Source organism: Cryptomeria japonica, chromosome 7, assembly GCF_030272615.1.
Source record: "Cryptomeria japonica chromosome 7, Sugi_1.0, whole genome shotgun sequence".
In the NCBI taxonomy this organism is placed as follows: domain Eukaryota; kingdom Viridiplantae; phylum Streptophyta; class Pinopsida; order Cupressales; family Cupressaceae; genus Cryptomeria; species Cryptomeria japonica.
In genome coordinates this window covers 120,854,481-120,926,569 of record NC_081411.1, presented here as the reverse complement: position 1 = coordinate 120,926,569, position 72,089 = coordinate 120,854,481, and the positions used below count along the sequence as shown (strand labels likewise).

At 33.9% G+C, this 72,089-nt stretch overlaps 3 protein-coding genes across 3 annotated transcripts; 2 read left to right on the top strand and 1 right to left on the bottom strand.

The window, feature by feature from the left end:
- Positions 1 to 47,948: 47,948 nt before the first annotated feature.
- On the top strand, positions 47,949 to 52,228 carry LOC131045442 (disease resistance protein Roq1-like). Its single transcript, XM_057979025.2, has 6 exons — positions 47,949 to 48,463; positions 48,607 to 49,708; positions 49,881 to 50,183; positions 50,277 to 51,306; positions 51,460 to 51,629; positions 51,722 to 52,228. The coding sequence occupies exons 1-6, from the start codon at positions 47,949 to 47,951 to the stop codon at positions 52,226 to 52,228; spliced, it is 3,627 nt and encodes a 1,208-aa protein (XP_057835008.2).
- A 15,592-nt stretch (positions 52,229 to 67,820) lies between these two features.
- LOC131045441 (BAHD acyltransferase DCR-like) lies at positions 67,821 to 69,134 on the bottom strand. The gene is made up of 2 exons (XM_057979024.1): positions 68,883 to 69,134; positions 67,821 to 68,798 (listed from the first exon to the last, which is right to left on the bottom strand). The coding sequence occupies exons 1-2, from the start codon at positions 69,132 to 69,134 to the stop codon at positions 67,821 to 67,823; spliced, it is 1,230 nt and encodes a 409-aa protein (XP_057835007.1).
- Positions 69,135 to 70,710: 1,576 nt separating this feature from the next.
- Positions 70,711 to 71,445, top strand: LOC131045440 (BAHD acyltransferase DCR-like). The gene has a single exon (XM_057979023.1). It carries the CDS (start codon positions 70,711 to 70,713, stop codon positions 71,443 to 71,445), a length of 735 nt encoding a protein of 244 aa, XP_057835006.1.
- Positions 71,446 to 72,089: the final 644 nt, after the last annotated feature.

Genomic DNA, 72,089 nt, shown 5'->3' with positions numbered 1-72,089 from the left:
TAGTTTCTTGAGACATTTCAACTTCTATTTATGATTGTTTATTTATTTATTTGTGTTTATGTAATTTTTTAATGTTTAATATGATAAAAAATATTATAATTAATGAGTGGCATTTAAGATATAAAATATAATTTTTAATATAATTTTTTTTTTTTTCTTTTCAGCTTCTAACATTAATCGTGTGTGTCTTTTTTATAATGTCTCTGATCAAATTTCATTATCCATCATGAGGAAGAAGAGAGGAAGATAAGAGAAAAGAACAAAATGGATTTAACATTTTTTTAAATTATAAAACTGATTTGATCATTTAAGTAAATATAAATTATGTCTTTCATTTGTTGTGTTAATTGAACTTATTGAACACACAAAAAATATTTTATTACATAACCTTAAATCAATTGAAACAAGAATTAAATTATTACAATTAAAACACATATATGATTCTCACTAAAGATATTTAATTAACACATGTTGATGCAAAACAATAATATGCGTCTATTCTAACTAATTTATTGTAGCCAGAAACAAATTCAACTCAAACACTATCACTTTATTGGAGATCGATCAAATATTATTACAATCAAATAATTTTTTTTGAGGTTTTCTACTAGATAGTTGCATTTATATCTTGTCCATCTTGCTTGTATATTCCCAAATTTGGTTTATTTTTCTCTTCAAAATTTTCTTATGCAACTTGGCTTATATCCTTTAATATTTTCTTAGATCTCAATTGCCAAAAGTATCTTATTGTCACATAGGGATAGAGCTTCACCAAGCAATATATTACTATGTCTTTCCTTAAGCACATGCTACAAAATTTATTTTTCTTATGCAATTTCTTTCTCTCCTTTTCTTATACATTCCACACACATACCAACATAGCATTCATGTAATGTGCTCTATGTTTTCTTCAATGCAATTTTCTTATTTCCCTTTTCTTCCATATTTCTTTGCACAAATGTTCCTTTGTTCCTTTCATGGTTTCTAGTTTAATTTCTCTATCTTTAACTTGTTATGTGTTTCTCCCATTACGCATCCCCATCTCTCATATTGCAGTTTATGGTTGCCTCTATTTTGGTGCCCCTTGGCTCCTCTTTTCCCATGCTACAATAGTAGGAATTTGCTCTTCCATTAGCTTCCATGCATTGGTTCATATTCCCTTCTTATCACGGATTTCTTGTCTTCATTGGGGCACTAAAATGTTTTTGTATTTTATGCCTCATTTCCTATGACCTTTCTACTCATGTAATCTAGACTTTGACATTATTTTCCTTGTTTTGAATTGACTTACTAGCTACACAAATTATTACTTGTGAGCTTTATTTTATATTTTTAAATACACAAAACTTTAGAATGTTTCCAACTTCACAAGAAATAATTAATATTTACTTTTTAAAATAAATTTGACAAAATTTCATAATACCAAGCTATGAAAATATGAATACAAAAATTGAAGATGAAAACAAAACTATCATAAATGTTTTTTGGGTCAATGTTGATAGTCAATCCACCCAGATGCTCTTGCATCAAAAACAATAGGTATGGAATTTTTTGAGCTTGACTCACAAAGTATAGTTGAGTGATTGATTACTCTTCTAGGTTGAAAAAATGTGTACAGAACTTCCTTGTTTTCTTACAACATTCGGTAGAAACGACTCCCTTCTTCTTCTAGTCAAATCTTCCTTTTACTTCTTCCTCTTGCGAAACAATGTCCACCATTGCCTAACCTCCTCCACCAAAGTATGTTATCCCATTTAAACTCTTCGATACAAAAATAGAGATAATCAATTTCAAGGAAATTAAAGATTTATATTTAATAGTTCCTAATTTCCAATCTTCTTTTCTTCTTAACATTTCAATAAAAGACAAATCAATGTTAGCTTCAATATCCAATTCAACCAAAGAATCACCTACCTTTTTGTCCTTTACATTATCTTCTTTTTCTTCTTCTCACTAGTTTATTTCTTCACCTTCTTCCCCTGTTACTACCACATCAAGATGAAAATCATCATCAACTTAAATAGATAATTCATAAAAAAAAAAAAAACTTTTTACCTCCTTTGCCACTACTGAAATTTATTTCCTACACTTAGCTACACTACTCAGTATTATATCATCCTCGAATTATCTCTCTAGAATCGTTGCATTTTCATCCTCCTTTTCCTATGTTATATCCTAATGACACTTTTGAACAATTTATATGAGAGGAATGATAGAATTCATTCTTACCTAACTGCTAAATTTCTTCATCCTTTTCCATAGTCCCAACAAATACAGACTTTTAAATAATTTCAAAGCATGAGTCCTTCCCTTTTAACTCTTTTACAAACTTATTTTCATAAATCAAACAAATCTTTAATTTTCCTTTACTTTTTTCTTCCCTATCATTCAATGGATTTAAAGTATAAGGTTTTTCATCTTTCTTTATTGTATATGTATTCAATTCATTATTACGAACATCTTGTCTATTTAATTAGCATGATATTTCCAAAAGTAAAAGACATGCATCTATTGGAATCACATGACACATAATCTCATCTTCATAATTTCCAATTTGAAAACTTACCAAACATTGGTCATTCATTATCAAATGATGTTCCTTTTACAACTACAAGACTTGGTTTGGGTTAGGGTGTTTGGCTCACTTCCATTCCACATTATCCATCATCTCTTGGGATACTATGTTGTTGGTGCCATAGTGGTCCATGATGACACTACAACATTTATCACTCATTTTAGATCTTGTTCAGAATAAGCTTCTACTTTGCCTTCTTGTCAATTTTTCCTTCTCCAAATTCAATAAAAATTTTCACATCATTAGTGACTCTCCTTCTTTAGGATCTTGGTGTAGTCACCGGTTAGGAGGGACCTCAAAGAGAGCAATCTAAACCGGGCGGTAGGAATAAACACAACAGAAATAAGAGGGTATTATGGAGGCAATGCAAAAGTGATTGAATTATATCATGAAAACTTAATTAGAAATAACTAGTAACATTTGGATTACAGATTCGGCTCATTGGCCTGTTACATACATGCTCAATTATAAAATCAGTCAACTCCGGACCTCTAAATCTTAAGATATCTCTTCTATCTTCTCTGGAATGAATTCTAATGCTCAATTACAATGATTTATATGATCTAGGGAGATCTGGTCAGCCCAAAAAAGAATTAAATGCCAAAGATCAAAATCAAAATGTGTAAAACCAACAGGTCAGCCTCCGCTAAAGAGATTCTTCCAAAAAATCGAAAGGATGAAGTGCACATCAAAGGGAAGGTCGGCCACATGCCAAGGACCATTGGAATCAACGAGGTGGGGCTCCGCAAGCTATGGAAAGGATCCACAAGATTCCCTGATAGAAAAATAGGTCCACGCAGTTCCAGTGTCCTAAGACAGAAAACTGTCTCAGAATCCAGAGTCGATAACTTTCTGGAAAATGATCCAAATGCTCCGTGGTTTGGGAATAAGGAAGATGATCATGTCCTCAAGAAAAATCCAACTCGAGATTTGGTGAGAAAATAAAATAAAATGCAAAAGGAAATGTTGAAACTGCAAAATAGAATACAAACTAAAAAGAAATATTTTTGGTTGATGCAAGATTGCCAAGAACCGGGGATGCTCTTGCATTATATCTTCTTCCTACTTTGGTGAATTATACTTTTCATTTTCATCTTGTGCTATATGAACTCTTTCCTATTTTCTCTTTCCTCCATTATACTAAATTTATGGATATTCAAATTCTTGATTTTCTATTTTCCCACATTGAAAACATGTACCATTGAAACCTCATCTACCTCTTTTGAATTCTCCTCTTTGATGAAAGAATCTCCTCTTCCTCTAGAGAATTATCCTTGTCCCTTTCTTTCTACCATTCTCATATTAGATTTTCTTTCTTTCTCTTTCTTATTTGGGTAATCTCTATCATTATTGGAATATCGTCTTCCATGTGAAAATATGCCTCGACCTTGAGCATTATTTTGTTGTCTCCTTGCAATCTTCTCTTTTACCTTCAATGCATATTAATATTTTTCTTCCACACTATTTATTTGTATCATACTTATCTCATCTTGAATTAAATTGTACAACCCATTCACATGTCTTGTCACCTTCTCCTTATCATCTTCCACATGTCTTGCCCTGGTGGTCAATTTATAAAACTCCTAGGTATAATCTTGCACACTTGTATCTCTTTGCTTCAAATTTTGCAATATTTTGCATAAACTGATTTGCTATTATACATGCATGATTTTTTCCTTCAAATTTGTTACCATTATCTCACTAGATTTGATTTTTGTCTTTGCCTCTACACTACCTATAAGTTTTCATATGATCCTACTATAAGGATGCATGTCCATTGAACTTTGTGCACACAAACTCTACTCTTTTCGGATCTTCAATCGAATCATATTTGAAATAATTCTCCATCTCTAATATTTAAATCATCATTTGTTGTAGATTCAATTTCCAACATAATTACAAGGTTCAAATTAGGATTTTGTTGTACAAACTATTGCCATTACCTTTAAAAATCTTCTTTTGACCTCATTTTTGCCTTCATCTTCCAAGTTGATTTTTGGTGCTACTTCTTCATGACCATGACTAATGTCTACCATAAGAGCTCCTCTCCCTTTGTTCCATTTACATCACATAGAACCTCATTGTGATGCCTCTTAACATCTCCAAAAGTGCCATGGTTGTACCTATTGGTGCCCCACCTTCACGACCACATCTTTTGTCTACCATCTCATGCAAGTTGTTTGTAGTTATAGGTCTACACTCTATCTTCTTTACACACAACAAAACTTTAGATCTTATTTTATGGTCACTCCAACTATTAGTATTTACTCTAATACCAATTGATTTAGAACAATAATTTATGCCTTTTGAGGGTGAGATATATTGCAGCCAAAAAAAAATTCAACTCAAACACTACCACTTTATTGAAGTTCAATAAAAAAAATATTGTCAATCATATCAAATTTTGAAGGTCTTCCTAAAAATTTATCATTTATACCTTGTTCAACTTTCGTGTATATTCCCAAATTTGGTTTATTCTTCTCTTCGCAAATTTTATTTTGGAACTTAAATTATATCCTTTAATCTTTTCTCAAATTTCAATTGTGAGAAGTGACTTATTGCCATGCGGGGCTAGAGCTTCACCATGCAATATTACTCTATCTTTTCCTATGCATATGTTGTCACATCTCTTTTCCTTACAAAATTTTCTTCTCTCCTTTCTCCATACATTCATAACACATGCCCACATGCCCTTCGGGTAATGTTCTCTTTCTTTGCATCAATGTAGTTTTGATATTTCCCTTCTCTTTCTTCTTTCTTTGCAACAATGTTCCTCTATTATTTTCATAGGTTTTGGTTTAATTTCTCGATATTTTATTTTCTATTTTTTTCTTCCTCCTCTATTCACGTCTATATCTAATGTAGTAACTGATGATTACCTTTCTTTTTGTGCCCCTTGATTCTTCTTTTCCAATGCTACAATAGTAAGAATTTCCTTTGTCTATTGGTTTCCATATATTGGTCGATACTCACTTCTTAGCATGTAACTCTCCTCTTCTTCCAAGAACTCAAATTTTTTTCAAGTTTTGTGCCTCATTTCATATGCCCTTTCTACTATCTATAATCTATACTTTGGCATTATTTGCCTTGTTCCAAATTGACTTACTAGTTATGTAGCTTCTTTCTTATGAGATTTTTTTATAATTTAAAATTCATAGAACTCTAGAATGTTACCAACTTCACATGAAATAATTAATCTTTATTTTTCAAAAAACCAATTGAGAAAATTTCATAACTGCAAGTTAGGAAAATAGGAAAACAAAAAATGAAGATAAAAATCATAATTATCATAAATACTTTTTCTAGGTTAATGTGGATAACCATCTCACCCAAATGCTCCTACATTACTCATTTAATATAAGATTTTTTTTTAGCTTTCAAACACTTTGTGACTATGAATAAGGAACTTTCACATCATTAGTTTTACAAGACGCATAAATCTTTTTGATAATTTTATTTATTTATAATATTATAAATAATTGTCTCTCACATCCTTGACCAGACATGTACATCTGGATTATCTATTATCTCTTATATTTATGATAACATACCTAGATTTAAATTTTAGATATATGTCATCCAAGTTTTTTTTACTATTCCTTGATATGTATGTAAGAGTGACTTTAAAAGTAATCATATGTGTTGGTCCATTGACTATGAAAAGTAATAATAAAATGTTCTGATGTTATAACAAATTTTGTACATTGTTACGTAAGAATACACAGATAGTTCTAAATAAGTTTCATGGAACCTAGAAATGAGAAAACCAAGTTAAAAAAGCACAACATGGTTTAAGATTAAAATCTCAATCGCCTATCACATGCTAGTTACAAATCTAAGATGCATATTTCTGAATTAATCGAAATCATGCAATGAGACTCAAATTTTCATAAACTTTTCTATAAAATGGCCTACACGTAGTCGAGCCTCTCTCAAATGCATTGCAAGCTCCATGGAATTAATCTACTCCTTTCACAACCTTAAATATGAGTGCCATTAGTGAATTCGATAAATATATTAAAAAGTACAAACTATTTAGACAAGCAAAATACAAAATTAGTTTTGCTGAAGTTATGCTCCATGTTTGTTGTGGAGGTGATCAAGACGAAGAGCAAAATTGTAGATGTTTCTTAAAAGTTGTTCTCAAAAGAAAACGAACAATAAATGCCAAATACAAGTTCATCGAAATCATCTTTGTTTGGTCTTGGATTCTTGTCCCATAGCAACATTCGTATTCATATCCAACCATGATTTCTCATATATCATTCTTTGGGCAGGTAACCATGTAGCTAATTAAAATAGAGATGTATTTAAATAAAGTTAAACAATTGAAATGTGTATCAACTGGATTGTGGAAATTCCTTTTTCTATTCTATTTGAAAGATTATATTGATTCTCCATCCAATATGAGGTAGCGATGGTTGTGCTTAAGAAATTCACAACCCTACCCATAGTCTATTTCTTATTGATATATCTTTATGACTCTAGTTTTCAAATGCTACGAATTCAAATTAAAAGATCACAAGCTTGAGGAGAAGCTATCAATATTTTCAGCTCTTTTGGAAATGGATGAAATGACAATCGTAGCCATTGCATGCATCATGATCATTATGGAAATTACCGTTCTGGCGTGCTGAGGAGGTTTGGAAATGGGGATTCCTCTGCTACACTCTGCCCACGATGTCATGAAATGCCAAAACGAATTTCCATCTGCTATTACGTGATGATAGATGGTTCCGATGCAACTCCCGCCTCCTTCAAAAGCTGTAACCTAAAATACCCAACATTCTTTAAGAAAAAAGAAATTGATAAGGGTTTAACAAGTGATAAAAATTTCAGAAAGTTTCTTATATACCTGTATTGACAGAAGCGACCTACTTCTGCAGAAAGATCGACCTTGTGGACAAGCTTTGGTTTTGATTTTCCCAGGGTTTATTGGATGTATTTTAATGTATATATCTGATTCAATCTGATGCATTCTTGGAATTCTATGTGTTCTCAAATTGAATAACATTATACTATATATATTCCTTTGGAGAGGCATGTCCTTGAACGGACATGTCTCTCCTTTAACTATAATAATTTAATCAATATTATAATGTTTCATCAATCAATTATTAATTTAGAATAATATAATAGATTAATATTGAATATTAAATTTTATATGATTAATAATAATATAATAATATAACATAATAATATATTATTATTGATCAACATATATTATATGTATTCTAAATGATCATTCGACTGAAGCTACAAACATTAACACTCCCTCTTCGCTAGGGAGGATGATCAGACAGAATGTGTAGTGATCTCCCATGTCAACACTTATGGCCCTCACCATAGCTACACAAAACATAATTAACACTCCCTCTTAGCTAGGGAAGATAAAATCAATGCAAATGCATTAAGTCTAGATTAATTATGGAATAGAGAAAATATTATCTCACTATGATATCAGGAAGTATGGTATAAACAAGAATATCAAGGCACATGATATTCACCATAACTCAAAAATATCATCTCATGATATTGGGAGTATTTGCAGCAACCATATGATGCTCATCACAGGGGAGTATTTGCATCAATCATAATCTCAAGGTATGAATTTGCCTCCGTCGGTGATTCTATTCACAAGCTCTTGTGTGGATTGCCTCTGACAGCGATTCTATCCATAAGCTCTTGTGTGGATTGCCTCAGTTGGCAATTCTATCCATGAGCTCTCACGTGGATTGTCTCAGTCGGCGATTCTATCCATGAGCTCTCACATGGATTGCCTCAGACGGTGATTCTATCCACAAGCTCTTACATGGATTGCCTCAGTCGGCGATTCTATCCATGAGCTCTCACGTGGATTGCCTCAATCGGCGATTCTATCCACAAGCTCTTACATGGATTGCCTCAGTCGGTGATTCTATCCATGAGCTCTCACATCGATTGCCTCAGTCAGCGATTCTATCCACAAGCTCTTATGTGGATTGCCTCTGTCGGCGATTCTATCCATGAGCTCTCACGTGAATTGCCTCAGTCGACGATTCTATCCACAAGCTCTTACGTGGATTGCCTCAATCGGCGATTCTATCCACGCGCTCTCATGTGGATTGCCTCTGTCGGCAATTCTGTCTCCTCACTTTGAGAATCGCTTCTGCTTCATTTTCTGCCATGACTGTAGTTCAACCTACCGCTGTGAGTGTTAGTACAAGGAGGTATATGTGCGATAATATGGAGTCAATTGAAAGTTATGTGTTGGCTCAGAGAGGGTAATTGTTTATATGCATAATGAACAGCACGATTGAACTGATATTTGTTTTTTAGTTTTATTTTATTATTTAGGGACAAAAATTCAACGTTGCCATATGCAAGCGAGTAGACTTCAATGCAATAAATATGGAAATAATTTGCATATTGCATTTCTTTAATTAAAAAATTAGCAGGTAGTCATATTAAAACATTAGGAAGTCTACTGGTAACAATATATTTAAACAAACTTCAAAACATGGCCTCGGTACTTGGGATAATATGGATCAATTCAAAGTTATGTGTTGACACGTGTGCTTAATGTGTTGTCACGCAAAAGAGAAATGCATGGTTTCCTGTTTATAGATAGCCACGTATTTAGACAAATTCAAAGGTATGAATTGATTTAAAAAAATCGATTAATAGATAAAAAGTTAAAAAATAATGTAAAACAAATAATTATTTGACAATTATAAATAAAAATAATTGAAATTTTTAAAAATACGTTTAAATATTGTGTTCAATATATCTTAAGAAAATTTATTCAACATTAGATATTATTTTAAAATAAGATGTACCTTAAAGTTTATTTGTGTAAATTATTTTAGAATGTATTTAAGAATTGTGTTCTTAGACTCGGAAATATTACATCATTCTCTAAAATATAAATTTGTTTTAGAAAAGAATATCAATAGGAAGTATTTCAAAAAGGTATTCTACCATTTTACATTTTTTCATGTACATTGAATATAGACACTTATGTATGATAGATAACCAATGAACTCACTATAAAATAGAAAATAAATTAAATATCATAATTATTTAAAGTATATTACAACTTTTTTTTTGGAAATCCTTCCTTAGACTAATATTTTTATTAAATTTTGTCATTCTAGTTTTATTTTATGGTTCAACCACAACTTTAAAACAAAATTTTATCTAAAATATTTATAAACAAGAGTATAATGGGATCAAATGGACCTCTGAATGAAGGCAATAGAAAATCATTTAAATGTTTATTAGTTCTTGTCTCAAAATTTTATTTTTTTTAAGGATAAGAGTCTCCTTTGTTTCTTTAACCAATTTTGCCCATTATTATTTATTGATCCAAGAGAACTTCAAATTTTCACCCTCGATTAAAATTGCACTTGGTGTAATGATGAAGGAAAATTGAGGATAAGCTCAATCTCCTAACCACAAACTCATAAGATAAACAAATCAATTTTTATTACATGAACAATCACAATGCCAAGTAAAAGTGTCCCAACTCACAAACTATTCTAATTTATGAAATATAAAATCAAATTTACATCACCAAGATGATAATTTATTGGTCTATTATATTCAGATTTCAGACTCTAATCCAAAACCTTTTCTACACAACACAATCTGAATTTTAATTTTTTTAAACATTAACCTCTTCCACAAAGACATCCAATTCTATACTTTGACGCTCTTTCTTTTTAATGTCAAAATTGATGAAAACTATTACAAAATCTACAGCCTCTTCGCATAAACATGAAATGTCATAATATATTCACCCAACTTAGATTAGAGATTTATTCCCACTCCACTAAAATTTGCATATGGATGATGCCTAATCCATGCATGCACCCTTCACTACATTTTCTACCCTTATTTTCCCCTTTCTCTATTGCAAAGAGTGATTTTCATGTTTTTTATCCTTCTAACTTTCCACTTTCTAGCTACTTCTTTATGTTGTTGTTATTATCCTTTAATTTTTTTGTTAAAACAATTTTTCCCATTCTTCATGCTACCTCCTCACTTCCTTCCCTTTCTCTTTTATTGTCAATTTTATATTTTTTTAAAGACCACAACCAAATCGCTGCCTTTAATAATACCTCATATTTTATACTTTTCTTTTTCAAAACTTATTTTTCATCCTCAAAAGAAGCATTTTATCTCCCAATTTATACACTCACCCCAATTGCATTGTCATATATTTAAATTTGTAGTTGATGCATTAAATTTGCATATATTAATGTATCCTCATATGCTAGATTCTTGTTCAAACAATTTCCTCAAATCTATGTCTTTTAGCATCCTTTGAACATATTTAAAGAAGAATTAAATCTCCAATGTATTACCTTAATTTATAATACTTTGTGTGAATCAATTTTGGTGACTCTTGATTGTGCAAAATAGGGTGTGAAAAGATTTTTTCCTTTAGTTGAACTGTCATAGTTTAATTATAGCTCTTAAGTATTATTAAAAATTATGTAAAATGTTATATTTTTTAAATATTATAAACAATATCAAATATTAATTTTTTTAATATTATAAAATATAATGTAGAAGTTGAATACAAGAAAGAATATTAGTCCAAAGAAGAGAACTTATAAAAAGAGAAAAGAGAAAGACCATAGAAAATTGTGTTCCTTAGATACTACTAGCACTTGCGTGAAACAAGGTTTAATGGTTATGTTAATAGCAAGATATGGTTTGCCTAATATATTGGAGGGTGGGAATAAGTTGAAAGAAATGAACATTGTCTTTTTTAGGAGTAACTTAGATTACAATTGAGTTGATCTTGAAATGTGGGACAAAAATTAATATGAATGGATGCAACTTACAATTTAAACCAACAATAAAAAAAATAACTTGAGTTTCAATAGAGAAATAATTAAATATGAATCGATGCAACTTATAATTTAAATTGACAATCAATCAAAATAACTTAACTTTCAATAGGGAAATAATTGAAAATCAATGGATGCAACTTATAATTTAAACCAGTCAATCAAAAGAACTTAACTTTAAATAAGGAAGGTAGCTCTAACCATTAAAATCCAAGTAGGAATATATAATCTTAGAGTCTTTAAAACTCTTAGTTTACATAAGATAAAGTTTAGAGGAAGAAATAAGATTTCTAACTTTCACCATCAAATAATACAAGAATTATAGAAAATTAAGATTGTAAAAAATAATATTATAAAATTGTAAACTATGTATATTTCATAAATGTAGAAGTTGAAATTTGGAATATTGGTCATATAAAGATTAAATAAAGTATAATTAATAAGTACAAACTAAAGAAGGAAGCCATTTAATTCAAATTATAAATATTCTTTTATACTACGAAAAAAGATAACATTGTTCATTTTTTAGCTATAAAAACACACAAATCAATTAATGATGCATAAATTATCCTTTCCTACTAGAATGTCAGAGAAATAAATAAGTGTTATCTATAGCAATATAAGAAAAGAACACACCAAAAAAAAAGGTTTTGTATGATTTCTCATTAAATGATAATAGTGAATATACAAGCCAAAAGTATTCAACAATCATTGTCTAATAGATATTAGTATATTAACAGTACACATATCTTGAATTAAAAAAAACTATATATATTTTAATAAGACATGTTAAAGTAATTAAAAAAAACATTAAATATAGTAACTAAATTTCATAATAATATTTCATTTTTCTAGTCTATCACAATAAATTTGTTATAAGAAAATTGAACGGAATGTAATAAGATGACAATGAATATGCATTTTTCTTTACAATTTTGAATTGATTTGTGAACAAAGACCTATCCTCCTATTAATACTAAAATAATATTACATTATTAATTTTTTTTAATATTTATATTTTCTTATTATTAAAAAAGATTCCAGGACTCTTTAGTCACACATAGGCCTAGCCATTGGACTGATAATTCCTGATCATTGGATTGATAAGAATATCATAACTAAATTTCTATTTGAGATTCTATCAAATGCAATGTCAGTATCATATATCACAAAACAATAAAAATGGCTATGCAACTGACAAAATGGCCCATTTGTTATTTATTAAAAAAATTAAGGATGTCATATTTAGTAACCATTTTGTGGGCTAGATGGACATCACCTAAAACAACTATCCTTTAAGGGCATTAGATGAATGGTGGCAAAATTAGATTGCCACTATGAAGAAAAAATTAATTTCCAAGTAAAAATAAATTGTACAACAACAGAAGTTATGTAGAAAATGAGTAATGGAAGGTCAATAAAAAATTAGCTATCAACATCAAAGTGTGACAAAAAACACAGATAATTACACCTAGAGGCCTGTATGCTCAATCATTGAGGTCTTCAATAAGATACTAATGTGGAATAGTTCTATTTTCTATGAAGGATTCTATTTTTTTGGCAATTTATTTCTCACGCGCAATTAGGGATAACCACTCAATTAGACAAAATTGTGGAAACGATATCCAATTTCAATAAAGTGAAGCAGTATTCATTTCTGAGTATGGAAACAAATTTTATCTCACAACCAATATGTTTAAGAGTTGCAAAAATTATGTGAAGCCCAAGAATCTAGTACCTTTTAAACCTCGATATTTATAGTGTTTTTATTTTTTCAATTCTGAATAGATTAAAGGAGCAAGCTCTATAGGGAGCTTGTTTCTAGTTCATCTCAATTCACTATTCTATGTGAAAATCCACAAAAATCTTGTAAGGTGCCATGATGAGAGATATCTCTTCTATGACCTAGTTACCACAAACAATTGGTAATACTTATGTGGCTGCGATACTTAGACTAAGAGGTGTTAAGACTTAGAGGTATCTAGTGTGGCCTAGATGGCAGGTTCAAGATACATATCTTATTTGACTTAATTCCATCATCAAGAGGTGTTTTCTTTAGCACTAGATGCTTTGATGGAGAGGCATCTCTTATGTGGATTAGATTCCACAATTTAATGTTATCTCCTCTGCAGCTTAGATGACACTGCCAAGAGGGATCTTTCCACCATCATGAGGCATCTCTTATGTGGCTTAGATGCTATGACTGAGAGATCTCTCTCTAGCTAAAGTCAACAAGTACTTTAGATGTAGTATTTTATCAAACAACTCATGTTGCCATTTTAATATGCATAGGGTTTCTACCTGCATTATGATGTTTCCCAAATGCCATTTTGATACTTTCATTCATGCAAATTATTGTGTTAGAAGCAAGAGAAGAAAACCATGCATTGTTATACTTGGGGCTCTTGATCTTGGAAATTAAAGAATTCAGGTTGAGTTTTAATTATATTCTCAATTATTTCCTTTGTTTCGATCAATTTGCTTCATGTCATAGGATGATTAGTTACAAGATATGTATTGCTTCAATATTCATATGAAATACTCAAAACTGAGTATATCCAGGGTTTGATTCTGATATTTATTAGACCTGCACTGGTGCAGTATTGAGACAAGAAGTGCTTTAGAATATTTTCTTTGTGGTTTAGTGCTCGAGAATATTTATTTTTGTGTATTTTAGTGCTTGAGAATACAATTTGGTCACTTACATTCATGCTTAGTTTCTTTGTATAATTTAGAGAAGAAAGTGTCATTCATTGTAGAAAGTATCAATTAGAATAACTAATAGAATACTTATGTAACTATATGCCATTTATGTTACTGTTCTATGTAGCTTAGGTTCCATTTGCATAATTAAGCACCATTTTCACCAGACTAGGTGCCATTGCATTAGATATTCTCTATACATGATACATTTCAATTATTAGCACTTCTTTTAGACACACTTAATGTGAAGATATTTGAGATATGTCTTGGCTACTGGTGGCCCATTGGCTTGGGGTTTGTTGTTTAAAGAAGAAATAAGCTTGAATCAATTATACTATAACCAGAACTACCTTCACCCATGTGCTCCTGGGGCCAGTTGCTATGGACGTGGTGCTCTGCCAGTTTACTGGTAGGTTAAGTATGTATATGTGAAATTGTTCAAAGTCTACTTTTGTTGTTGTTCCTGGTTATTCAGGATCCTTTTGTTGGAATGATATTCTATTGTAATGTGCATGGATGATTTTTTTTCAATCTGTAGTTTGTAAGATTAACATATTGTCTTCTACATCTGCTATTATAAAATTTGGGGTTAACTTGTGGATCTTCTTCTTTGTTTGGTAGGTTGTTTTCTCCTCTTATTTTTGTACCTATATTGCTCTGTTTCAATTAAAATAAAAGAATAAAACACAAAATATGAGGGAATCAAACAAATTTGACTCTATAAATTTAAGTTCCAAAACCTTACATAATTGAAGTTTACAGAAAGTTAATATAAAATATATCATAAAACTAATCAATTCATAATGTCTCTTTATAGCTTTAGATATGCTCATCACTTTATTCCCCCGCTGCCATGAATCTTCATGTATGCTTTCACATTAAGTAACATTCCCTAAGCAAAGGTGGTTTTAGGGAGAATAGAAATTGAACCAATATATCCCTAGTCAAAAAGAAGTTCATTGGTGAATAAAACTTGATGAAGGTTTATAATTTATTGAAAGAAATAAACATACATTGTAGGAAATTTCTTTTTGGAAATCTTTGTTCTTTATAAGAGTCTATTATAGATAAGTATTTGGAGAACTCTGTTCCTTTAATATTATTGATTGTGGATGCTAGAAGTCTTTAATGATATGGCATTATTTAAATTGCAATGTTTTATCCTGATGGTAACTCTTTTAGGTTGGGTTATTAAAAAACCCCACTCTCTCTATTTCTAAGTTTAATGATAAGTACATTTGAGCCATAGCTTACCATTTTGTGGTCACCCTAATCAAATATCATTTTTTCTCTCAAGTTTTGGTAATGAGGAGATGTTTTGAGTGGGTTTTCATGACAGAAAAAAGAATATGGATTTTGCAGATGCAGGGATCACTAATAAAACAATATAGAGATAAACTAACATTAAATGTAATACATCTTTAAATTTCTCTTCAATTGCATAAATTTAATAGAGCTTTAAATATGAAAACTGTATCTTCTTAAAAGGACAAATCAGTCATTTCTAGTTGAGTGGAGAAATTGTTTGAAATATCTTATGAATTGTATGTAGATCTAGATTCAACTGAATCAAATTGAATGGTATGTTGGGGATTGAACAGTCAAAATTTAGTGGGTAGGTTAATCTTGATAATATGAAAGATTAATTTGTAAGAGATTTAACATGATAGATGATATTAGAATCATTCCTTATGGGCCCATACTGGTTATAACTTCTTGTTCTAAGACTTCCTCGCGTCTGTTTAAGCATTTCTAGTTTGTAGTTACAAAATTTGGGTAGCTCCCGATTCATTTCCAATAGACACCTCTCAATTTCTTCATGTGAAGAATTGGTTAGATACTTTCTCATAGCTTAGAGTTCATTTTTACATGCATAATTTGGCTAACAAACTACAACAACCCTATTTGTAAAGTAACCGAAGGAATGAGTGTGATGGTACAACTATTAGCAAAATCTAGGAATAAATTTCTATGAAATCCAAACAACTCTAATAAACTAGATAATTTTTTCTCCACCATTACGAGGGCTCTATTCTAGGAAAAAGAAGAAAAAGTATTAACCTTGGCTCCACACTTGGGCTCAATTGGAGGGGATTAGAATTACTCTACATCCTCACCAGCATGGGCGAACAAGATGAAAAACACATAATAGAGTTTGAGCTAGGTGATCAGATATGACATTTGAAACAAGAATTTTCACAACCCCTTATCCTGTCATTAATGAGGTATGTATGAGTGTGAGGAAGTAGGTGACTCTACGGGTAGGTTTTAGGGTGTACAACACGTGATGTAACTCTCGAGCCACAGAATGATAGCTATCAATGTGATAATAATGAAAGCTAACATGAGAAAAGTGTAAAGCCAACAAATTTTTGAGGCATTCTTGCATTTTTTAACGCCCTTTTTTAGGTGTCTGACAATTTACAAATCCGCACTAATAAAAATATATAGAGATAAGTTAACTTCAAATGTAATCCATATTTAAATTTCTTTTAAATCACTCAAATTCATTAGATCTTTATATATGAAAAATTAATTTGCTCAAAAGGACAGACCAAAAAACTTTCTAGTTCGGTGAAAATATTGTTTCAAATCTCTTATGCATTGTATGGAGATCTGGATTCAAGTGAAATTAGATTTAATGGTATGTTGGAAATTGAACAGTCAAAATTTAGTGGGTAGGTTAATATTGATAATATGATTGATTAATTTTTTAAAGCTTTAACATGATAGATGATGTTAGCATCATTGCTTATGGGTCCATAGTGGTTAGAACCTGTTGTCCTAGAGCTTCCTCACATCTGTTTAAGCATTTGTAATTTGTATTTACAAAATTTGGGTAGCTCCTAATTCATTTCCAACAGACAACTCTCAATTTCTTTATGTGAAAACCCTGGTTAGATACTTTCTCATAGATCAAAGTGCATTTTTACATGCATAATTTAGCTAATGAACTAGAACAACCCTAGTTGTAGAGTACCCAAAGGCATGACTCTAAAGGTACAACTATTAGAAAAATACAAGAGTTAATTTTCATGAAATGCAAACAACCTAGATAAACCAACAAATTTCTACTGCTCGCTAATGAGGGATCTGTTTTGAGGAAAAGAAGGAAATGCACTCACCTTGACTCCATGCTTGGGTCCAATTACAAGAGCTTAGCATTGCTTAGCATCCTCACTAGAGTGGTATAATGAGATGAAAAACACACAACAGAGTTTGAGCTGGGTGGTGAGGCATGACGCTTGAATCAAGAATTTTTGCATCCTCAGATATTGTTATTAATGAGGTATGGTAGAGTGTGAGAAAGTAGGTGACTCTACAAGCAGGTTGTAGGGTATACAACATGTGATGTAACTCTTGAGTAATACAAGGACAACCATCAATGTGATCGAAATGATAGCTAATGTGAGAAAAGTGTAAGTGCATCAAGTTTTGGATGTGTTCTCAGATTTTTGAATGCCATTTATTAGGTGTCTAATAGTTCATAAATCTGCACTAATAAAAGAATATAAAAATAAATTAACTTTAAATGTAATGCATCTTTAAATTTCTCTTAAATCGCACAAACTCATTAGAGATTTATATATGAAAAATTCATCTACTCAAAAGGAAAAACTAGTTGTTTCTAGTTGAGTAAAGAAATTGTTTGAAATGTCTTATGCATTGTATGTAGATCTAGATTCAAGTGAAATCAGATTGAATGGTACTTTAGGGATTAAATTGTCAAATTTTAGTGGGTAGGTTGATATTGATAATATGAAATATTAATTTGTAAGAGCTTTAACATGATAGATGATGTATGCATCATTGCTTATGGGTCCATAGTGGTTAGAACTTCTTGTTGTAGAGATTCCTCACATCCATTTAAGCATTTATAATTTGTAGCTACAGAATTTGGATCAGTACTGATTCATTTCCAAAAGACACCTCTCAATTTCTTCATTTGGAAAATTGGTTAGATTATTTCTCATAGCTCAGAGTTTATTTTTACACGTATAATTTAGCTAATGAAATGCAATAATCCTAGTTGTAGAGTACCCAAAGACATGACTCTGATGACATAACTATTGGCAAAATTCAAAAATAAATTTTCATGAAATCCAAACAATCTAGATAAACCAGCTAATTTCTACTCCTCACTTATGAGGGTTCCATTCTGCAAAAAAGAAGAAAAAGTACTCACCTTGGCTCCACACTTGGGTCCAATTAGAGGGAATTAACATTTCTCTGCATCCTCATGAGCATGGGGGAAAGAGATGAGAAACATGTTGCAGAGTTTGAGTTGGGGGGTGAGACATGACGTTTAAATCAAGAACTTTTTCAACCTCTAATCCTATCATTAATGAGGTATGGTTGAGTATGATCAAGTAGGTAACTCTATGGGTAGGTTGCAAGGTGTACAACACATGATGCAACTCTCGATCCATGGATGGACATCCATCGATGCGATCGAAATGATAGCTAACATGAGAAAAGTGCAAGTCTAACAAGTTTTGGATGTGCTCTCGCATTTTGAAAGCCTTTCCAGGCATCTATTAATTTAGAAATCTATAGTAATAAAACAATATAGAGATAAATTAAATTTAAATGTAATGCCTCTTTAAATTTCTCTTAAATCACACAAATTCATTAGAGCTTTATATATGAAAATTTCATCTACTAAAAATTACAAACCAGACATTTCAAGTTGACCAAAGAAATTATTTGAAATCTCTTATATGCATTGTATGCAGATCTGGATTCAAGTGAAATTAAGATTGAATGGTATGCTAGGGATTGAAAAGTCAAAATTTTGTAGGTAGGTTAATATTGATAATATGAAGGATTAATTTGTAAGAGCTTTAACATGATAGATGCATCATTTATTATGGGTCCATAGTGGTTAGAATATCTTGTTTTGTAGCTTCCTCGCATCTATTTAAGCTTTTGTAATTTGCAGTTACAAAATTTGGGTAGCTCCTAATTTGTTTCCAATAGACACCTCTGGATTTCTTCATGTGAAGAACTAGTTAGATACTTTCTCATAGGTTGGAGTTCACATTTACACACATAATTTAGCTAACAAACTGTAACAACCCTACTTGTAGAGTACCCAAATACATGACTTTGATGGTACAACTATTAGAAAAATCTAAGAATAAATTTTCATGAAATCCAAACAACCTAGATAAACCAACGTATTTTTGCTACTCTCTAATGAGGGCTCTCTTTTGGGGAAAAGAAGAAAAAGTACTCACCTTGGTTCCAATTGGAGGGGCTTAGCATTGCTTTGCATCCTCACTATCATGGGAGAATGAGATGACAAACGTGTAGCAATGTTTGAGCTAGGTAGTGAGACATGACATTTGAAATTAGAATTTTTAGAACGTTTGATCCCATCATTAATGAGTTATGGTTGAGTGTGAGAAAGTAGGTAACTATACATGCAAGTTGCAGGATGTACAATACATGGTGCAACTCTCAAGACATGGAAGGATAGCCATCGTTGTGATCGAAAGGATAGCTAATGCGAGAAAAGTGTAAGTCTGTCAAGTTTTGGATGCGTTCCCAAATATTTTGACTGCCTTTTTTTAGGCATTTGATAGTTTACAAATTGGCACTAATAAAATAATATAGAGATAAATTAACTTTAAATATAATGCATCTTTAAATTTTTGTTAAATCACACTAATTCGTTAGAGATTTATATATGAAAAATTCATTTGCCCAATCATAAAATTTTTTGGGTCAATGTTTTTAACCAATCCACCCAAATGCTCTTGCATCAAACACATTGGGTAGGAAATTTTGTGAGCATGGCTCACAAAGTAGAGTTGAGTAATTGATCACTCTTCTAGGTTGAAAAAATGTGTAGAGCACTCCACCATTACAAATTAATTCTTCCTTATTTTCTTACAATATTTGGTAGAAACGTCTCCCTTCTTCTATCGAATCTTCCTTTCATTTTTTCCTCTTGCAAACCTATGTCTTCCATCGCCTGACCTACTCCACCAAATTATGTTATTCCAATTAAACTCTTCGATACAAAAATAAAGATAATCAATTTCAAAGAAATTAAGTATTTTTATTTCATAGTTCCTAATTTTCCAATCTTCTTTTCTTCTTACCACTTCAATAAAAGTCAAATCAACATTAGCTTTAATATCCAATTCAAGAAAAGAATCATCTACCTTTTTCTCCTTTGCATTATTGTCATCATCTTCTTCACACTATTTTATTTCTTCACCTTCTTTCCCTCTTACTACCTCATCTAGATGGAAATCATCATCAACTATAATAGATAATTAAATTTTTATTTTTTTTCACCTCCTTTGCCACTATTGAAATGTCTTTCCTACACTTAGCTACACTACTCAATATAATATCATCCTCCAATAATCTCTCTAGAGCATGGTTTCATTTTCATCCTCTTTTTCCTATGTTATATGCCTAATGTTACTTTTGAACAATTTTTATGAGAGGAATGATATAATTCATCATTACCTATATAGTGACTTTCTTCATCCTTTTCCACAGTCCCAACAAATAAAAACTTTTAATTAATTTCAAAGCATGACTCCTCTTGTAATCTTTCAAAAACTTATTTTCAGAAATCAAACAAACCTTTAATTTTCCTTTACTTTTTTCTTCCCTATCATTCAATGGATTTAAAGTATAAGCTATTACATCTTTCTTTATTGTATATGTATTTAATTCATCATTACAAACATCTTGTCTATTGGATTGCCATGATCTTCCCAATCTATTGGTATCTCATCACACATAATATCATCTTCATAATTTCCAATTCAAAAAGTTACCAAACATTTCTCATTCATGACCATTTAATGATGCTCCTTTTACAACTACAAGATTTGGTTTGGGTTAGGGTATTTGGCTCTTGAAAGTTTTGGCTCTCTTCAATTTGAAGTTATCTATCACCTCTTGGGATACTATGTTGTGGGCATTATAGTTGTCCATGATGACACTACAACATTTCTCACTCACTTTAGATCTTGTTAAGAATAGGTTTCTTCTTTGGCTTGTTGCCAATTTCTCCTTCTCTGAGTTCAAAAAAACTCTTCACATCATTAGTGACACTCCTTATTTAGGATCTTCTCCTTACTTTGGTGAGTTATCCTTTTTCTTTTCAGCTGGTGCTATATGAACTCTTGCCTATTTTCCCTTTTGTTCATCATACTAAATTTGGGGACATTCAAATTCTTGATGTCCTATTTTCCCACATCGAAAACACATAACATTGAAACCTCATCTACGTCTTTCGAATGTCACTGTTTCATGAAAAAAATCACTTCCTCTAGAGAATTATCCTATTCCCTTTCTTTCTACCATGCTCATGTTAGATGTGCTTGCTTCCTCTTGCTTATTTGGATAATCTCTACCATTGCTAGACTATCCTCTTCCATGTCAAAAATATTCCTTGACCTTGAATGTTTTTTTTGTTGTCTCCTTGCAATCTTCTCTTTCACTTTCAATGTATATTAATATTCTTCTTTCACACTTTTTATTCGTATCATACTTATCTCATCTTGAATTTAAATGTGCAGCCCATTAACATATCTTGTCACCTTCTCCTTATCATCTTCCACATACCTTTCCTTGATGTTGAATTTATAAAACTCCTAGGTATAATCTTGCACACTATTATCTCTTTGCTTCAAATTTTGCAATCTTTTGCATAAGCTAATTTACTAATCTACATGCATGAATTTTTCCTTCAACTATGTTACCATTCTCTCACTAAATTTGATTTTTGTCTTTGCCTCTACACTACCTATAAGTTTTCATATGATCCTACCATAACAATGCATGTTCATCAAACTTTGTGCACACAAATTTCACTCAGTTTGGGTCTTCAATTGACTCATATTTGAAATAATTCTCCATCTCTGATATCTAGTCCATTATTTCTTCTGGATTCAATTTCCATAATAATTAGGAGGGTCAAATTGAGCTTTTATTGTACAAATCATTAACATTACCTTTTAAAATCTTTTTTCTACTTCTTTTTTGCCTTCATCTTCCAAGTTGGATTTTGGTGCTACTTCTTCAATACCATCACTAATGTATTTCTATATCTGATTCAGTAGCTAATGATTACCTCTCTTTTGGTGCTCCTTAAATCTTCTTTTCCTTTGCTAGAATAATAAGAATGTCCTTTGTCTATTGGAATCCATATATTGGTCAATATTCACTTCTTAGCATGTATCTCTCCTCTTCTTTGAGGAACTCAAAAGTTTTTCCATTTTTATGGCTCGTTTCACATGCCCTTTCTATTATATGTAATCTATACATTGGCATTATTTGCCTTGTTCCAATTTGACTTACTAGGCATGTATCTTCTTCCTTATGAGATTTTTTTTTTTTTAAAAATTAATAGAACTCTAGAATGTTACCAACATCACATGAAATAAAAAATCTTTATTTTTTAAAACAAATTTGACAAAATTTCATAACACCAAGTTAAGAAAATAGCAATACAAAAAATGAAGATGAAAATCAAAAATATCATAAATGTGTCTTTTGGGTCAATGTGGATAACCATCCCACCTAGATGCTCCTACATCACTCATTTGATATAACATTTTTTTCTAGTTTTCAAACACTTTGTGACTATGAATAGGGAACTTCCACATTATTAGCTTTATAAGAGAAATAAATACTTTTGACAATTTTATTTATTTATTTATAACATTATGAAAAAAATATCTCACATCCTTGACCAGGCGTGTACATCTAGATCATTTATTATCTCTAATGTATGATAATATACTTAGATTTGATTTTTAGGTATATGTAATTGAAGTTTTTTTTACTATTGCTTGACATGTATGTAAGAGTGAATTTAAAAGTAATAATATGTGTGGGTCTAATGACTTTGAAAAGTAATAATAAAATATTTTGATGTTATAACAAATTTTGCACATATTTACGTAAGAATACATAGATACTTAAAATCATAGAATGAGACTCAAATTTCCTCAATATTTACTATAGAATGGCCTACACATAGTATAGCCTCTCTCAAATGTGTTGCAAGATCCATGGAATTAATAGACACCTTTCACAACCTTGAATATGAGCTCTATTAGTGAATTTGATAAATATAAATTACAAACTATGCTCCATGTTTGTTGTGGAGGTGATGAGGAAGAAATACAAAATGGTAGTTTTTTCTTAAAAGTTCTTCTCAAAAGAAAATGAACAATAAATGCTAAGTACAAGTTGATGAAAATCATCTTTGTTCAGCCATGGATTTTTGTCCCATAACAACATTCGTATTCATATCTAGCCATGATTTCTCTGAGTAGGACACCATCTAGCTAATTAAAATAGAGACTATTTAAATAAAGTTAAACAATTGAAATGTTTACCAATTGGATTGTGGAAATTCTTTTTTCTATTTTATTTCTAAGATTTGATTGATTCTCCAACCAATATGAGGTAGGGCAGGCAATGTTTATTAGTTAATTCTTAAGCAATTCACAACCCTACTCATAATCTACCTCTTATCAATATATCTTTATAAATATAGTTTTCAAATGCTACAAATTCAAATGGAAAGATTATAGTCTTGAGGAGAAGATATCAATATTTTCAGCTCTTTTGGAAATGAATGAAATGAAAATTGTAGCCATCGCATGCATCATGATCACTTTGGAATTATTTTAGCATCATATTGGAGTAAATAACACTTTTTAATTAGTCTGAATATGCTCTTTGTTATTTTCACCAATATGCTTTAAGTATTATTTGCTCCAAGTTATCAAAGTCAGGAGAATGTCTATTATATGAGTGTAGTGCTTGTTAACTAAGTCGCAGAGCATGTTTTATGTGGGATTTCTGCTAATAAAATACATTATCAAACAAAAATTTCCTAGTCATTTGCAGGCATTATCAAACTCATCGATGTGTAAAACCACATCTTCTATAAAACAAAGTACATTATAAAAAAAGTTTATAGGAATTTTTCTTTGGGATTCTGGTTGGATGGTGTCATTCTGTAGAGTTGCCAAATCATTAATACTAGCATGAGTTACTAGGTTGAAGACATATTGGACCATAAAAATGACTAGCTCAAAAATTCACATCCAACCATATAAAGATATTAAAAATAGACAGAGCTCTCCTTGAAGTATTTGAGAATATTAATAACATGCAATAATTTACTTGAAGATTTCAATCCTTATATAATTAATCAACATATTAATTATGATATATTCAATAAAATTATATTTATAAACTTTTTTATTAAAAATTACAAAACTATAATTTTCTATAAATATTTAAAACATCCATATATATTATTAGACCTTTACTAGCATATGTTTTATTATATTATCTTCAAATATTAAATTATTTGAATTTTAACTGATAAAAAATAAACTATATTACAGAAAAGTGATTAGTATTATGAGGGTCTGCAATGAGTGGGCCAAAAGAAACAACAAAAAGGAAATGGTGACAGATTTTAAGCGAGGGAGAAAAAAAATAGCTTGATGTACGTTGGATGCATAAAATTAGAGTAGTCTAGATGTCCTATAGAAGCTTAAATAGGGTTCTATCCACTTGGAAATGAACTTAAAGGTGAGGAAAGTATTATATCATATTCTGTCAGGTCACCCATTTCTAATTGGCATTTGTCAGGATTTATGCGCATATCCTGTCGTCAAATTAATAGATGAACCCTTCAAAACAAAATAGAAGAAATAGCTGAATTGTCCAAATGAAGCATGGTGGCCTAACTGATTTTCTTGAATATGGACAGCCTATGTTTGTTATATTTTTTACATTATAAAATACAGATCTAGCTAGAAAAGAGAAAACTAAACTTGCAGGACAAAACAAAACAAAAAAATCGAAGAAAAAAACCTCTATTAATTCAATGCGCGATTACATTACATGCCAAAGCATGATTTTATACAAATTATGAACCAATACATGAACATAGATTATGCAGAAATTATTGGAATGGAATGCAAGAGGGAGATTGAGTTTAACTCATAGTTTGCTTAGTTGGCTTATCCATTAAATCAGCTTGCAATCAAAAACTTTGCAAGTAAGAGAGAAGACTAGATGTGAAGCATGTAACCAATGGAGAAATATACTATGTTAGAACAACCAAACTGAGTGCTTAGTTGGAGTTAACATTACTCTAATACCCCCCTTTAATTCCAACTAAGGAAGAGAGGAAAATAAAAAAAAGAGGAAAGAGGAAAGAAGGACAACCCAGTCGGAATAAACCCCCCCTCAAAATTACAAGAGATGTAACTATATGAAGTACAAAAAAAATCCTTTGAGATACAAGAAAAGTGTGGACAACTGTTGAATGGTAACTATTGCCATAGTGCTAAATGAAGAACCTCCTCAAAAGCCAAGATGATTATCGAGATAAAGAATTTGTATGAGTGTCCCCAACAACACTACTTTGTAATATTTGTTTATCAAAGATATAGAAAACAATAATTTGCATGAGTGACCCCAATGACACTACTCAAACAATAATCAAATGGCAAGAAAATGAAAACATTGGGCATTCAAAGATGAAAGTCGCACATGAATCTGCACGAGTCACTTCAACAATACTACTCAACCAAGCAAGAAGAAGCTGCAAGTTGAAAATACAGGTATCAATAGTCTAGAGATCTGATCAAACTTGGAAACAAAATCAAGAAACATGACCACTAACAGTATAAAATCTCCCTCATAATATGAAAAAACAAAAACAAGATGGGTCCACTGAAATGATGTGTCAAAAAGGAGAAGATGATGGTAAGGCCCGTGAACAGATGTTTATGTTAACTTCCATTCTTCAGAAAATCTTCCTACAAATAATTTGACCTTCCTCCTAGCTCTCAGGCTCTGATATCATGTTAAATTTTCTACATTGTAGAATACATATCTAGATAGAAAAGAGAAAACTAAACTTGAAGGAGAAAACAGAACAAAAATACAGAAGAAAAGAAACTCTATTTATTCAATGTGTGACTACATTACATGCCAAAGCGTGATTTTATACAAATTATGAACCAATGCATGAACATAGATCACACAAAAATCACTGGAATGGAATGGACAAGGCAGATTGAGTTTAACTCGCAATTTGCTTCATTAGCTTATGCATTAAATGAACATGCAATCAAGAACTTCACAAGTAAGATAGAAGACTCAATGTGAAGCATGTAATCAATGGAGCAATATATTATGTTAGAACAAACACACTAAGTACTTTGTTGGATTTAACATTACTCTAACACCCCCCCTTAATTCGAACTAAGGAGAAAAGGAAAAGAAAAGAAAGAGGAAAGAGGAAAGAGGGAGAACCCAGTGGGAGTAAACACCCCCCCCCTCAAAATTATAAGAGCTGCAACTGTATGAAGTGCAGAAAAAGATCTTTTGACATACAAGAAAAGTGTGGACAACTTTCGAATGGTAACTATTGCCATAGTGCTAAATGAAGAACCTCCTCAAAAGCCAAGATGATGATCAAGATCCAAAATCTGTATGAGTGTCCCCAACGGCACTACTTTGTAAGATTTGTCTATCGAAGATACAAAAGAGAACAATGTGCACGAGTCACCCCAACGTCACTACTCGAACAATAATCAGATGGAAAGCAAATGCAAACATTGGACATTTGAAGATGCAAGTCGCACATGAATCTACATGAGTGACTTCAACAACACTACTCAACCATGTAAGAAGAAGTGGCTAGTTGAAAATACAGGTACCAATAGTCTAGAGATCTCATCAAACATGGAAATAAAATCAAGAAGCATGAGCACTAACAGTATTAAATCTCCCTCATAATATGACAAAGGAGAAATAAGATGGGTCCACTGAAATGATGTGGCAAAAAGGAGAAGGTCAAGGCAAGGACCATGAATAGAGGTTTACGTCAGCTTTCATTCTTCAGAAATCAGCCTAAAAATAATTTGTCCTTCCTCCTAGCTCTCAGGCTTTGATACAATGTTAAATTTTCTTCATTGTAGAATATAGATCTAGCTAGAAAACAAAAAACAAAACTTGTAGGAGAAAATAGAAGAAAAGAAACTCTATTAATTCAATGTATGATTACATTACATGCAAAAGCATGATTTTATACAAATTATCAACCAATGCATGAACATAGATCATGCAAAAATCATTGGAATGGAAGGAAAGAGGCAGACAGAGTTTAACTCATAGTTTTCTTAGTTAGCTTATGTATTAAATCAACATGCAATCAAGAATTTTGCAAGTAAGAGAGAAGACTGGATGTGAAGCATGTAATCAATGAAACAATATATTATGTTAGAACAAACACACTGAGTGCTTAGTTGGAGTTAACATTACCCTAACAACCCCCCTTAATTCCAACTAAGGAGAAAAGGAAAAGAAAAGAAAGACGAAAGAGGAAAGAGGGAAAACCCAGTGGGAATAAACACTCCCCCCCCCCTCAAAATTACAAGAGATACAACTATATGAAGTGCAAAAAAACATCCATTGAGATATGAGAAAAGTGTGGGCAATTGTTGAATGGTACCGGTTGCCATAGTCCTAAATGAAGAACCTCCTCAAAAGCCAAGATGATGATCAAGATCAAGAATCTATATGAGTGTCCCCAACGACACTACTTTGCAAGATTTGTCTGTCGAAGATAGAGAAGACAAAAATTTGCATGAGTGAGCCCAATTACACTACTCAAAAAATAATCAAATTGCAAGAAAACACAAACATCGGACATTCGAATGAAAGTGGCACATGAATCTGCATGAGTGACTACATCAACACTACTCAACCATGCAAGAAGATGCTGCTAGTCGAAAATACATGTACATTCAATAGTCTAGAGATCTGATCAAACTTGGAAACAACATCAAGAAGCATGAGCACTAATAGTATAAAATCTCCTGCATAATATAACAAAGGACAAACAAGACGGGTCCATAGAAATGATGAGTCAAACAAGAGAAGATGAAGGAAAGGCCCATGAACAAAGGTTTACATCAACTTCCATTCTTCAGAAATCTTCCTGCAAATAATTTGTCCTTCCTCTTACCTCTCTGGTTCTAATACCATGTTAAATTTTCTATATTGTAGAATACAGATCTAGCTAGAAAAGGGAAAACAAAATTTTCTGGAGAAAACAGAACAAAAAATAGAAGAAAAGAAACTCTATTAATTCAATGTGTGAGTAGATTACATGCCAAAGCATAATTTTATACAAATTATGAACCAATGGATGAACATAGATCATGCAAAAATATTTGGAATGGAAGACGTAGGCTGATTTTAGCTCGCAGTTTGCTTAGTTAGCTTATTCATTAAATGAACATGCAATCAAGAACTTCGCAAGTAAGAGAGAAGACTAGATGTGAAACATGTAATCAATGGAGTAATATATTATGTTAGAACAAACACACTGATTTCTAAGTTGGAGTTAATATTACTCTAAAACCCCCCCTTAATTCAAACTAAGGAGAAAAGGAAAATAAAATAAAGAGGAAAGAGGAAAGAGGGAAAACCTACTGGGAATAAATCCCCCCCTCAAAATTACAAGAGGTGCAACTATGTGAAGTGCAGAAAAACATCCTTTGAGATACCAGAAAAGTGTGGACAACTGTCAAATGGTAACTATTGCCATAGTTCTAAATGAAGAACTTCCTCAAAATCCAAGATGATGATCAAGATCCAGAATCTGTATGAGTGTCCCTAACAACACTACTTTGCAAGATTTGTCTATCGAAAGTACAAAAGACAAGAAATTTCCATGAGTGACCCCAATGACACTACTCGAACAATAATCAGATGGCAAGAAAATGCAAACATCGAACATTCGAAGATACAAGTGGCACATGAATCTTCATGAGTGACTTCAACAACAATACTCAACCATGCAAGAAGAAGCTGCTAGTCAAAAATACAGGTACCAATAGTCTAGAGATCTGATCAAACTTGGAAATAAAATCAAGAAGCATGAGCAATAACAGTATAAAATCTCTCTCATAGTATGACAAAGGAGAAACAAGATGGGTCCACTGAAATGATGTGTCAAAAAGGAGAAGATGAAGGCAAGGCCCGTGATCAAAGGTTTACATCATCTTCCATTCTTTAGATATCATCCTACAAATAATTTGTCCTTCCTCCTAGCTGTCAAGCTTCGATACCATGTTAAATATAAAACAAAACTTGCAGGAGAAAACATAACAAAAAATATATGAAAAAAAACTATTAATTCAATGTGTGATTAGATTAAATGCTAAAGCGTGATTTTATACAAATTATGAGCCAATGCATAAACATAGATCATGCAAAAATCATTGTAATCGAATCAAGGAGGTAGACAGATTTTAACTCGCAGTTTTCTTAGTTGGCTTATGCATTAAATTGGCATGCAATCAAGAACTTCACAAGTAAGAGAGAAGACTAGATGTGAAGCATATAATCAACAAAGCAATATACTATGTTAGAACAAAAACACTGAGTGCTTAGTTGGAGTTAATATTACTCTACCACCCACCCTTAATTCCAACTAAGGAGAAAAGGACAAGAAAATAAAGAGGAAATACAAGGAAAGTGTGGACAACTGTCGAATGGTAACTATTGCCATAGTGCTAAATGAACAACCTCCTCAAAAGCCAAGATGATGATCAAGATCAACAATATATATGAGTGTCCCCAATAATATTACTTTGTAAGATTCGTCTGTCAAAGATACAGAAGATAACAATTTGCATGAGTGACCCCAACAACACTACTTGAACAATTATCAAATGGCAAGAAAATGCAAACATCAAACATTCGAAGATGCAAGTGGCACATGAATCTGCATGAGTGACTTCAACAACACTACTCAAAGATGCAAGAAGAAGCTGCTAGTCGAAAATACATGTACCAGTAGTCTAGAGATCTGATCAAACTTGGAAAGAAAATCAAGAAGCATGAGCACTAACCATATTAAATCTCGCTCATAATATGACAAAGGAGAAACAATACGGGTCCACTCAAATGATGTGTCAAAAAGGAGAAGATGAAGGCAAGGCCTGTGAACACTGGTTTAGGTTAGCTTCAATTCTATAGAAATATACCTGCAAATAATTTGTCCTTCCTCCTACCTCTCAGGCTCTGACACCATGTCAAAATTTTTACATTGTAGAATACAGATCTAGCTAGAAAAGAGAAAATAAAACTTGCAGGAGAAAACAAAACAAAAAAATAGAAGAAAAGAAACTCTATTAATTCAATGTGTGATTACATTACATGCCAAAGCATTATTTTATATAAATTATGAACCAATGCATGAACATAAATCATGCAAAAATCATTGGAATGAAATGGAAGAAACAAAATGAGTCTAACTCCCTGTTTACTTATCTATCTTATGCATTAAATCAACACGCAATCAAGAAATTTGCAAGTAAGACAAAACACTGGATGTGAAGCATGTAATCAACAAAGCAATATAATATGTTAGAACAAACACAAAGTCCTTAGTTGGAGTTAAAATTACTCTAAAACCTCCCCTTAATTCCAACTAAGCAGAAAAAGAAAAGAAAAGAAAGAGGAAAGAGGAAAGAGGGAAAACCCAATGGGAATAACCCCCCCCCTCAAAATTACATGACAGGCAACTATATGATTTATAGAAAAAATTCCTTCAAGATACAAGAAAAGTGTGGACAACTATCGAATGGTAACTGTTTCCATAGTGATAAATAAAGAACCTCCTCAAAAGCCAAGATGATGATCAAGATCAAGAATCTGTATGAGTGTCCCCAACAACACTATTTTGCAAGATTTGTTTGTCAAAGATAGAGAAGATAACAATTTGCATGAGTGATCCCAATGACACTAGAACAATAATCAGATGGCAAGAAAATGCAAACATCGGACATTTGAAGATGCAAGTGGAGCATGAATCTACACGACTGAATTCAACAACACTAATCAACCATGCAAGAAGCTACTAGTCGAAAATATAGGTACCAATAGTCGAGAGATATGATCAAACTTGGAAACAAAATAAAGAAACATGAGCACTAACAGTATAAAATCTCCCTCATAATATGACAAAGGAGAAACAACATGGGTCCACTGAAATGATGTGTCAAAAAGGAGACAATGAAGGCAAGGCCCGTAAACAGAGGTTTACGTTCGCTTCCATTCTTTATAAATATGCCTGCAAATAATTGTTCATTCCTCCTAGCTCTCAGGCTCTAATACCATGTTAAATTTTATACATTGTAGAATACAGATCTAGCTAGAAAAGAGAAAACCAAACTTGCAGGAGAAAACAAAACAAAAAAATAGAATAAAAGAAACTCTATTAATTCAATGTGTGATTACATTACATGTCAAAGCATGATTTTATACAAATTATGAACCAATGCATGAACATAGATCATGCAAAAATCATTGGAATCGAATGGAGGAGGCAAACTAAGTTTAACTCACAATTTTCTTCATTGGCTTATGCATTAAATCGACATGCAATCAAGAAGTTCACAAGTAAGACAAAAGACTAGATGTGAAGCATGTATTCAAGGGAGCAATATACTATGTTAGAGCAAACACACTGAGTGCTTACTTGGAGTTAACATTACTCTACCACCCCCCTTGAATTCCTACTAAGGAGAAAAGGAAAAGAAGCTAAAGAGGAAAGAGGAATAAGGGAAAACCCAGTGGGAATACCCCCCCCTCAAAATTACAAGAGATGCAAGTATATGAAGTACAGAAAAACATTCTTTGAGTTACAAGAAAAGTGTGGACAACTATCGAATGGTAACTATTGCCATAGTGCTAAATGAAGAACCTCCTCAAAACCTAAGATGATGATCAAGATCAACAATCTATATGAGTATCCCAACCGACACTACTTTGAAAGATTTGTCTTTTGAAGATATAGAAGACAAGAATTTGCATGACTGACCCCAACGACACTACTCAAACAATAATAAGATGGGAAGAAAATGCAAACATGAAACAGTCAAAGATTTAAGTGGCACATTAATCTGTATGAGTGACTTCAACAACACTACTCACCTGTGCAAGAGGAAGTTGCTAGTCGAAAATACAGGTACCAATAGTCCAGAGATCTGATCAAACTTGGAAACAAAATCATTAAGCATGAGCACTAACACTATAAAATCTCCCTCATAATATGACAAAGGAGAAACAAGACAGGTCCACTGAAATGATGTGTCAAAAAGGAGAAGATGAAGGCAAGGCCCTTGTACAGAGGTTTACGTCAACTTCTATTCTTGAGAAATTTGCCTGCAAATAATTTGTCCTTCCTCCTAGCTCTTCGGCTCTGATACCATGTTAAATTTTTTACATTGTATAATAAAGATCTAGCTAGAAAAGAGAAAACAAAACTTGTAGGAGAAAACAAAACAAAAAACTAGAAGAAAATAGACTCTATTAATTCAATGTGTGATTACATTACATGCCAAAGCATGATTTTATGCAAATTATGAAACAATGCATGAACATAGATCATTAAAAAATTGTTGGAATGGAATGGAAGAGGAAAAATGAGTTTACCTCCCACTTTTCTTAGTTAGCTTATCCATTATATCAGCATGTAATCAAGAACTTCGCAAGTAAGAGAGAAGATTGGATGTGAAGCATGTAATCAACAAAGCAATATATTATGTTAGAACTAATACACTGGATGCTTAGTTGCAAGTAACATTACTCTACTATGCCACCTTAATTTTAACTAAGGAGAAAAGGAAAAGAAAAGAAAGAGGAAAGAGAAAAGAGGGAAAACCTAGTGGGAATAAACATCCCCCCCCCCCCAAATTACAAGAGATGCAACTATATGAAGTGCACAAAAAGATCCTTTGAGATACGAGAAAAGTGTGGACAACTATTGAATGGTAACTATTGCCACAATGCTGAATGAAGAACCTCCTCAAAAGACAAGATGATGATTAAGATCAAGAATCTGTTTGAGTGTCCCCAACAACACTACTTTGCAAGATTTGTCTGTCGAAGATAAAAAAGACAACAATTTGCATGTGTGAGCCCAATGACACTACTCAAACAATAATCCAATTGCAAGAAAACGCAAACATCAGAGATTCGAAGATACAATTGGCACATGAATCTGCACCAGTGACTTCAACACCACTACTCATCCATACAAGAAGAAGCTACTAGGTGAAAATATAGGTACCAATAGTCTAGGGATCTAATCAAACTTGGAAATAAAATCAAGAAGCATGAGCACTAACATCATAAAATCTCCCTCATAATATGAAAAAGAAGAAACAAGATGGGTCCACTAAAATGATGTGTCAAAAAGGAGAAGATGAAGGCAATGCCCGTGAAAAGAGGTTTACGTCAGCTTCCATTCTTCAAAAATTTGCCTACAAATAATTTGTCCTTCCTCCTAGCTCTTAGGCTTTGATACCATGTTAAATTTTCTACATTGTAGAATACAGATCTAGCTAGAAAAGAGAAAATAAAACTTGTAGGAGAAAAGAGAACAAAAAAATAGAAGAAAAGAAACTCTATTAATTCAATGTGTGATTACATTACATGCCAAAGCATGATTTTATACAAATTATGAACCAATGCATGAACATAGATCATGCAGAAATCGTTGGAATGGAGTGGAAGAGGTAAACTGAGTTTGTCTCACAGTTTGCTTAGTTAGCTTATGCATTAAATTAACATGCAATCAAGAACTTCACAAGTAAGAAAGAAGAGTGAATATGAAGCATGTAATCAACAGAGCAATATATTGTGTTAGAACAACCACATTGAGTGCTTAGTTGAAGTTAACATTACTCTAACACCTCGCTTAATTCCAACTAAGGATAAAAGTAAAATAAAAGAAAGATGAAATAGCAAAGAGGGAAAACCCAGTGAGAATAAACACCCCTGTCAAAACTACAAGAGATGCAACTTTATGAAGTGTAGAAAAACATCCTTTAAGATAAAAGAAAAGTGTAGACAACTGTAGAATGGTAACTGTTGTGTTGGTGTAAATAAATATTCATTATAGATATTATTACACTTTACTTAAGTTAACTTAGTCTAATGTATCTCTTCGTAGTTTGAATTTGAGACACTTAGGGAAGTGCACACATAGGGATAGAGCTTGTAGGAGAAATTCCACCTTTTGTGGTCTTATTTTGTTGTTACACTCCACATTTGGTGGGTCATCCACCTCTTGTGGAATATTATATTATTTCTCCTACCTACTCCTAGTATTTCTTACCTACCCTTGTTTCTCATTGAGCCACATGTCATGATTGTGTGCTTGTACATCCATATGGCCTTGCCTATATAAGCAGGCCTATATTCTTTGTATTGGAATCTAGTTGATCATTTGCTTATTGATGAAAATATAGTTTGTTCTTGTCATTCCATTGTCTCTTTTTTATGCTTTTCATTGTGCCCTTGATCTTGGCAAAATATCACATGGTATCAAAGCCATTGGGGCTTCATTGATTGGTTTTTGGAGACATCGTGGAAGGCTTCTATTTTTGGATCTGAGGAACTACACTTTTTGGAGGCATCTTAGAGTGTTTTTCGACCTCACCATTGTATCCAGGAGGCCGTTTCCATAAAAATCGAGTATAAATTCAACCTATTTTAGCGAAAATCAATTTTTGGGTGTGGAGGAAATTTTTTGCCCAATTCAGGCGGTATGGTACGGAATTTTTGAATTTTTTTCAAAAAAAAAAATTATTTTTTTCTGAAAATTATTTTCCAATTTGAAAAGATTTTTTTTGAAAAAAAATAAAAGTAAAAATTTGAAAATTGTTTTTGGGATCCGTACCTTCTGCCCAGTCAGCAGCGCATAGTCAGCACCTAGTCAACAATGCCCAATCAATGCCTAGTCAGTGCGTAGTCAGCATTTTCTTTGGAAATTTTTAGACCCCTTTCCGTTGAGCAATTTAGATTTTTGGGTCAACTTTGGAGGCCCATAACTTGCTCAGTTTTGTTCCTTTTTGGGTGCAATTTTGTTTTATTTGGGATAATATTCCATTCTCTTCACAGTGGTGCAGTTATTGTCTGGTTTTGGTGCACAGGGTTTTCAAAATTTTCAGATTCTCTCAGCTGTACCTATCCAATCCTCAATTCTGCAACTTCAAAGGTCTCATTTGAGCTCATATGACCTCCTTTTCAGGTGCCTTTATTTTTGAAAGTGCATTTTTTTCATCTACTTTCATAATATATGATCAGATTTCAAATATGTTAAGTGGAAATTGTAATTTTAGATATTGGTCTTATTTGGCCTATTTGGTACTTTTAAATTGCTTGGATCCTAGTTTAGATTTCTTGCACTATTAGTTTGAGTCTCTTTTGGCCTTATTGAGGCAATTGTAAAATTGAAATGAGAAGTCCACTTTGTCATTTTTTGCAAGTGGCCCATTGTACACGCACTAAGTATAAACTGCCAAATCATCACTTTTGGGGGGGGTTCTTTGATTGAGTGAATTTGGGGGGGTGTCTTGTGTGATTGTGCCTCTCTTTCCTTGTGCTCTCTCATTTTTGTTGCAATGAGTCCTCATAAATTTCCACCTTTAACTCCACATAATTATGCATCATGGAAAATTAAAGTATGGAGCAAATTAATGGAAAAAGGTCTCACACATTACATAGATGGAACAATAGCAGCCCCACCTGATCCTAAGGCTGATCCTAATGCTCAATTAGAATGGCTCGCTAAGAATTGCATGGATCTTGGAACTTTGTGCAAGTATGTATTAGATGATCTCATCTTTCATATTGAAAAGTGTACTACAATCAAAGATGCTTGGGATATGTTTCAGAATTTGTATGGTCAAGTTGATGAAATCAAAGGTTATAAGATTCACAATGAGCTCACCAACTTGGATCCCAAGAGTTTTGATACAATCTAAGATTATGTCACCAAAGCAAATGAGCTAAGGGCAAAGCTTAAGGATTGTGGAATTGACAAAAAGGATGCTCAGTTGATATTCAACTTGTTGGACAACCTTGCACCAAAATATGCAACATTTGTGTCTAGCTTCCAAACTCGTCGTTTGACAGTGGGCAATTCCTATGTTATGCCTTCATTTGATGCTTTCACATAAATGTTGATATTGGAACAATCTAAGTTGTTGAACATGGGGCTTCTCAAGTCTTCAAAGTCCCAGGCTTTGGTGGCTAATCAAGGGCATCAAGGAAGTCAAGGCAAAGATTCCAACAAGAAGAAGAAGCAATCTAAGTCAAAGCCACAATAGGAAAAAGGACAATCATCCTCTCCATCACAAGGCCATTTTTCATCCTCTTCCAAGAAGAGGAGTCCACCTAAGAAGGATAAACCAACTTGTGCATATTGCAAAAAGTATGGTCATGATGAACATCAATGCCACACAAAGCAAGTTGATGAGTTAACTAATCTTCTTAAGAAAAACAACATCAACTTGCCATCCACCTACACAAAGAAGGATTCATCTCCTTCCTCTTTCTCACAGCCTAAGGGAAAAGGGAAAGCATTTGTGGCTACAATAGGTTCTTCACAGTAGTGGATACTTGACTCGGGTGCCTCATATCACATGGGTTCTACAAAGGAGCAGTTTTCTTCATTGGAGCCATCTATGGTACCTCACATTTACATAGGTGATGATACACAAGTAGAAGTTGAAGGGAAAGGTTCAGTTGACATGGATGATGGAACTTTTGAAAATGTTATCTATGTTTCTAACTTGTCTACCAACCTTCTCTCTATCTACCAAATCACTAACTATGGGAATGGGAAAAAGGTTGAGTTTACACCAGATTCAGTTGTGGTAAAGGAACTTGATGATGATGCCTTGGTAGCAGTCGGACAAGTCAATGACAACTTGAGGCTTTATTCATTCTCCCACTTTGTGCCAAGTTCACCTTCTCGAGCCTTGCTTACTCATTCAAATTTCAAAAGTAAGCTATGGCATGAGCAGTTTGGTCACCTCAACTACCACTATCTTCAGCAGCTCAGCACTAAAGACATGGTCACAAGTCTACCTTGAATCAGTTTTTCAGAGGGTGTATGTTCAGGTTGTTCCATGGGCAAGCATCCCGAGGAGAAGTTTGATAAAGGGAAAGCTTGGAGAGATTTGGAAGTTCTTCAACTTGTTCACAATGATGTAGCAGGTCCATTTCCAGCACCTTCATTTAGCAAGGCCTGCTATGTCCTCACCTTCATTGATGACTACTCCCGCTTCACTTGGGTCTACTTTCTCATTCATAAGAGTGAAGTATTTGATAGGTTTCAGGACTTCAAGACTCGTGTGGAGAAGCAATCCGAGAAAGTGGTCAAGATTCTTCACATAGATAATGGAAGGGAATATGTGAACAAGAGACTTGAGGATTTTTTGTATAGCAGAACGCAAGAATAGAACTCTCAAAGAAATGGCTAGCTGTATGATTCATGCACGATCTCTTGATCCCTCCTTTTGGGTAGAGGCTATCAGTTGTGCCACACACATCCAAAATCGAGTTCCTCACAAATCTTTGCAAGGTATTACTCCTTTTGAAGCTTGGGCTGGTAGGAAACTGATTGTTAGACATTTTAGAGTCTTTGGGTGTCCAGCATGGGCTCGCATACCTCCACATAAATGCAAGGCATTGGAACCTTAGAGTCAACCTTGCATATTTGTTGGATATCCTGAGGGTGTTAAGGCATATAGATTGATGGATCCTAAGACACATGAGGTGTTCATTGAGAGGAGTGTCCACTTTGATGAAAGCTCTCCTAGCTTAGCCTCTCTACCTCCTCCACCTTCCTCCATTGTCGATAGTGATGCTAGTGATTCAGATGATGAGAATCCTTCAACTCCAACTCGCAGGGTTACACCTCCGCAGGGTCCACTTGCAGTTGAGGAGCCTCATTCTCCACCTCCACCTAGATCTCATTGGGCTCGATAGACACTTGAGTCTGTGGGTTCTCTTGTTGGGGATCCTTCAGATACATGGAGGACTTGATCACATCATCGAGATCTACCATATGCATTCATTGCTACCACTTCCTATCTACAGATATTTTGGGAAGCATCAGGGTTTCCTAAGTGGGACCAGGCTATGGAGGAAGAGTATAGTTCCTTGATGAGGAACAACACATGGGATTTAGTCCATCCCCCTAAGGGGAGAAAGATGGTTCAATGTAAGTGGATTTATTAGACCAAGTTTGCAGTGGATGGTAGTGTGGATAAGTATAAGGCTCGGCTTATTGCGAAAGGTTTCTCTTAGGTTCCAGGCGTTGACTATACTGAGACCTTTGCACCCATAGCCAAGATGAACTCCATTCGCTTAACACTTGCTATTGCTGCAGCTCATGGTTGGGTTGTACATCAAATGGATGTGAGAGTTCTTTTCTTCATGGTGACCTTGATGAGGAGATTTATATGGAGCAGCTGTAGGGTTTCATCCAGGATTCCTTTCTTCTCTCAGTAGGGTTCACTAGGTGTCATTTCAATCCAAATGTCTATATTTTGTGACAGGATGACTCTCACTTGATACTTGTGCTCTATGTTGATGATTTGATCATTATAGGGAGTACTGCATCCATCATTAGTAGGGTCAAATGTGCTTTGCATGATAGATTTACTATGGCTGACTTGGCTCTTTTGCACTACTTTCTCAGGATAGAGATTTCACAGTCACCTTCTGGGATTACACTATCGTAGCCCAAATATTCTCTTGATCTACTTGCACGCTTTCATATGGTTGATTGTAAGCCTGCACCAATTCCCTTTCTTTTAGGACTCAAGCTTGAGGCTCATTGTTCTTCTCCACCAGTTGATGCCACTTTGTATCGTAAGCTTGCAAGTAGTCTCATCTACTTGACCCATACACGCCCTGATATTTCATTTGTAGTTGGCATGATTTCCCTCTTCATGCAGAAACTACATAAGCTTCGTTGGAAAGCCGCCAAACGCATCCTTCATTACATCCAGGGTACACATCACTATGGGATTCACTATGCAGCAGGCACAAGACTTTGCTTGGTTGGTTACATAGACTCCGATTGGACTGGCGATCTTGATGATCGTAAGTCTACTTCAGGTTACAGTTTTCACCTTGGTTCAGGCCTCATTTGTTGGCAGAGCAAGAAGCAACATGCTATTTCTCTCTCTTTGACTCAGACTGAGTATTGAGGCATTGTTAACGCAGCGACTGAGACCATTTGGCTTCAACAGATTCTCACAGAGTTTGGGTTCACCACTCCACGACCGATAGTTATACATTGCGACAATAAGAGTGCTATTGCTATCTCGAAGAACCTAGTCCAGCACCAGCAAACCAAACACATCGAGATTCATATGCACTATATCCGAGAGCTAATTCAGGAGAAGGTCATTGATTTGCAGTATTGTCCTACAGTGGAACAGGTTGCAGAAATATTCACCAAACCTTTCACCGAGAGTAAGTTCCAGTAGCTGCACGCTCTCTTGTGAGTGCAGGATGTGTCATTATGGGGGGTCAGCTGACTTCTCCTTCCTCTCTTATGGGGGGGAGTTTTTTCCCACTATGTTTTCTCCCTTTCTCCATTTGTGAGAGATTGCATTGCATAGTTTTGCTTGCATTTGCATGTTGTACATGGGTACCTATCATGGCCTAGTAGCCGGGACCCATCTTGCATTGTTGACTTCAGTCTTCATTCCCCTAAGGTGCACTTATAGGGCGGTGTTGGTGTAAATAAATATTCATTATGGATATTATTACACTTTACTTAATTTAACTTAGTCTAATGCATCTCTTCATAGTTTTGATTTGAGACACTTAGGGAAGTGTGCACATAGGGATAGAGCTTGTAGGAGAAATTCCACCTTTTGTGGTCTTATTTTGTTGTTACACTCCACATCCAGTGGGTCATCCACCTCTTATGGAATATTATATTATTTCTCCTACCTACCCCTAGTATTTCTTACCTACCCTTGTTTCTCATTGAGCCACATGTCATGATTGTGTGCTCGTACATCCATATGGCCTTGCCTATATAAGCAGGCCTATATTCATTGTATTGGAATCTAGTTGATCATTTGCTTATTGATGAGAATACGGTTTGTTCTTGTCATTCTATTGTCTCTTGTTTATGCTTTTCATTGTGCCCTTGATCTTGGAAAAATCTCACATGTTGCCATAGTGAGAAATGAAGAACCTCCTCAAAAGCCAAGATGATGATCAAGATCAAGAATTTGTATGAGTGTCCCCAATGACACTACTTTACAATATTTGTCTGTCGAAGATAAAGAAGACAACAATTTGCATGAGTGACCCCAACGACACTACTTAAACAATAATCAAATGGCAAGCAAACGCACACATTAGACATTCAAAGATGCAAGTGGCACATCAATGTACACGAGTGACTTCAACAAAACTAATCAACCATGCAAGAAGAAGCTGCTAGTCGAAAATACAGGTACTAATAGTCTAGAGATTTGATCAAACTTGGAAACAAAATCAAGAAGCATGAGCACTAACATTAAAAAAACTCCCTCATAATATGACAAAGGAGAAACAAAATGGTTCCATTGAAATGATGTGTCAAAAAGGAGAAGATGAATGTAAGGCCCGTGAAAGAGGTCTACGTCAGCTTCCATTCTTCAGAAATCTGCCTGAAAATAAATTGTCCTTCCTCCTAGCTCTCAGGCTCTGATACTGTGTTAAATTTTCTACATTGTAGAATACAGATCTAGCTAGAAAAGAGAAAACAAAACTTGCAGGAGAAAAGAGAATGAAAAAATAGAAGAAAAGAAACTCTATTAATTCAATGTGTGATTACATTACATGCCAAAGCATGATTTTATACAAATTATGAACCAATGCATGAATATAGATCATGCAGAAATCATTGGAATGGAATGGAAGAGGTGGATTGATTTTGTCTCGCAGTTTGCTTAGTTAGCTTATGCATTAAATCAACATGCAATCAAGAACTTCACAAGTAAGAGAGAAGACTGGATGTGAAGCATGTAATCAACGGAAAAATATATTATGTTAGAACAAACACACTAAGTGCTTAGTTGGAGTTAGCATTAGTCTAACACCCCCCCTTAATTCCAACTAAGGAGAAAAGTAAAATAAAAGAAAGAGGAAAGAGCAAAGAGGAAAAATCCAGTGGGAATAAACCCCCTCCTCAAAATTACAAGAGATGTAATTATATGAAGTGTAGAGAAACATCCTTTGAGATGCAAGAAAAGTGTGGACAACTGTCGAATGGTAACTATTACGATAGTGCTTAATGAAGAACCTCCTCAAAAGCCAAGATGATGATCAAGTTCAAGAATCTGTTTGAGTGTCCCCAACGATACTAATTTGCAAGATTTGTTTGTCAAAGATATAGAACACAACAATTTGCATGAGTGACCCCAATGACACTACTCGAACAATAATAAGATTGCAAGCAAATGTAAACATCAGATATTTGAAGATGCAAGTGGCACATGAATCTACACGAGTGACTTCAACAACACTACTCAACCATCCAAGAAGAAGATGCTAGTCAAAAATACAGGTACCAATAGTCTAGCGATCTGATCCTACTTGGAAACAAAATCAAGAAGCATGAGCACTAACAGTATAAAATCTCCCTCATAATATGATAAAGGAGAAACAAGATGGGTCCACTGAAATGATGTGTCAAAAAGGAGAAGATGAAGGCCAGGCCCGTGAACAAAGGTTTACGTCAACTTTGATTCTTCATAATTCTGCGTGCAAATAATTTGTCCTTCCTCCTAGCTCTCAGGCTCTGATACCATGTTAAAATTTCTACATTGTAGAATACGAATCTAGCTAAAAAAGAGAAAAAAAAAAATTGCAGGATAAACCAGAACAAAAAAAGAGAAGAAAAGAAACTCTATTAATTCAATGTGTAAATAAATTACATGCCAAAGCATGATTTTATACAAATTATGAACCAATGCATGAAGATAGATCATGCAGAAATTGTTGTAATGGAATGGAAGAGGCAGACTGAGTTTAACTCATGGTTTGCTTAGTTAGCTTATGCATTAAATCAACATGCAATCAAGAACTTCGCAAGTAAGAGAGAAGATTAGACGTGAAGCATGTAATCAACAGAGCAATATACTATGTTAGAACAAACACACTGAGTGCTTAATTGGAGTTAACATTACTCTAATATTGTTCACGTGTCGTTCAGAATACTCTGGTGTGCAACAATGACCTTCAAACAACTCTGGATTTGCATTGTTGGAGAAATACAAATGGAAAGAACTCCACCTCACTGCACCAAAAATACTACACCATTAATATACACGTACATACATTAAGTTACATTGCATTGAATTCTGAAACGGAATGCAACTTATAGTTGGGACAAAGGGATCCTAAGCCTAGTGAAGATAGAGAAAACATATTCAAGCCTTGATTTCCATTAGCAAATTAAATTATATGTTCTTTTCTCCCTTGACCCACCACTCTTCTCTATTTCCTGCTATGGGCAAATCAAATTGATAGATTCAAACCGAAAGATATTATCTGATTGCAATAAGATAGCACAAATGCTTATTGAAGATGAGAAAGATATAAATGAAATATAGATTTATGAGCACTCCAACTGCTTAATCTTCCACTTTCGTGAGTTACAAAACACCAGCCGTAGGTGAGTTATAATTCCAACTGGTTTGATCAATTGAAATTTGAAGGTTGCATGGAGATCAGACAAGCGACAAGACATATAATTTAGTATTTATGGGTTTTCTTATTCTTCTACCCGATTACTTCAATCCATATTGAACTGAAGAATTCCTCTCCACATAACGATGTCACAAAACATATAATTTACTATTTATAGATTTTTCTATACAAGAAATTTTTGAACCTTAATGTCGATGACATAAATACATAAATTCATTGAGTAGCAATAAACGTCCTTAATTTTATTTCTACCCTCGAAGCTTTTATTTTAATACCCAACAGCTAAATATGCTATGTGCATGCTTTGTGCATGCTTTGAAGAGATTAATTCATCATTAATTTCTACTCAATATTTTATTTCTTGGAATCGAACAATTTACACAAGTGTTTTGGTTATTCCTCATTCTCGGGGAAATCAAAGCATAAAGTACAATTGAAAGTCGTGTGTTGGCCCAGGAGTAGGTAATTGTCGCCATGCATAATGAAAAACAACAATGTTGAACTGATATTTGTTTTTAAGTTTTATTTTATTATTTAGACTTCAATGCGATAAATATGGTATAATATGCAGACCGCTTTTCTTAAATTAAAAAATTAGCAGTAGTCTTACCAAAACATTAGGAAGTCTAGTGGTAACTGATATATTTAAACTGACTTCAAAACATTGTTATGTGTTGACACATAACAATCCAATTCAAAGTCATGTGTTGACACGTGTGCTTAATGTGTCGTCACTAAAAGAAAAATGCATGGTTTCCTGTTTATAAATAGCTATCTATTTAGAAAAATTCAAAGGTATGAATTGGTTTTTTTAATTTAAAAAAGTCGATATATATATATAGATATAATTATTTGACAATTATAAATAAAATATAATTAGAATATTTTAAAAAGATGCTTATATTGTATTCAATAGACCTTAAAAATTTATATTCAACACTAGATATTATTCTAGAACAATATGTATCTTAAAGTATACTTAGATTCTAAAATATTACACACAAATAGACTTTAAGGTACATATTGTTTTAGAATAATATGTAGGGATTTCTAAATATTTCAATTATTTGGATTTTTAAATATATTCAATTACTTTTATTTATATTTGTCAAATAATTATTTGTTTGGGATTTCTAAATATTTCAATTATTTGGATTTCTAAATATATTCAATTACTTTTATTTATATTTGTCAAATAATTATTTGTTTTACATTCATGTTTTGGTTCATTAGTTGACATTTTTTAATAAAATTTAAAAAATTCTTAAGTAGTTAAATCTACGAAATTGAATGTAAATTTTATATACTATCAATTGTCTAGTATTTATTTATTTCTTAAGTTAAGAAAATGATTGATTATTTTAAAAATATAATATTTCTATGTTTGAATCATGTTTTTATTTATATTATTCATGATTATACATATATTGATTTAAATGACAATAATATATTTGTGGAACAAACAATAATGAATATTTCACTCTTTGTTCAAGCCCCAACCAATTGAAAATTGATATGGAGCCATTATTTTTTTCTATGAGATGTTAGCTAAAACATTTAAGGTCAATAATCAAGGAAACATTTATGCATTTGTTTTTTCTTTTGGTTATCACCAATGAGTATTATTGGTGATGTAGAGGCACCTCAAGGTAATAAAACACTTGTAACAACCAATATCTAAGTTAATAGAGGATAAGGATTTACACCCAAGGTGTAGTAAGCTAAGGAATATTGGCAAAACATATTGAGTGCTAATGAAGGAAGTATTCAATGATGGAGATTAACCCTAAAGTGAGAAGACTAATGTAAAACACAACACATTAATCAAGTTGGCAAGAACATCAATTTTGAGGTAGTCAATTTTATGATAGTTGAGAAATGGTATACCCAAATTAGTGTGTCTTGTATTGTTGTCCTAACTGGTACATTGAAATCAAACCTTTTAACAAATATTTCTATTTTCTATAAACTATAGAAAACAAACTGCTAATAATTTTGAGATGAGAATAACTTGTATTGTTTTAGATTTTATGTCTATCTTTAAAATAAATAATTTTTTATTTTATCATTTAAAATAATAATAATAACTTGCTTTTAATACTTTATTGTTTTTTTGACAATTGAAATTCACTCTAAACTACATAGATTCTATCAATAAAATCATAATTTTTAAACATGTGGATCACTAACACTAATGTTTATTGTGTGCATATTTTTTTATAGTTTTTCTATTTTATATTTTTATTATTAGTTTTTTTATTTTACATTAATTATAGTTTAGAATGATTCTATTCCACCATCCACAACTTTCTTCTATGCATCAAAATTATTATTTTTGACTTCATAATAGGATATCAATGTTAAGTACTTCAAAAAGGTATTCTGCCATTTTATATTTTTACATGTGCATTGAATAGGCCCTTATGTTTGTACATAAAAAATGAACTCACTAAATAATAGAAAAGAAATAACATAATTATTTAGAGTATATTACAAATTATGTTGATAGGAAAGCCTTTCCTAAGACCCATTTTAAAAAAAAAATTGTTATGGCAGCTGCATTATATGGTCCAACCACCACTTTAAAGTAAATTTTTTATCTAAAATATTTCTAAATAAGAGTATAATGACATCAAATGGACCTATAAATTGAGGTAATAAAAAAGAATTAAAAGGTTTATAGGTGCTTCTCTCAACAAAATAATTTTTGAAGTCAAGATTCCCCTTTGTTTCTTTCACCTACCTGGCCCATTATTTTTTTTTTCACTTGGTAAGTGACTAAATTTGATTGCTTTTTACTAGAGCTTTGAACCAATGGGGTCAGAGAGGGGGAACCCATTCCCGAATAAAGTCTTGCATTATAAGGTATTAACACCTCATTTTTGTTTCTCTGAAATCATCTCTCCTTATATCTCCATTGGTGCGCACCCCTTATCTCTCCACTAGCCCAAAACCCTTTTCTCTCCATATCCTGCCACCTAATCTCTCTGACTATGGTCTCCTTATCTCTCCATGAAACCTCCTTATCGCTCTAGTGCTTGCCCTCATGGTAGTTCCTTCCTCCATGTCGGTGGTCATCTTTCCATCGTTGACCACTAGTCACACTATTCATTGCAGGTACAATCCTTAGCCTCATTGCCAACTGTGTATGACACTTGTGTCAGATACCTTTGTTCTTTTGTCTTTTCTTTAGTCTAGGCCTAAGTCTGTAGAACCTACACTGGACAGGATTCCAATATTTTTTTTCTTTTTTTTTAGGCAACATATCCTCAAGGTAAGATTCAAACACAAGACCACTTGTGAAGGAATTCATGCAATAACTGTTGCATTATGGTGTCATCCCCACCTACCTTGGCCATTATTAGTTATTGATCCAAGAATACTTCAATTGGTCACCCTTGTTTAATAATAAACTAAGTGTGTAACTTCTTATCTCTCGTATAGTTAAGTCACTGACCCAAGTTGTATGAATTTAAAAAAAAATAAGTAAAGATGTATTTATTTTTTATTTTTATATGGTGTGAATTAAAGTGTCTCAACCTTAGTATATTGTAGCATTCATTTAACTAATTAATGTATCTATTTAATGCCTATTTTATATTCTCTTGCACATCTTATTTTGTTATCTTGTGTGACATGAGATGGTGAGTTGTAATCACATTGCGAGGTTACACTTGGATGTTTTTGTCCTCAAATGAGGAAGACATCCAATTTTGTGGTAAATATTCTCTGTCATGTGTTGACATCTTGAGTGGAGCATAAGAGCTTATGATTATTTATGATCAATGATATATTACTTTGATAGGTTATGACACATAAGAACATGATTTTATGACAAGCTGGAAAAGTGTCATGAAGAATCTTTGCATATGGAGTGTGGGCACCCAAGTTGGGTAATGATAGGTTGTACAAGAATATGCTATTATTCTCTAGTAATGATGGATTCTCTTGTAGTTGAAAGTGTTATAAGTCATGATGGATTCTATTATAGTTGTAAGGTGTGTAAGAGCATTTCTCATAGCTATTTTCGATAAGAAATAGACACCTATATTTGGAGGCATGTAAGAAGGGTTAAGAAATCTTTTATAGGTTTCATGTGCATGTTTGGAGGTATTGGAAAAATGCCCCAAATGGATTTGGACTCTTTTGGCTTGGTCTAGAAGATTTCTTTACTCTTGTATTATTTATAAATTAGGTGCCTTGGAGTTTGCTTTGTATGTTGTAACTTGTAGGTAATGTCATGTTGTTGAAATAGCTTTAGATATTGACACTATCAACTCTTATGGAGAATAATTGCTCTACAAGTGATTGCAAAACTATTTTGTATCCTAGGATATTCTATAAGGTTTTGGAGTGGGGATTTAATCTTGAAATAGTTTTACACACATACATATAGTCCAATATTTATTAAATTTAGATTTAATCATTAACTATAGAAATAAATGTTTTTTATTTTTAAAATATTTTAAAAAATTTGTCATAAATATTTTTTGAATATGTATTTTGAAATTTATTTTTATTATGTTGAAAGACATTCTATATTGACAACATGTTAAATAAAAATTTATTATTCAATAAAAAAAAAATTCCAATTTTTTTTGAACGATATTTTTGTCCATGTCATTCTTAAACTTTTTTAATATTGATACATAATATAACATAATTTTTATAATATTAACTAAATATTTACAATTTAAAAATTACAGATTTAAATGGATCACTAAATTTATTTATATATAAAAAAAAATATAAGGCATCAATTGTGAATGTAACAACATTCGGCCATGATAAAGTTTGAAGATGTCGGTGAAAAGGCTGACCACAAAATTCCAAATCGCCCCTCAAAATCAAGCTCCGTGAATGAAACGCCGATAGAGAACTTGCGATACTGGATTTAGAGTCCTAGTGGCATAACATGCATATTGCTTGGAAATTCATCAGAAATTTCCAAATTCACCAATTGAATTCAAACACCGTGAATGAAACGGGAATAGCGTGCATTCAATATGCAATACGGAAATTGTTTGGAAATTTAGACAAAGCACACATTGATTCCTTTCCTGACCTCATCCCTTACGCAACCTTTTCACGCGTTTTACAGAAATTTATGTATACGGTCCCCATTATCTGCACGGCTTATGTCCTCTTCTTCTCCTAATTTGCTCACCCGTTTTCCTTGGCTGTAAACCCTGAAATCAAGTCCTCCGCAATTCAATCAGATGGATAGTGGAAATGCTTTTGATCAAATTGCACCAAGCTATGCAACTTCATCTTGTTCTGCGCTTCAATGTGACATTTTTATTAATCATCGGGGAGTCGATGTGAAACACAAAATTGCTAGCACATCCTTCCATACACTTGATCTGTTGGGATTGCGGGCATTTCTCGATGTAGAAGTAATTGAGGCCGGCGATGTCATTCCCCTAGAGATACAAGCAGCAATAACTCATGCATCCCTTCATATTGCAATTTTTTCCCCCAACTATGCCCAATCCCCCTGGTGTTTGGCTGAGCTATCCTTCATGCTCAAAACAGGCACAAAAATAATTCCCATTTTCTATTATGTTGACCCCTCTGACCTTAGATGGATTACTCAGGGGAAAGGAATCTATGCAGATGCATTCTCACAGCATGAAAAGAAGGGTAGATACACGCCAGAGAAGCTTCAAGAGTGGATGAAAGCGCTCCACGACGTGTCATTTCTCGAGGCTCATAAAATTAATGATTACAGCGGGTAAGTATTAAATACTCTCTTTCCTCTCTAGTCAAATCTTACATCGCAAGATATTCTCTTATTCTCTAATAATTTCCACTAGACAGATCAGCGAACAATGTTTACTCGCTCTGGGTATTTATTTCCCTTTTGTAAATGTGTAGGGATGAGGGAAGGGTGTTGAAGAATGTAGTAAATTGTTTAGTAAAAGCCATGAAAAGAGTTCCATTAGAGGTAGCCAAATATCCTGTTGGAATGGACGAGGTTGTAACAAACTTCGAGAGAAATGCAGTCCAATCTGCGCAGAAACACCACAATGTAAAAATTCAGGGGATTGTGGGCATGGGAGGCAGTGGCAAAACCACGTTGGCGAAAGAGCTGTTCAATAGGAAAAGCTCATCGTTTGAAAGGAGCAGTTTTATTTTTGATATCCGTGGAGCAGCGCAAAATGATTTGCACAACAAGCAAAAAAAACTTCTCCAGGATCTTCTCCATATCTCGGATTTGTCATTGGGTAACGTAGAGGATGGGAAAAGAATTTTGTCAAATCGTTTGAGATATGTTCGTGCTCTTATTGTTTTAGATGATGTAGATCACATAGACCAGCTTGATGCTCTACTGCCAAATCTCAACAACCTTGGATCTGATAGCCTTGTGATTGTCACAACTAGGGAGCTGGGAGTCCTTGCGTCATGGGATATCTATTCAATATATAAAATGCCAGGATTGAACGACTCGCGAGCAAGGCAGCTTTTCTGTTGGCACGCATTCTTGCAACCCTCTCCACTCTCTGGATTTGAAACTTTGGTCGAAAGATTCTTAAAAGTTTGCAATGGGTTACCCCTGTCTCTTAAAGTGTTAGGTGGACAGTTACATGGAAGAGAAGCTAAAGATTACTGGCGATCTCAACTAAATAAAATATCAAGAATATTGCTTAGCGACATCATAAAAAGGCTAAAAGTAAGCTTTGATGCGCTGGATAGGGAAGAGCAAGAGATGTTTTTGGATGTAGCTTGTTTTCTAATTGGACAGGCGAAAAGTGTGGCCATCGCACTGTGGGATGGCTCCGGTTGGAGTGGTCTGCATGGTTTGGAAACACTTGTGAATAAGTGTCTAGTCGAGCTGATTTACGACAAAGCTAATCACACAGAGAAAATAAGGATGCACGATCATCTTCGTGATATGGGGAGAGAGATTGCAACTACACACTCGCCAAACCGTTATTGGTCTTCACAGCAGATTCTCAACATTCACAAACATTCTGGGGTAAAAGGGATTGATAGATGTACATGATTAATTAGCTTGATAGAGAACAACTTTATCACTTTGGCTGCGGTATTATCAATGGATGTAGGAAACTAGAATGCCTGTCTATAATCATTTTATAAAATAGTCATATTTATTTTAAACATTTTATATTGTTGGCTTTTCCATTCAGGAAAGAATGCCGATAAGGGGGATAAGTTCTGAAACTTTGAAGTCGGAATTCTTTTTGAAGACGTTCGTGGGAAACTCAAGGAGAGGGTTTAAACGTCTTAGATCTTCCCTTGCTTCAGAGATTCTTCTCGTTAGTGGAAATGAATTTACAGAAGAAATTGTATCATTATCACAAGACCTTGTGTGGCTTTGTTGGGATAGGTTTCCGCACAGGAATCTTCCTTCATGGGTCACATTCACAAGTTTGACTGTATTGCAGATTTCTGATGGAGACATAGAAGAGCTATGGGGAGACAATGTGGACGTAAGTATCTTGCTTTGTGTTTTGTTTTAAGAGAACACTTCTATATTGAAGATTCCACGCTTTACAATTAAAATAAAAATATCTTGCCTGCAGCCTCCTTTGAAGCTTATAGAGCTGGATTTTACTTCTAGGTGGAAGCTGCAAAGGTTTCCCACTTCAATAGGGCGTCTTAAGCATTTGAAAAGAATAATATTTGACAATCGATGGGATCGAAGATCTCCCTGTAGCAGTCTACCAGAAGAGTTTTGTGATCTCCAATCTCTAGAGCACTTGGTGTTAAAGTCTTTTGAAAGCCTACTTTCACTACCGGCTCGTTTTGGAGAGTTAAAAAATCTGCGTCATATAAATTTGAGTCGTTGCTCAGAGTTGAAGAAGCTGCCAGTTTCTTTTAAGCATCTGATACATTTGGAGTTTATGGATCTGTCATATTGCATAAAGCTCAAGCTTAGGTCAGACATGCTGGAAAAAATAACAAAGCTGGAATATTTAGACCTCAATTCTTGCAGGGTACTAGAAGAGTTGCCTTCTCAAATTACAAATCAGTTTTCTTTGAAAAGACTCACTGCAAAAGCTACCAGCTTAAGGTGTATTCCAAATGACATTGGTCTACTACGCAAGTTGACTAAACTATCAATTGGTAGCAACCTGTTGACCACCTTGCCAACTTCTCTTGGAAACTTATCCTGCTTGACAAATCTTTTTATTTGTTGCCCGCTGTTGACAAGCTTACCAGCTTCTCTTGGAAGCTTGTCCAGCTTGACATCTTTCCATATTTTTGATGGAAAGAAATTGGAAGATATACCTCACTGGGTCTGGGGCCTTAAACTCTTAGGGAGAGTAACAATAAAATGTCCAGGCATCAGAGAGTTGCCTTTTCGAGCAGGGGATTTTGCACTTCACAAACTGGAATCTATAGAATTATCTGAGACAGGTTTGTCCGAAATATCCATATCTGAAGATTGTTGTCCGAACCTTAAGGATCTGACTATTTCTGACAATGCCCAATTGATGGAGATCACATGCTTGCCGACAACAATTAACACAATATCATTGCGTAACTGTCATGTGCTGAAGAACATTAGGTGTATTGGAGGTGTGGTAAACCTTCGTGAACTGCTTATGTGTAAGTGTTGGGAGCTAAATGAGCTCCCAACTTTTGCACTTCTGACTCTCCTCAAGGAATTTAAAATAATTCATTGCCTATAAGTTACCAGAATAGAAGGCATCCAATATTGTAGCTCATTGGCAAGTTTTACAATGCTTTTTTGCCCCAAAGTTTCCAGAATAGAAGGTATCCAACATTGCAGATCATTAAAGAAGTTAAAAGTAAAAACCAGTTGGGAGTTACCAGAAATTCAGAGTTTGGGGAAGATGGATGGATTGGAAGAATTGAGTATCACGTGTCTCAACATGTCAGCTATAAAGCCTTTTGTTCAGTCTCTAAAGGTAATTGAATCTGATTACACTTTCAAAATTATTATTATAATGAACTTTTCATTTTTAATGATGGATTGTTCTCCAACTAACACTATTTGCAGGAATGTTCCTGCTGGATGGAGATAGAAGGAAGAGTGTCTGGTTTTTTGCAACCAATTTTGAACTCTTTGGAGTTTCCCGATCTTATAGTAATGGATTGGGAGAAGGTGTACTTTCCTGATTTGAACCAGCTATTATTGTACTTTCCGAATTTCTTGTGTTTTCCAATTCATTATATTCATGAGGAGGAGAATTATTTTGAGGAGGAAGAGGAAGAAGAGGAGGACGGGGAGAAGGATGAGGAAGTGGAAGAGGAAGAGGAGAAGGATGAGAACGAGGAAGGTGATAAAGAAGATGAAGAAAAGAAGGAATATCATTTTGAAAAGAGCACATGCGTACATATAGCCCTGTTCAGACAAGCTTCAGAATATGAGGCTATTGAGTACTTCGAATCCAGATCTGATCAGTACTTCCATGATTATTATTTATCTAAGAGAAAAGCAATGGTAGTGGCAGGTGAAGAAGCAAAACTTGTTGAGGCTTTCTACAAAATTTTATCCTTAGTCTAATCACTCACTCTATTCATTGGTTAACAAATGTTTACATCTTTAAATTTAGGAAGCTATTAAACTAGAATTTCAACTAAGTTTCCTCACATCCCTCAATCATATTAGATGTATAGACAGAAAATGAGGTGAATAAAGTTTGACTTAATCCTTTTTCCTCACTTCAAATAGTTTTGTCTTTAAAATTTGAAGTTCATGTGTTTCTTTTTCCTTCCTAATCTTGCTATATACACTCAAACTCAATAAAAATAGGTGGTCGATATCAATAAAAAGCTAACTTTCAAACCTATTTTCTTACCTATCTAACCTACAGTAAGGATGTGGTGGATGCTTTTTGAGTATGTCATGCATATCTATATGACCTTCTAGATTTGATTGTATGAGATTTATTGCATCAATATTTTGTATCACACTCTATGATCCATTTTATCCTTGTGCTCTCTACTTTCATGATGATGATGGATCACAAAGTGATCCTGGTGCAAGAGCACCTACTCACCTAGATGCCCTATGAAGGATTTTTACATTTATTTTTGTTTTATAATATTTTTTCAAGGTTATTTAAGGTCCTAAGGAACATTTGGAGTCAATTCAAATAATTTTGTAAGGCTATTAAAGCCATTATGCTCTTGGTGAGCTGTAAGGTTCTAACATGGTCAAAGTTGGTCAAAGCATGTAAAAATGCCCAATATGGGTTGAGATGATGCAATAAGGTCATTTAACCATGTCTAGAGGCTAATTAGATGATTTGGAGTCAGCGGGACAAGTTTTGGAGTCATGTTGTCAAGTTTAGCAAAAGTTGCAAAGTTGTTGCAATGCAAAATTGCAAAATTTGAAAGAAAAGATGTAACCAATGGTCAAATCAATGTAAACGTGATTGGAGTCAGTTTGAAGGTTTTTGTGGTGTAGTTAGCATCTATATATTTAGGGGAGGTTGAATGGATGTTGGTTGGGCAATGTAAGAGAGCACAATTAATGAAAATTGGTTTTAGCATGCATTTTCTATGTTTTTCAATGTTTCAGTCTACTATATTGAATTCTTACTTTCCTTAACTTATTCATATAATTAGTAAACCCATTTAACGTGCTAGAGGGGTGAATCCTCTACAATTTACTTTTGGTTTCATTGCATTTAATTCAGTTTTGCAAAAGTTATATCAAATTTGGTGAAAACTGTCAAAACCTTGCTGAGGGTTACTCGTTTTGGTAAACCCCTCGTAACTTTTTTTTTAACCATTGGATCTGGCTATAAATTGAATAAATGTTCTATAATGAGGTAATATAGATTTTGACTAGAGAGATTGGCTTCATTGTCAATTTTGTGAAAGGTATTAAAGATGGTTTGTTACAGTTCATGGTGAAAATTGGACTGGTAAAGACATGAAGGGCAGTTGTTTATTTCCTTATTCTTTGATCTAATATTTGAATATGGTGTGGTGATATAGAATAGGTGTATAATAAGTTTTAAATACCCTCGTATCAAGTGATGAATCCTTGGATTTATTCCATGTCATTATTTATGAAATCTGATTTTCCACAGTCATTATGAATGTATTTTTTGTAATAATTGATCATCTACTTCCTTATGTTATTGAAGACATATTGATGGTTGCTAAGGGTGTGTTAGTATTTGATTTTGTATAAGATATGATTGTTGATAGGTCTCTTATTCTTGAAGGTTATCCACAGTGCAATGATGTTGTATTGAATTGCTATAGGAAGTCTTTGAAGTTACTAGGGTCTAGTGAACAGTAGAAACTATAATTGTCATTTGTAGCCATAAGGCAAGGAGTCATTATGAAGGGGAGTTTTGCGTTTTTGAAGTATGATATGGTTGTTGTTTAGGACCTAATTATTGATGATTCCATATGTATTTGAGATTTTTGGATGCCTGAAGATTTGTGATACAAGCCTTGTATTGTGTTTGATGAAGGGCATTGAAATGTTTCCAAGTTGTTGAGTCATGAACCCGACCCTTTGCATCAAATATGAAACGTTGATGCAAAAAATTTCACACAATCAAATCCAGAAGCTCATACATACATACTAATGGATTATAGAAATCTATTGATATTGATGCCATGCATATTTATACTATGGAGCCTAGTGTAGAAGTAAAATTTAATGGAAATTTCAATTAGAGATATTGAATTAAAAGGTTATAAGTGTCAAAGGTTTATTTTACAAAAATGATTTAAGAATATGTAACAATCCAAATATCACCACATCATGTTGTAGGTAATAAAAACCCAAGGCCATGGTGCACATAATTTGAATAGATGTTCAACAGGTAGTTAATGTGTTTAAATATCAATCTAATCTATGTCATTCATATGTATTTCCTTCATATCTTGTAGCGAACTCAAAACATATTTATTTAAATATGAACATCATTCAAAATAGTTATTAGTTACACATTATTTGTTGACTAATAAAATATTGGTAGGCAACATTCATCTATTAGACCTAAGCCATATGCAAAAAAGTCTTCAAGTCAAGAACCAAGCATGGTTAGATCATTTCCTATTTTCTTATATGTAAAATGTGGAACCTACCAATATTTCACTATACGAGAGTACAATTACATCTATAATATAAAGCCTACTATCACCAGAATGTTAGGATCAAGGTACTATCTACCTTGTAAATCCTCTAACATCGATCTAACATACATGGAAAGTGTTTTAAATCACTCAGGCTGTATTGGGAAAATAAATTTATAATATGTATACTTACAATTATTTTTTATACATTCATATGGGGTGTTTGGTTCAACTAGCAACAATAAAGGTAAGTTGTGAATATAATTATTTTTATTTTCCTGAACATGTGGATGACCAAAAATAAGATAACTAATGACTTAGGAGGTGGAAAATGGAGTGCTCTTTAGGTTTCTCAAAATTAGGGTCTTAGAAGAGGCAACATGTATCGCTTGGTATTCCAAGGTGATCCCACAATAGTGGGTTACAATTTCACCCATGAAGGGAAAATGTGGATGGAAAAAAATATTTTGACAAGGGTGTGTTGAACACAAATGGACACTGAGAGGAGGGTGAATAAGTGTGTTTTAGAAACTTTAAAATAAATGAGTTGATAGTGTGACTTTAAGATAACTAAGAACATACACACAAGACCACATCACATAACACAAGATTTACGAGGAAAACCCTCGGTGAGAATAGATACTGGAGTTTACTGCTCCAATCCAACCTCACAGTGAATAATAGTTACAATGTTTAGAGCACCAACCCAAGGAGCACCACCCCCTCATAATTTGATCACCAACTCAAGGAGCACCAACCTGTAAATTTTGAGCACCTACTTAAGGAGCACCAACCCCCAATGTTTTATGAGCTACAACTCAAAGGAGCACCTACCCCTGCTCTAAGCACCCACTCAGAGATTACAAGTGAATGATCAATATCACAATACAATGATAAAGCCTTGTTACAAATGTGTTTTGTAACACTTACAAATTTTCACAATTGTAGAGATAATTTATCTGCCTGTTGATATCCTTCCTCTGTTTCTTTCTTCTCCTTCTAATTATCTCCTTCTCTCTGCCTCAAGCTTCACTTATCTCAGACTACTGTTTGTCTGCAAATTACACTCTCTACTGCTCTTTCTATTCCTGCTCAGCTTCTTGCTATCAATAGTTGTCTTCAACCTTCTGTTCACTGATTACTAATCTTTTTCTACCTTAAACACTCATCTACAACACCTCACACTCCTTTACACAACTAAAAAAAACTTGTGGAGTTATCTTTCTTTTCACCTCTATCAAGGTCTCAACTACTCAACTTCGAAACATATCAGATTTTCTCTACCCTCTATTGGTTCTCTTTTTTCAACAAGATCTCATTCTCTATCTCTTGCAACTACCTCTCTTTGTCACATTTACTACTCTGTATTATCATATCTGCATCACAGAATTAATTCATTCTTTTCCTCAAAGATCAGGCATGAATCAGATTTGATTTTTCTTTTTGGATCGAACAACTGCATTGAATGACTTTGTACTATTTTTGTTCTTATTCTCTATACTGAGTTTCTTTTTTTAGAAAAATTGACCTACATATTGGATTTGATCTTGGCTCTGTCAAGTTTCCCGAGCCCATTAACCACCCAGAAAAGATCTTCCATTTTAATGTGTTCTTCATGCTCATTGACCTACCCTGAAGAAATTGAAAACTACCTCATTAAGTCAACTATCTCTGTTAGAAGAGACCTTCATATCAGATCTCATTGATTTCCACTTGGTTTAAACATGTTACCATATTTTGCATCCAAATCACCTGGTTGAACATCAGTCACATGCCACATAAGTCCCTGCAACTATCAGCATGCATCCATGGCATTATTATTTTAAAACATGATGCCAAAATACTTTGACTCAGGTTTAAATCTCCACCATTGAGCTATCTTCACGTTTGACAATTGAACTATCAAAAATGGTCAATCTGACATTGACCTCCATGTTGGCCAAAGACTTCACTCTCAGCCAATGAGACAGCTCCCTAATAGGTATTTCCTTACAGTACATCTCTGTGGCCCCTCCTTCTACCTTGACCACTTGGCATGGACAAATGGAAGCATCTCGCAATGCCATGATACTTAAAGTCCCTACACCTTTTGATTGTGGAACCACGGGGATTGTTGAATCAGGTAGAACGTTAACTACCTACAAGGGTAACCGCCAACATTAACCTAGCACCTTTTAGAAGTGATTAAAACACCGTCATCTAATTAACCTACGTGTAGAATAGTGTACCTTTAGTAGCTCATCTTATAACATATTTTTGCATGCCTTAGGACTTAGGACCTAATAAAAATTAAGAGTGAACTATAGTTTGTGGCAGAGAAATTAATTAAAGTGCTAGACTTAGGAAAATTAACACAGGCCGACGAAAATATTAACACCTAGGAGAAATAAGAAGGGAAACATGGCCCCAAATGATGACAAGAATACCCCTTGGACTTAAGTTAGAAAAGGTAACACATAAATATAACGTTGAAAGGCTTTCACAATAAAAAGGATTGTGATACAAGAGCATAAACCCTAAACCCTAGACTTGAGGGTAGTGACAGAGAAAATTTAATTTTGTAAACCCTAAGCTTAAGGGTAATGACAGAGACCATTTGGATGAAACATAGAAATAAATGGAGCTTTGATTTTTGGTTATGACAAATCTACCAATTTGAACACTTCACTAAAATTGGATGATCTTTGCAACCTGTGACCTTGATCTCTCTGCATCACTAACCTACAACACTTTGTTTCACTCTGCATCTAGTTGACATCAATGACACTAATGGCAACAATCTCCCCCTTTGACATTGATGTCAATCACACAGACACCTCTTCTCCTTTTAACACATAGCCATCTCTTCTCTTTCTCCCCCTTTGACAACAATGGCAAAGGGACCTACAATAGACTTCTATGCAACATCTGATGGCAACTTTTCACCACTCTCATCATCATGTGACTCATCTAATTCATTCCATCACTGTGACCTTTTAGCCTAGATAATACCTGGCAAAAAATGTTATCTATAAATTCCACTAGATGAACCATTATTACAATATTAAAAAGTAGCATCAATATTTCTTACAAAAATTTAAGAACTCCCCCTAAGACAAACATGAGGTTCAAGGATAAGAAAGGTAAAGCAATAGACTCCCCCTGAACCTGGGACATCATGAAAATGGTTGAAGTGCTGAAATAAGTTGGAGCAACACCAAATTTTTGTCTCAGATATTGATAGCTGTCTTTAAGAAATGGCTTGGTGAAAATGTCTCCAACTTGCACACTTGTGGGAACATATTCAACCTTTACCTCTTTCTCTACAACCTTCTCGTTGAGAAAATGATACTTGATAGCTATGTGCTTTGTCCTACAATGTATGATAGGGTTCTTTGATATATTGATTGCACTTGAATTGGCACACATAATGGGAATTTGATATGAGATGTCCATCTGAATGTCCTTTAACGTCTATTTCATCTATAAAACCCATGAGAAATATGTGGCAATAGTTATATACTCTGCTTCAATTATGGAAAGAGAGATAGAATCTTGTTTCTTATTGTGCCATGAAACCAATTTGTCACCAAGAAAGAATTCTCCACCGCTAGTACTCTTCATGTCATCTATGCAACCTGCCCAATCAGCATCAGTATATGCTTCCAAGGTAAAATATTTTTTCTTTGGATACCACAAACCATAGCTAAGAGTTCCCTGCAAATATTTAAAGATTCTTCTGACTGCATTCACATGTGATTTCTTTGGATCAACTTTGAATCATTCTACCATGCACACCTCTTGCACAATATCTGTCCTTGAAGCTATTAGGTACAACAAATTACCAATAATGGACCTATACAAGGTATAATCAACAATAGGTAACTCGTCATATTTTCTCAACTTGCATCTTGTCACCACGGGAGTACTAACTAGTTTGCAGTCTTCAATTTGAGACTTCTTCAATATGTCATTTTTATACCTGGTTAGTCATATAAATATGCCTTTATCTAACTAAGAGATTTGCAAACCAAGAAAATATGACAACTCCCCAAGCATTGACATCTCAAACTCTGACTACATCTGATTAGAAAACTCTTTGCATAAAATGTCCTTGTTGCCTCCAAAGATGATGTCATCTACATACAACACAACTATGATCATGTGATCTCCATCAACCTTGACATAAAGGTTGCTATCAACATTTCCCTTCTTAAAACCCTACTGAATCAAGTATTTATCCAACCTAGAATACCATGCTCCAGGTGGTTGCTTTAGACCATATAATGCTTTCTTCAATCTGCATACAAAGTTCTCATCTTCATGTATTTGAAAGCCTTCGAGTTTCTCTATGTAGACCTCTTCTTCAAGATTGCCTTTGAAGAATGCAAACTTGACATCCATTTGATATGCTTTGTATCCTTTATGGGATGAGAATGCCAAGAACATTTTGATTGCTTCAAGTCTTGCAACTGGTGCAAAGGTTTCTTCAAAATCTATGCCCTCTACCTGAGCATATCCCTTGCATACTAGCCTTGCCTTGTTCTTTATTACCTTACCTTCTTCATTCATCTGGTTCCTATAGACCCATTTAGTCCAAATGGCATTTTTTTTTGTAGGTCTCGGAGCCAATTCCCATGTCTTGTTCTTTTTAATCTACTGCAACTCTTCTTCCATTGCATTTATCCACTATTCACTTTTACTAGCCTCATCAAATGTTTTGGGTTCCATCTTTGTCATAAGGCAGAGAATGACTTGCTCATTTTTTCTTGCTCTCCTTCTTGTTTGCACACCATCATTCTTGTTGCCAATAATCTAATCCTCAGGGTGATTCTTTGGGACATATCTATTAGGGACCTTGCTAGGTGCTTCTTCTTCATGTTCACTCTTAGATTGATCTTCATCTTCAACATATGGTGATGGAGTAAATGATTTTTTCCTTCCTTTATACATATCTTCATCCACTTTCACATGAACACTCTCAATTACCTTCTTTAGTCTTTTGTTGAAACGCTTGTCTCTAAGTAAAGTACCCCAAGAAAATTCATTCATCACTTCTTGAATCAAAACTTCCTAGACCATCTTCATCTCTTTTGATGAAGCACTTGCTACCAAACACCTTGAAATACTTGACTGATGGTTTCCTATCATATCATAACTCATAAGGTGCCATTCTGCTATTTAATCTTAATCCACTCTATTTAGTGTAAATAAACATTAGCTAGCTTTGCTTCATTCAACATTGTTCTAGCCATCTCCTTGTCTGTTTTGTTTTACCTTTCCACAACATCATTTTTCTGTGGTATCCTAAGGGAAGAATATTGACTTCTAATTTCATGTCTCTCATAGTAGTCTTCATACTCATTTGATGTGAACTCACCTCCACCATCTAATCTCAGACATTTCAGCTTGTAACCACTCTTCTTCTCAACCATCGTCCTGAAGATTTTGAATCTTCCATAGGCTTGTGACTTATCTTGTAGGAAAGTGACCCATTTCATTCTTCAAAAATCATCTACAAGCAACATGAAGTATCTTTCTCCATTTAGGGCTCTTGTTCTTGTAGGTCCACACAAATCAGTATGTACCAACTCAAGAGGTCTTGTAGTTGAGTATTCTTTAGTTTTACAACTGATCTTTTTTTTCTTACCTCTTAGACACTCATCACAAAAGGTATTTTTTGGCTTAATAATTTGAGGTATGTGCCTTACATACCCTTTCTTTCTTACTTTGACAAGGTTGTCAAAATTTATGTGACCTAGTCTTCTATGTCGTAGCCAACTCTTATCAATTTGTCCCATCATACAATTAGACTCAAAGCATTCCTTAACATTATATACATTTCCATATGTCCTTTTACCTTCTGGAACAATTTTACCACTTCTTTCTTTTCTAATCTCACAACCTTTGGAATAAAAAATAAACTTATACCCTTTGTCGCACATTTGACTCACACTTAGCAGATTGTTTTTCAGACCTTCCACATAATAGACATCATGAGGTTTCAGCTTTCCATCAATATTAAGTGTGGCCTTTCCTTTTATCTTGATTCAAGAGTTGTCTCCAAACCTCACTATTCAAAGCACCATTCCAATCTTCTAATTTGATAAAAAAATTCTTGTCACTGGTCATATGATTTGAGAAACCACTATCTACCACCCATAAATTTCTCCTTTCAACATATAGAACAGTTTGAACAATTAGACTTGACTCAATTTTTTCCTTTTCCTTTTCAACCCATACTTGTTTTGATTCTTGCCACTTCTCTACTATCACATTTTGATCTGATTCTGCATTGGGCTCAAATATTGAGACTTTCTTCATTTTCTTAGTTGTCCTAAGATTACAATGTTTTGCAATGTGGTCCAAGTATTGACAATGATATCATTTCACATTTACATTGAATGATGAACTTGGAAATCTATTGTAGGACAAAGATACATTTATCCTACATTCATAACTCCTATGACCATACTCATTACAATGATAATAAATGAAATTCATATCTCTAACAACAACAAATTGGTTTCTACTTTCAAAACTAGGAGGAGACCTATGCATAAGCCTACATTCGGTAATTCTATGACCATAAGCATTACATTTATAATAGTAGCCATGGAATCTAGGTACATACCAATCATTATTGAAGTTATTTGTCATTGGTCTCCTTAGAGCAGCATAACTCAGTCTTCTTGAGTTCTTCCTCATGTCCTTGACTTTTGTGAAACCTCCATCATCAATCTTGCCTTTTCCCTTTAGATCAGCATGTTGGTTCCTTAACTAATTTTTTGTAGTAGTAGCATATGTCTTCTTTTCATTAGGCTTTCTGACTATGAAGGTTTTTTTGACTTCACTTTCACTTGAAGAGGTGAAGGGTATTTCCTTGTTTGACGAGTCTTTACTGTTAGAACATTGTCCAACTTCAAATCTAACACCCTCTATGTCTTTGGAATTCTTTTGTTTGCTTAGAATTTTATCTAAAGCATCGATGCTTCCCTCATATTTGATTCTCATGTTTAGCTCATCTTTCTTGTTTTCAAGTTCTTTTATGAGACTCATATTCTCTTTCTCTAGCTATTGATACTCCTTATCCTTCTTTTCTAAATTTGACTTGGTCACTTCACACATCCTCTTTGGTTCTTCCAATTGAATCTTCAAATTAGAAATTGTTATTTTTTAATTCCTCGAGAGATTTTTTTAATAGCTCTTGTTCTTCAGCAATAGCGCACCTGTATTTTTTGTATTCTTTTCTTACTTTTCTAAGTTATTCTAGAGTACTCACAAGTTCACCTTCAAGATCTACTTCAAGTTCTATTTCCTCTTCTTCATCACTAGCAACTTACTTATCATCTAGTTCTCCTTGTGCCATAAAGAGATTAACTTCTCTTTCAGCTCCACTGCAACAATCTTTAGAGACACTTTCTTCATCAGAGGCATCTTCTTCAAATGTGTAAAGACTATCTTTCTTCCTAGAACTCCTGCTCCTTGGCTTGTAAGTTTTCTTTATTTTATCTTTACGAAAAGATCTATTGTTTTGCTTGTCATCTCCATCCTTCTCACCATAGGGGTACTTAGAGGAAAAGTGTTCAATCTTACCACAGTTGAAACACTCGAAAGGCAACTTACCTTTGTACTTTCTTGAGCCTCTTTTGAGTTTCCTTACAAAGTTGGCTTTAGAAGCATCAACGTCAACTTATTCTTCATTATCACCTTCTTATTTTCATTTCTTGGTTACAGTTGAAGGAAACCTCTCTTTGATGTTTCTCCTTCTATTTTTCTCATTTCATAGGCTAATAAGGAGCCAAATAACTCATCTACGAAGAAAGTCTTTCAATCCTTTGCTTCCTCAATAGTAGAAACCTTTGTATCATATCTTGAGGTTAATGATCTCAGAACCTTTTTGACAATAACTTCATTTAAGACTCCTTCTCCAAGTGCTCTTATGGCACCCACAATTTCATCCACTTTTTGTAAATAATCGGCTATCTTCTCCTCATCTCTAATTTTCAGATTTTCAAATTGTGCTCTTAAATTTTTTAGCTGGTCTTCTTTCACCTTGGTATTTCCTTCAAATATACTTTACAGTTTATCCCATGTAGCTTTCTCTGATGTGCAGTGCATTTATTTGATAAACTCTGTATCATATAAACCGCTCAAGATTGCATTCTTAGCTTTTGTATTATTCTCATATTCTCTTTTATTATATAGGTTGGTAGGAGGAGCTTGAGGGATAGTATAACCATTCTTCACAGACATCCAGACATCAAAGCCTAAGGAGGACCAGTAAGTTTCCATTCTTCTACTCCAAAAGGCATAGTTGGTGCCATGAAACATAGGTTCTTTAGAGGAGGATTCATTTCTTGACATTGTGTTCACTAAGAAGGATCTACCCAAGCTAGGGAAAGTTTTTCTAACTTGGGAACCTAGGGCTTTGATACCAATTGTTGAACAAAAATGGACACTGAGAGCGGGGGTGAATTAGTGTGTTTTAAAAACTTTAAAATAAATGTCCTGATATTGTGACTTTAAGCTAATTGAGAACATACACACAAGAGAACATCACATAACACAAGATTTACGAGGAAAACCCAATGTGGGAAAAACCTTGGTGAGAATAGGTACTAGAGTCTACTGCTCCAATCTAGCCTCACATTGAATAATAGTTACAATGTTTAGGGCACCAACCCAAGGAGTACCAACTCCTGATATTCTGAGAACCAACTCGAGGAGCACCAACCTCTAAATTTTGAGCACCTACTCATGGAGCACCAACCCCTAAATTTTGAGCACCTACTCAAGGAGCACCAACCCCTAACGTTTTATGAGCTAGAACTCAAAGGAGCACCTACCCCTTCTCTAAGAACCCACTCAGAGATTACATGTATTTGATCAAGATTACAATACAATGATAAAGCCTTGTTACAAATGTGTTTTGTAACATTTACTGATTTTTACACTTGCAAAGATAATTTCTTTGCCTGTTGATATCCTTCCTCTATTTCTTTCTTCTCCTTCTAATTATCTCCTTCTCTCTGCCTCAAGCTTCACTTATCTCAGACTACTCTTTATCTCCAAATTACACCCTCTGTTGCTCTTTCTATTCCTACTTAGCTTCTTGCTATCACTACTTGTCTTCAACCTTCTATTCACTAATTAAATATATTTTTTTACCTTAAACACTCAGCTACAACACCTCAAACTCCTTCACACAACTAAAAACAGCTTGTAGAGTTATCTTTCTTTTCACCTCTATCAAGATCTCATCTACTCAGCTTCAAAATATATAAGATTTCATTTGCCTCTGTCAGTTCTCTTTTTTCAACAAGATCTCATTCTTTATCTCTTGCAACTACCTCTCTATGTTACATTTACTACTCTGTATTACCATCTCTACATCAAGGAATTATTTCATTTTTGTCCTCAAAGATTAGACATGAATCGGATTTGATTTTTCCTCTTGGATCAAACAACTGCATTGAATGAATCTGTACTATTTTTTTTCTTATTCTCTGTACTGAGTTGCTAATTTTAGAAAACTTGATCAGTATATCAGATTTGATCATGGCTCTATCAACTTTCTCGATCCCATCAACCACCTGCAAAAGATCCGCCATTAATGTGTTCTTAATGTTCATCGACCTTCCCTAAAGAAATCGACAACCACCTCATAAATCGACCATCTTTGTTAGAATCGACCTTCATATGAGATCTCATTAATGTCCACTTGGTTGCCACATGTCACCATATTCAGCATCCAAATCACCTGGTTGAATGTAAGTCACATTCCACATAAGTCCCTGCAACTATCAACATGCATCCATGGTATTACTATTCTGAAACGTGACACAAAAACTCTTTGACTCAGGTTTAAATCTCCACCATCGATCTATCTTCATGTTGGAAAATCAAACTATCAAAATTAATCAATCTAACATTGACCCCCACATTGTCCAAAGAACTCACTCTCGGCCAAAGAGACAGCTCTGCATTAGGCATTGCCTTACAACACATCTTTGCAGCCCCACCTTCTACCTTGACCGCTCAGCATGGACACGTGGAAGCATCTCCCGATGTCGTGATACTTAAAGTCCCTGTAGCTTTTGATGTTGGGACCACAAGGACCATAGGATCAAGAAGAATGTTAACTTCCTACAACAGTAACCACCAATACTAACTGGGCACCTTTTTGAAGTGATTAAAACTCCACCATCCAATTAACCCATGTGAAGAATAGTGTACCTTTAGTATCTCGAGTTGTACCTTTAGATGAACAACTTTAAACTTGACTCTCTTGCATCTATTGTATTCTTGAGTCTTAAAATGTATTTTCCTAATTAGAGAGCAATATCACAATTAAATTATTTTCATTTTGAGTATATTGTGCCCTTTGTCATTCTCTTTGTTCTTAGAGCTAGAATTCTATTTTCTAGGAACATTTTATTTTGATAGTATAAGTTGCTTCTTTTATCAAAAATAATCTTAGAATTTTGGTATGTGCCTCTAATACTACTTTTGAATACATAACATCTAATGTTTTCTTTCAATATATAATGAAGAAGAACTTTTTTGATGGAAAAACTTTTCTATATAAATATTCATCAAGCTAACTAAACTTATATCTCATGATTGGACATAAGAAACCTATGGGAGGTTAGTTGAAAGGAGGTGAAAGGGAAGACATGATTGTGAAGGATAAAATTTTGACATCAGGGTTAAGATATATTATCACCAAAGTTGTTATAGTTTAGCTCAAACATAAATCTGGAGGTTGGTAATTTGAAATTCCAAAAAATTAATTTTATCTAGATATTCATTTGTATCAATATCATGCTATAAATTACTTCCAAGGTTGGAAAGAATCGGTTTTAGAATCCATTTTAAGTGTTTGATGAAATTTAGTTAGAAAGAGGGCCATTTGAATTTGTAGACTATTGATTTACGCATATTTTACGCAGTTAAAAATTCACAAACATAAATGTATCATTCAAATTTTTTGTACATTATTTTTGTGTTGCATAGAGCTAGATAGATGTTCTAAGGTTTTGTCTAAGAAACACATAGTTATTTTATTTTCAAGGCAACAAAAAGTTGTTTAATACAAAAACATAAAATGGATAGCAAAATGGTCACATGTTCTCAAGCATTATTCAAACTTAAAACTCACTACTAAACCAAAGGATGTTTTGAGATCCAAAATTATGAATGATAAAATTATTCTTTAAAGGGTGCTAGCTCAAATGGAAGAGCACCTGATTTACAAGTAGGAGGATGGTGGTTCACTACTAAATCAAAGCATGATTTGTAGATTAAAGAAGTGTGTTTATTATTAGTACTTGTCGTTAGGCAATACTATTGTAATGAGTTTTTTGTTTTTCAAGTTAACTAGTTATTAAAAAAATTAATTTGAACCAATCACAAACAAATTTTAACTTTTAATTTTTTCAATCTTTTTATTTACCAAAGTCTAATTGTACAATTTTTAACATTATAAATAACAAAAATTATTACAAGAAGAACGATGGTGGTTCAATTCCATCGTTCCCTAACATGAGTTAATCAATGATATTGTAGTTTATATTTAACAATATTAATTTATCTGAATAGTGAGCTATTTTTTAAAATTCATTGTTTTAGATAATCTCTAAAGAGACAAAAGTGGTACTCTCTAATAAGAATATTTTTATCGTCTTAATAAAGAGAATAGGTGATATTAAAGACATATTTGTATCAATAGAGACAATATGTTTTTTATTATAGCTACAGTGTCTATAGAGGCAAAAATACAATTGTCTATCAAGAGACAATAATATTGGTGTTTTTTCTTGTCTTTATAAAGATAATTTTTTAAGACAATAATTTAAGACACTCGCTTAAAGACAATATTTAAGACAATGCATAAGTTTTATTTTGTCTCAAGTTAAGACAATTCACTCAAAAATTGTCTCAAATACTGTCTTAAAACCCCTCTCTATGTAGTAGTGATGGTCCACAATTGGTAATGGCTAAGTATGACTACTCTAGTGAATAGTCTGTCAGAGTATGCTGAGAATTTTGGTTTGCATTGTTGCGCATAGCTTCATCAGGTTTTCCGATTGTAGTATGATGTTGGTGGATGAAAATGTTGCATATATCTTAGTTTCTTGGTTATCGTCTGATCTACAACTAAAGTTGTGTTGGTTTTTGTATTGTCTTGTGCATTGATAGACTGACAATTTGGAAGAGTGGTTGCATTCCTTCGCCTTCAATAATTTTAGTGGTCTGATTCAATAATTTTGCTATGTTGGTGTTTATTGTTGCTATGTTGTGCATTCTCAAGCATTTTTGGTGGTCCACATCATGTTTTGAGTTATTTTGGTCAGTGGGATAGTTCTCACCAATGTTTGTCCCTCATTAGACTTTTCAAGTAAAATCTTGGTGTCCATTTGTAATTGCTATTGTGTTTTTCAATTCTTTAATTTTGCACATGTAGTAAATGGAATAAATGATAATTGATTGGTTAAATTGATTAAGTTTTAATAGGTGTTGATTTATCACCTCCCCTACCCCAAGCCCCAGCCACCAGCCACCAGCCCCCAGCCCCCAGCCCCCAGCCCCCTCAAAGCATTTGAAACATATTTGAACATTTCTTTCCCACTTGTCAAAGCTTCCTTAAAGTTACGAGCATTCAAATTGTATCTACTCTGGTCTTGTATATTGTATTTAAAGTTGCTTATCTTTTCAGCATGACTTATGAGCAGTTTTAGTCCCTAAATTTTTGGACCTGTTATGATATTGTAATTCTTATTTTTTATTATATCAATGTGTATGGAACTTGCCTTCTTATGAAAAATAATAATAATAATATTAAATAATTATTTATTAAATTTTATTTCAATTATTTTTAAATATCAAATAATTGATATTTGAACCAATAAAGATAAAGCAAACATATATTAATGAAACATAAAACCTGCACTGTCAATGTTTTTATTTATTTCTCAATCTGATGTTGGTAGCCAGGAAATCAGATCACAATGTACAAAAGCTTGTATCACAATTTTCGCCCAGGAAATTTGCAGGCCGCAAGAAATAAGTTATTCAACTGAAACGGTGAGAAGATGATGCAAGACTTCCATCTGGTGCTGAGGAAGGCAAGTGGAGACAAGAATGCTTTTTCCTCCATCCTTTGCACATGACAAAAGCATGATTCCAATTTCGTTCATTGTTGCAACCTGGACGTCCGCAGGCTTCCCCCATCCAAAATCAATTTCGTACAATGGAAATCTTGGAGAACTTACTGCATTCGTCCCGTATTCCCACCCGGCTTCTTTAACTAAACTTAAACAATTTCCGCCTGGAGATTCTGCCCAATCGATCAGATAATTAATCTGGGCTTCCGAAGTGCAGGAATGGATGAGTTGCTGGATAATATCTGCAGCGAAGGAAATGTCGGAATTGATCAGTGCTTTGGCTGTTGTCTGCGCCAAACCAAGAGATAAGCAATTTCCAAAATAAGTTGGAGGAAGAGGAGGTTTAACACGACCCCTGCAATCACCCAGCAATACGAAATAAACGGCTTCTTCCAGCGACACCTCGCGAGCTCTCATTACACATCTCGAAAATTGTGCGGCCACTGCAACGAAAGAACTCGAAGCCCCGCTTCGTTGTTTCAATTCTTGTATCATATCATCTGTAAAGCAAAATGTCGAGTATATCACCTCCGTTTTCATTTTGGGATCCACCCATTTCTGGAGAAGCTCGTTGGGCTTTTCCACATTCGCGCTACCACATGTTTTCATGTGGTATGACGATGAACTATCAGATACAAACTTGAAAATCTTGGCCCCTGTAATCCCCTGGCTTATTATCTCAAGGGCTTTGTAAGAAATCGACATGGGATTCTTCTTATCTCGTTTGAAAACTGCTCTGGCGTGCTGAGGAGGTTTGGCAAGGGGGAGACCTCTGCTACACTCTGCCCACGATGTCATGAAATGCCAATATGAATTTTCATCTTTTATAACGTGATGAAAGGTGGTTCCGATGCATATCCCGCCTCCCTCAAAAGCCGTAACCTAAAATATCCAACGTTCTTTAAGAGTAAAGAAATTGATAAGGGTTTCACAAGTGATATAAAATATAAAAAGCTGTTTAAATACCTGTATTAACAGAAGCGGTCTACTGTAGTTTTCATTCACAGAAAGATTGATGTCGTGGACAAGCTTTGGGAAGAAGGATTTACGGCAAAACCCATCTTTTTCTATATCTTTGAAGGGTATGTTAATTGATGCCTCCCTAAATTCCGCGCCTTCATCGTTGCAATCAACCTCCATCCTGCCAGATTCTCCTTTCTTCAACCGACCAGCCAGAGGATAGAAATACACTAAAACTGAGGAGAGGCTTCTTTTCATGCCTTGTATTAATGAAGAATAATCGTTCAAAGGAGACTGCGTGTAGAAGAAAAGCCTTTGAACGTTGTTGATGGGTAACCAAAAAAGATCAAGGTTGGAGAGGAACATGGTCTGCGCGCCTGTTTGGACGGCCAGTCTTACTACGGACGTTGTACTGACTTTGACAACTGCCTCCTAACCCTTTTTTGCCATGACTGAACTTCAATCCACAGCTCTGAGTGTTAGCACAAGAAGGCATATGTAGGATATAATATGGATACATTTCAAAGATGTGTGTTAGCACAGGATTGTTTAATATTTTGCCATGCATAAAGAAAATGGCAAGGTTTCGTATTGCATTTGAATTAGTATTTGTTTTTTAGTTTAATTTTATTATTTAGGGACAATATTAAAACGTTGCCATGTGCACGCGAATAAACATCAATGCATGGCTATGATCATGTCATAGACTTTTTATTAATAATTATAGAATAATAACATTAGCTTCTTGTAACATGACTAGATGCTTCGCCCATGAAACTGTATCCGGCCAAGCTAGTCTTAATGGATCTTGTGTGATTCGATATGATCATAGCCTTGCTGTATTATTCGATCCCATTACTTTCTCCCCATATTTAAAAGGTTCATGTACACTTTTTCTTTTCTATATCGATATAAAATGGAAAAAATACAGGAGCGTCTAGCTCCATTGACTCAATAAGAGATAACATGGATACAACTCAAAGTTATGTTTTGGCACTTGAGTGCTTAATGTGTTGTCATACATCGAAAAAAATGCAAGGTTTCCTATTTTAGCTGAACTGGTTTTTTATTTTTAGTTTTATTTTAGAATTCTATACGCAGCCATGTGCGAATAGACAGTTTAATGCAAGTCTTATGGTAAATATATGTAGAATAATATACATATTGCTATGGAGTAGAATCTAATGTTGGATGGAAATTTTAAGCTATTTATTGAATAAGCTTGATTCTAATGTCAGATTTACGTCAAAAATTTGGAACACAATAATTTGGGATTATTATTTCTCAACTATCATAAACTTCACTACTTTAGAATCAACATTCCTGTGAGTTAGACTATGTTTTGCATTTCCCATTAGCCTTCTCACTTTAAGATAAATCTTAACAATTGACTACTTCTTTTCTTCCTTGATTCTCACTTTAAGATAAATCTTAACAATTGACTACTTCTTCCTTGATGCTCTCTCATATATTTTACTAATATTCCTTAGCTAATTGACTACTTCTTCCTTGATGCTCTCTCATATATTTTATTAATATTCCTTAGCTAACTAGTCCTTGGACATTATATCACTTGTGAAACCCTTATCAATTTCCTTTCCTTTTGTTTCTTAAAGAACGTTGGGTATTTGAGGTGACAACATTTGAAGGAGGTGGTTTGTGCATTGGAACGACCCTTCATCACGTTATAGCAGATGGAAATTCGTTCTGGCATCGTGGGCAGAGTGTAGCAGAGGAATACCCATTTCAAAACCTCCTCAGCACGCCAGAACAGTTTTCAACCGAGATAACCAGAGTCCTTCCGTTTCTTACAAAGCCCACGAGGTAATAAGCAATGGAATTTCAGGGGCCAAGGTTTTTAAGTTTGTGTCAGAAAATACTTGTGGCGGCAACGTGGAAAAACCCGCCGAGGCTCTCCAGAAATGGATGGAGCCCAAAAGGAAAACGGAAGTCATATACGTTTTGCTTTACAGAAGACACAATACAAGGCTTGAAACAGCGAAGTGGGGCTTCGAGTTCTTTTGTTGCTGTGGCAGCACAATTTTGGGGATGTCTGATGAGAGCTCGAGAGGTGCCACAGGAAGAAGCGGTTTATTTCGGAGTGCTGTGTGATTGCAGGGGTCGTGTTAAGCGGCCACTGCCTCCAACTTATTTTGGAAATTGCTTATCTCCTGGTTTGGCACAGACAACGGCCAACAAACTGATCAATTCCGACATCTCCTTCGCTGCGGGTGTTATCGAGGAAGTCATCGATTCCTGCACTTCTGAAGAGCAGATTAATTATCTGATCGATTGGGTAGAATCTCCTGACAGAGATATTCTAAATTTACTTACAGAAGCCGGGTGGGTATATGGAACTAACACTGTAAGTTCTCCAAGATTTCCATTGTACGCGATCACCTATGGATGGGGGAAGCCTTCGGATGTGCATATTGCTACAATGCACAAAATTGGAATCATGTTTTTGTCATGCGCAAAGGATGGGGGAAAAAGCATTCTTGTGTCCACTTGCCTTCCTCAACACCAGATGGAAGTCTTGCATCACCTTCTCTTCGTTTCAGTAGAGTGACTTGCTTAGATGAGCAATTGGTAATCTATGGGCAATCACGTGTGAAAAGGTTTAGGCGTTACAAAGTTATTGTAGAATTTTGAACCTAGCCTATCCTCTCTAAACCAGCTGATTAGCAAACAATAATAGCAAAAAGAAGAAATTGCAAAAAGAAATCACAATTCAGAATAAAAAAACAAAGTGCCTCATTTTTTTGGAATTGCACACACCAATTTCTTTATTGAAGCTTAATTAAAAAATTACATAGAGGCTGTATATATAAAGAATTTGCAGCCTAGAAGAATAAATAATAATTGCAGTTCTAAATATATTCCTAGCATTCCATGGAAAGCTACTAAGGCTCTCAAACTAAAAAAAAGTAAACTACTCCCTAAATTAAGAATACAATAAGTGCATGCACAGCATGCTTTATTTACTAAAAACAAATTCATGCAAAAAGCAAAACTAAAAATAGTCCAGAGGATTCATGCATGCTGGAGTACATGCTTTATTTGCATGAATAAACAAAAAAACTATTAACTAAATTAATCTAGCTCCATGCTAGAGCAGCATTAGTTATCAACATACTCCCCCTTGATGCTGAGAGGGCTCACAATCTTATCTCGTAGTGCTATAAACTGAACTTTCGCAACCGCTTTGGTGAA

What these genes read in the sequence shown, in the direction of transcription:
- LOC131045442 (XM_057979025.2), top strand. Translation starts at nt 47,949, where the DNA reads ATGGATAGTGGAAATGCTTTTGATCAAATTGCACCAAGCTATGCAACT. An exon ending in CCTTCGTGAACTGCTTATGT is followed by an intron (nt 51,307 to 51,459) that starts GTAAGTGTTGGG and finishes TTTGCCCCAAAG; the next exon opens with TTTCCAGAATAGAAGGTATC. An exon ending in CTTTTGTTCAGTCTCTAAAG is followed by an intron (nt 51,630 to 51,721) that starts GTAATTGAATCT and finishes CACTATTTGCAG; the next exon opens with GAATGTTCCTGCTGGATGGA.
- LOC131045441 (XM_057979024.1), bottom strand. Translation starts at nt 69,134, where the DNA reads ATGAAAAGAAGCCTCTCCTCAGTTTTAGTGTATTTCTATCCTCTGGCT. An exon ending in GACCGCTTCTGTTAATACAG is followed by an intron (nt 68,799 to 68,882) that starts GTATTTAAACAG and finishes TGGATATTTTAG; the next exon opens with GTTACGGCTTTTGAGGGAGG.
- LOC131045440 (XM_057979023.1), top strand. Translation starts at nt 70,711, where the DNA reads ATGGAATTTCAGGGGCCAAGGTTTTTAAGTTTGTGTCAGAAAATACTT.